At 44.2% G+C, this 71,902-nt stretch overlaps 1 protein-coding gene across 3 annotated transcripts; it reads left to right on the plus strand.

Annotated features, from left to right (window-relative positions):
* Positions 1–16,956: 16,956 nt before the first annotated feature.
* HSDL2 (hydroxysteroid dehydrogenase like 2) lies at positions 16,957–39,793 on the plus strand. Of its 3 annotated transcripts, XM_086629189.1 has the most exons (12): positions 16,957–17,001; positions 21,329–21,492; positions 21,915–22,013; positions 22,137–22,251; positions 26,821–26,924; positions 29,557–29,655; positions 34,638–34,832; positions 35,325–35,396; positions 36,762–36,797; positions 36,855–36,959; positions 38,993–39,121; positions 39,568–39,793. In XM_086629189.1, exons 1-12 carry the CDS (start codon positions 16,985–16,987, stop codon positions 39,678–39,680), a joined length of 1,248 nt encoding a protein of 415 aa, XP_086485315.1. In that variant the 5' UTR covers positions 16,957–16,984; the 3' UTR covers positions 39,681–39,793. The 3 variants fall into 3 exon arrangements, with proteins under 3 accessions (XP_086485315.1, XP_086485314.1, XP_086485316.1); XM_086629188.1 differs by having other exon boundaries at positions 36,762–36,959; XM_086629190.1 differs by lacking the exons at positions 22,137–22,251; positions 26,821–26,924.
* The last annotated feature ends 32,109 nt before the right edge of the window (positions 39,794–71,902 follow it).

The raw sequence follows: 71,902 nt of genomic DNA on the forward strand, positions 1-71,902 counted from the left end.
AAGCCACAGTTTGAAAGCCATTACCTGTCTTACTTACACGGCTTCTTCATTCTCATTTCTGATCCCGCCTTCCTTTCTGCAAACTCCTTTGCATTTTTTTTTTTTACTTTTCTTTTTTTTCTCCCATGCTCTTCTGTGGCAACAGGACAAAGTAGCCTCCAAATTTGCCTTCCTCTCACCTTCTTCCCTCACCTCTTTCTACTCCTTCTTCACTTCTTCATTGTCAGGAGCAGCCCCAGGTCAATGCTGTGTCTGCACTCGTTAATTAAAAAGAGGGTTTGAAAATGCTTCTCAAACCTCTGACGTGGTTGCTTGGCTGTTGTGCCCTATTATCATCACAGCGTTGTATGCAGGGCTGTAATTACAACAGAGGTTTCTGGTTCATATCATATGCACTGCCGAGGAGCTCAGCTAGCCTAGTAATGTCACCAGCACTTCAGCACAGAACTGCAATTTTAGATGAACTCGTTTTAGCTCACCACCGGTGCTAGTAACTGCACTGGAAGGGCAGGGAGCAGTGTGCACTGATGTTCCTGCAAAAGTGAGGTTTTCTCCGGGAAGGAGAGCTGCCAGTGTTGACAAGACTGTGCTAGCTGCTGTGGGGTGGGCAGACAGACAGACTGCCTTGTCTCTGCACAGCCCAGGGACTGCCGCGGTGAGGAGGTGTTACTGCTGGTCATTTATTCTCCTATTCCTCACTTGGCATAAAACATGTCAAGGCAGAGCTCTGACTGTTGGCATGGACACTTGCCAGAGGTGCTAAGCATCTCTTCCTGGATGGTCCACATGCTCGGATGACACAGCAGGATCCTGTTATTAACACAGTGGGCTGAGGAAGAAGGTGTATCGCATCTTTAAACTAGATGTGAAGGGGGTGGGGGGTATTGTCAGATTTAGAGGATTAACAGCCGAGGACGGCCCTCTATTGTCTGATGAAAGGAGGGTAGGCAGGTGCCTTCGGCCTGCTGCCTCAGTGATACTAGGGGGTGATATGTGTAGTCAGGAGCAACACACAAGTTGCCTAGAGGTAAAAGAGAATCCCAAAAATAACAGCTCAGGTAATAAAACTTCACCCCCTAGGGGTGCAGTGGGGTCGAAAGCCCAACTTATGTGCTTCTATACGAATGCACGCAGTATGGGCAATAAACAAGAGGAACTGGAAGCTCTTGTTATCCGGGGAAACTATGACATAGTTGCCATCACTGAAACATGGTGGGATGACTCGTATAACTGGAGTGCTACCATGGATGGCTACAAGCTCTTCAGGAGGGATAGGAGAGGTAGAAGGGGTGGTGGGGTTGCCCTGTATGTAAGGGAAGGTCTAAACTGTTTAGAGTTAAATGTTGGGGATGACCTAGTAGAATGTCTGTGGGTGAAAATCAAAGGGGGGCCTATGAAGGCGGATATTGTAGTGGGAATCTGCTACAGGCCACCCTATCAGGACAGTGAGACTGATGAGCTATTCTTTAAACAACTGGGGGAAGTCTCGCGCTCACTAGCCCTTGTCCTTATGGGTGACTTTAACCTACCTGATGTCTGTTGGAAGTATAACATGGTCAGGAAACAGTCTAGGCGGTTCCTGCAGAGTGTGGAGGACAACTTCCTATCACAACTGGTCAGTGAACCGACTAGAGAAGGTGCTCCCCTAGACCTGCTGTTTGTGAACAGAGAAGGTCTTGTGGGAGACGTGAAGGTTGGAGGACGCCTGGGGCTTAGTGACCACGAGATAATAGAATTCTCAATTCTAGGGCAAGTTAGGAGGGGGAACACTAAAACGTCCAAGCTGGACTTTGGGAGAGCTGACTTTGGGCTGTTTAGAAGTCTGGTTAACAAAGTCCAATGGGAGACAGCTCTCAAGGGTAAGGGGGCGCAGGAGGGATGGTTACTATTCAAAAAGGAAATTCTGGAGGCACAGGAGTGAGCTGTCCCTGTGTGCCGGAAGTCGAGCCGCCTGGGTAGAAAACCAGCTTGGATGACAAAGGAGATTTGGGAACATCTCAAAAGAAAAAGGGATGTCTATAAGTCTTGGAAGAATGGGCAGGCATCCAGGAATCAATACAGGGAGGAAGTTAGGACATGTAGGGAGATAATCAGGGGGGCAAAAGCCCAATTGGAACTTAGACTAGCCTGCTCCGTAAGGGACAACAAAAAGTCTTTCTATAAATATATTAATAACAAAAGGAGGGCTAAAGATCACCTCCAGCCCCTACTGGACTCAGGGGGTACGTTAGTCACTAGGGATGAGGACAAGGCTGAGGTCCTTAATGCCTTCTTTGCCTCAGTCTTTAATAATAAGGTCAGTAGTTCCCAGGTGAGCTGCCCTTCGGTGTCTGAGTGCAGGGAGGGAGAGCAAATCGAAGCTCCTGTGATCCAAGAGGAATGGGTCAAGGATCTGCTCCTTCGGCTGGATGCCCACAAGTCTATGGGGCCTGATGGTATCCACCCGAGAGTCCTGAGAGAGCTGGCGGATGTCATTGCCAAACCCCTGTCCATTATCTTTGGGCAGTCTTGGCTCACTGGGGAAGTTCCGCTGGACTGGAGGCTGGCGGATGTTACCCCCATTTACAAAAAAGGGCAGAAGGAGGATCCGGGGAACTACAGGCCTGTCAGTTTGACCTCGGTGACGGGCAAAGTCATGGAACAGGTTATCTTGAGTGCTATTAATGAGCGCATACAGGTTAACCGGGTGATCAGGCCCAGTCAACATGGGTTTATGAAAGGCAGGTCTTGCCAATCAAACCTGATCACCTTCTATGACAGGGTGACCCGCCTGGTTGACGAGGGAAGGGCTGTGGATGTAGTTTTCCTAGACCTCAGTAAAGCCTTTGATACAGTTTCTCATGGTGTTCTGGTTGAGAAACTGATAACTGCTGGCCTGCATAGGCACACCCTCCTTTGGGTTAAAAACTGGCTGGATGGCCGGGCCCAAAGAGTGGTGGTAAATGGGGCTAAATCCGGCTGGAGGCCAGTCACCAGTGGGGTTCCCCAGGGCTCAGTGCTGGGTCCAGTTCTGTTTAACATCTTTATCAATGACCTGGATGAGGGGATTGAATGTACCCTCAGTAAATTTGCGGACGACACCAAGCTGGGAGGCTGTGTCGATCTGCTCGAGGGTAGGGAGGCCCTTCAGAGGGATTTGAACAGACTGGATCGTTGGGCTGAGGCCAATGGCATGAGCTTTAATAAGGCCAAGTGCAGAGTCCTTCACTTGGCGTGTAAAAACCCCAAGCATCGCTACAGGCTTGGGGAAGAGTGGCTGGAAAGCTGCCTGGTGGAGAAGGACCTGGGGGTCTTGGTTGACTACCGGCTTGATATGAGCCAGCAGTGTGCCCAGGTGGCCAAAAAGGCCAATGGGATACTGGCGTGTATCAAGAATAGTGTGACCAGCAGGAGCAGGGAAGTGATCCTGCCCCTGTACTCGGCACTGGTGAGGCCGCACCTGGAATATTGTGTCCAGTTTTGGGCCCCTCGCTTTAAGAGAGATATTGAGCTCCTGGAGCGAGTCCAAAGAAGGGCGACTAAACTGGTCAAGGGGCTGGAAAATAAAACTTATGAGGAGCGGCTGAGGGAGTTGGGGCTGTTTAGCCTGGAGAAGAGGAGGCTGAGGGGAGACCTGATTACGGCCTATAAATACTTGAGAAAAGATGGTGGGAAGGTGGGGGAAGGGCTCTTTACATTAGTGATGGGTGATAGAACAAGAGGAAATGGGCATAAGCTTAGTCAGGGGAGATTCAGGTTGGATGTTAGGAAGTATTTCTTCTCTGAAAGGGTTGTCAGCCACTGGAATAGGCTGCCCAGGGAGGTGGTTGAGTCCCCATCCCTGGATGTGTTTAAGAATAGGGTGGATGATCTACTTGAGGATATGGTTTAATGGGGATTAGGGATGGTTGGACTCGATGATCTCTAAGGTCTTTTCCAACCTAGAAATCTATGAATCTATGAATCTATGAATCCAGACCTGCCATAGACTTTCTTCTCTGACCTTGAGCAGCTCACTAACCTCTGTTTACCCATCTGCGCTATGACTGTTTATCAGCCCTATCAGGCTGTGTGACAAAGAGGAATGTGCTCACTCCAGGCCCCAGTGCCAGGAAAACTACTGCTCATGGTGCTCAGCAGAAACTCATGCTCTCCCCTCCTGAACCGCTGGGCAGCCTGTCTGATTACCTGTCATCTCATTCACACCAATGCCACCAGCAGGCCAAAACCAGTGGGCAAAAGTGTTCCAGATCCCACAAGAACTGAGTCTTCCACAGGGAAAGATTGGCTGAACCTATACACAGGACACAGGAGGGAAAGGAATGGCTGCCCTCCTGTTTGGAAACACCTGCTGTCTCCTTGAAGAGAGGTCCAACGGCCATGGCAAGTTACCCCTATATCAAAGCACAGGTGCCACCACCTCACTGAAAACATGTGGACACCCAGTGACCGCATGGCTTTGTTACGAACCCGCTCAGCTTCCCCAGTATCCCTCCAGCACCATGTCATTCAAGCAGTAACAGCAGGGATCTTGTTTTTTCCCAGGGACGTCCTGTGTAAGAAGAGACAGGTACCGACTCACACCAGTGGCATGGGCGAGGGCTTGTTTCACATTTGCGCAGAACCGTCAGGTGAGCTGAGGTCCACACTGAGAGATTTGTTTCTGCTGCCCAGTTCTGCCCTGCATTTGATCCAGGCAGCAAGGAAGCAATGAATGAGTCATGTCCCTACAGTTTGTGCCCTGGCCATGCTTGTGGTTGCTCCTGGCCAGTTGAGCAGGGTGTCCCAGCATGCACATAGGCTCCCTGTCAGACCCCACCAGTGGTGGTGAGCCTGACTCTGCGCCAGAAGCTTTGCCAGCCAAACCACGAAGGTGATACAGCATCCCTGTGAAATCTCTCAGCTCTGCCAGCAGGAGGGAAGCTGCTTAGGGAGGTGCTGAACAGGCTGGGAGGGAGACAGAGGCAATCAGAAAATACTTCTGGTTTTAGCAGAAGGTTGTCCATATGCTAAAGACCTACCACAAGTGCAGCCAAGATAAGAGTGAAAGACGAGAAAGGCCAAGAGCAGTGCTTTTCACCACATATAGGTTTTAATCAGGACTGGCTGCATCACAGAAGGAGGGGCAGGATCAGGCCACTGCCACACTAGGCTTTTGCATCACTTCTCCACAGGTTTCCATTGACATGTCTCCTCTGAGCCCTGCTGATTACAGCTGGCACCTGCCAAATGCAGATCACGAACCAGTGTCTCACCACAGTAAGAATACTCTGCAGTGTTTTTCAAAGGTATATTCCTCAGAGGAATATGTGCCCAACCAAGCTAGCTCCTGAAACGCGAGAATTAAGATAGAACCACTTTTGAGCCAGGAAAAATTCCTTGCACAGCCAGTAGCTTGTTGAAAAAAGCAGGCTCTTGAAGCAGCGGCATGAGTTAAAAGAAATGTCTTCCTTTTTAGACTTCGTTTGCTGTGACCCAAGCAAGATTTGACCCCATCAGTCAGCTGGAGCATGGAAAGAGTAATATCTCAGAGGTCCCAGAAGAGCCGCAGTGCCTGGCAGAACCTTGTGGTGTCCCACGCTGCCTCGTCTGTGCCACTGTGAGGGGAGTCTGCTTTAGGCAGCCTTCCAGCATGCAGGCAGACAGCTGGAACTTCACCGAGACTGCCTCCAGCTGAGTCAAAGATACAAGCACAGAAAATCCAGGAAGCCATCTTCCCACCCCAAACATCTGTGTGTCAGTCTGGAGCACTGCTGCAGTTCCCTCTCAGAGGACCAAACAGAAGGTAGACCCCCTCAGCCTTTGCTACACCCTTCTATGGATTTCAAGGGCTTGATGAGAGACAGGTGCCAGCAAGTCAGGTTGGACCAGGGGTGGGTTCCCTGGTGGGACATTAATGCTCTGGATGAGCAGAGTGAGAGGTGGGTCTGCAGGACAGGTACAACTTCCGGCCACCCAACCATGAGGAATGGGAGTCAAGGACAGCAAGGCGGGTGGCAGTTTCCTCCCTAACCGCAGGAAGACAGGTGGTCTGACTTGTAGACAACTGACGTGACGAGTGGAGGTGGGGTATTACAACACTTTCCTGCGATGGTGGGGGTTAGTGAATAAGGGAGCAGAGTCCTTCTCTCTTGGCCTGTGCAGAGGGCTTTGCATTTCTGTGTTTTCAGTAGCGGCTAGCAGAGCTACACTGGTGCAGGCAAGACCAGAATAAAAACCATCAAGTGGACTGAGAGCACCTCTGTGGACACCAGCTGTCTGGCACTGTCAGGGAATAACGCATGGGACAGGATAGGGATGCTGTTATTGGGAAGTTCCTTGGAAAATTGCTAATAAACAGAATATAGCAGTGAATAAGAGATTTGTCTGTTGTGGGGGTTTTTTTTAGGTTTCCTATAGAAAACATTGGAAATATGTTTGAAAGATCAATTCGCTTACCAAGGCATGGCAAAGCAGCATCACAAGATGATCCATTCGCTTAAGAGTGATCCTTAAAGAGGAAGGACAACCAGGCAACTTCTCCCTCACACCCCTACACCTTCTCTTTATGTGAGGAAAGTTTTTAAAAGCAGAGTTTGTGAAGCATCATATCCTGGAACATCTGCAATTAAATACACACAATATTTCAAAGCAAGCACTGCCAGTTAATTTACCCTTCACTTATCAGCCAGTCCAAAAATTACTTGTGGGGGCACTGCATGTTGCTATAAGATTTCTTTAACTTCTAGAGATGATTTCAGAACAAATTCACTTTTGGTTGACTGCAGTACTTCTGCTCCGCCAGTCCTTCACCACAGCATCTGGTCGCACTCTGCTCGATGGTACTTCAGCACTTGCGACGCTGCTTTTAACACTGACCCTACATCCCTGCTCCATGGGTCAGCAACCAGAACACAGGGAGCTAAAGGGATCTGCAGGAAAGGAAGGCATGCTCCCTTCTGGGTCAGTAAGAGGGGACACAAGCCCACAAGAAGCCTGATTCAAATAGGGGAGCTTGAGGAGAGTGGTCTTCTGCTCTGTCTGCCTGGAGCAGATTCCTACTGTTAGGTGTTGCAAACATTGCTCTGCCTGACTGGGTCAGGGCAGACTTGCGCAAGCACCCAAGCAGACGTCTTTCTGGTCCAGTAAGAAACACCAGGCTGAACTAAAAGCAGTGAACAGGCAAGGAGTGTCCTGAGCTTATTAAGTAGAAGGCAGCGTGGGACAAGCTGAGGAGCAGGGATTCAGCCATCGCTGCAAAGGTTTTGCTTTTTTCCAGTAATCACTGATTAACAGAAGATTCCTGCCCTTCCCAGACTCCATTATGGCAGGCACGCGGGCACTCACATTTTCCTTTGGACACCCTGAAGGAACCTGGGGAAATAATTATGAGCACTGAAGACCACCTGACTCACAGTGACTGGATTTGTTAGCATTGCAGGTAGCCATCAACTTCAAAAAAAAAACCAAACAACAAAAGCAAAATGCCTAGCTTCAAGTCAGAGTTAAGATCAAAGTGAGTAAGCGTGTGCATTGATGAAATGCAAAACATCTAACAGCTCTATGAAAGCCAACAGAGAGATGGTAGTACCCCGGAAAAACACCCAGCCTGTGAGTCAGCTCTAAATTTTCTTCTTGCCCCACCTGGGGCAGATAAAAACCTGATAGAGGTACCTGTTAGTTTTCTGCTGACCGTCATGTTCAGCAGCCACCTTTCCTTCACAAGCGCAGAAAACACTGCAGACAAACTCTGTCATTGCCGGTGTCGCGAAGCTACTTCGCATTCACGCCGGTGCATATCAGAGCAGAACTAAGTTCCTGTTGGTTCTTTGTTAGATTTGTTACTAGACTGCTGCAACTAACAGTTAGTAGTAACACAGAAAAAGGCATGTGAAGATCAGCCCCCAAGGTGCTTTGAAAGTGCTGCGCTACTTCTCCAGAGGCCTGAAATATCCTTGAGAATCCAGTCTGTGCATTTTCAGAGTGGTCACCAAACAACTCTGCTTTGTATGAAATTCCTGTGAACTTGAATTTAGTTTACTTTCCAGGTTCCTCTTGTCTGATATAGCTTCAGAGAGTTCAAGAAGTCTCATTTTCAGCTCTTGTTACACTTCTACTATACAAAGGATGCAGTTTCAGTCGCTTTTTCTGACGGAAGTTGACAGTGCCCACTGTGTGTAAATCAGACAGGTATGAACTTCTGCAATATGGAAAAGCTTCTGATTTCTTCCGTGTTGGTTTGGAAGACAGAACTCTTGCAAAAATGTTTTTAAAATGTAAAGAACGACCTTCTTTCAGTATTGAAAATGACTTCTTCTTTAGGTGAATAACATAAATGTCTCACAGGCAAAAAAGGCTAATCAGGAAAATAAAAAAAAGTCAGAGAAAGGCTTGAAGAACTGCATACAAGGAGTATTGTACAGCTTCCCCAGGGCAGCCCTCTACAAGAAAGGGTTGAGACAGAAAAGGATGGGACTGTAGTTCTCCATTTCCGCTTTAACTTGACAACAGCTTCCTGTTTGTTTTGGGAAAACCCATAAGGATAGTGGAGATACCTGGAGTTTTGATGGAACAGGACGTATCTGTGGCAGCAGCAGGCAAGTGTCAGCTGTTGCATCAGAGAAATACACAGGTAAAGCAGAGCAATTTAAACAAAGGCCTGCATGATTACTATGGTAAAAATGTATCATAACAGATCAACAAGGAACCCACTTTAAAGAAAGCAGGGGACTTGGCAATGTAAGTATGTGCTAATTATAGGATGGAGATTTGGCTGACATTAATAAGAACATACAGCGTGTAATTTCTGTATATACGATAAGGGCCATGGGCTGTTTTCTATGTCTAAGAAATCCTGACACTTCAGTCTCCAGCTGACGGCCTCAACTTATTCCCTAACGTGCGTTACGACACAGAGAGTAGCTTTAAAACATAACTGGGTCTTGCCCCCTTGCATTGCTAGCCGTGAGTTCCTGGGTTCAGAAAAGGGCTGGCTTTCTACAAGCGACGTGTGGAGGCTGCAGCAGACCCACAGCATGTCCATTTCTGCTCCCTTCTTAATGCTGGTCTGTGAGGGCAGACCTGCTTTTTCAGAGGATGCCTTACAGAGCTCACAGTGCAAACACAAAAAGGTGGAGGGTGGGGAAAAGTGGGTGCGGGGTTTTCAGTTCCACCACAGAAATCCTGGGGCCATTTCCAGCCTTTGGTGCAGTTGCCCATCCGTAACAGGCTGACAACAGTGTTTCGTATGTCATGTGTTTGGGGGCTCTCCTTTTCTTCAAAGAAAAGAAAATGACAGCAGCCAAGGTGCTAAACATGCAGATGGAGCATTATTTACTTAGGATATGTTCAACTGTCACCGTCACAGGCAAAGAAAATAACCAAGTGAGCCAGCTGGGCTTGTTTCCTCCCAGCTTTGGGTAAGGAAACTGCGTTATTCTTTTATTCCCTCCATTTTTCACCAGGTAAACTTAGATGTTTGAGAGACCTAAGTTTCAGTGAATGGATGTGACCTCAGGCACTCTGCTTTTACAGTAAAGTCAGGATCATAAAATTCCTCTGTATCACGTTTAATTGCTTAGCAGAAATAGTAAGCTCTCAGTTTATAAAGAAATAACCTGACAACATCCTTCTGGATGAAATATTTTTTATGCAGTATGAACTATATTTCTAGGAAAAAAATCCAGAACTCTGTACACTTGGCAATGCCAAGGCCTTTCTGTGGCTGCCTTTCTGCAGCCAGCCCTTCACTTGCAGCTCTGCAGCCTCCCATCCAAGCCGCTGTATCAGTCTCCTTTATTTTCACTTTTCTCTCTTTTCTCTTTTCTTTTCTTTTCTTTTCTTTTCTTTTCTTTTCTTTTCTTTTCTTTTCTTTTCTTTTCTTTTCTTTTCTTTTCTTTTCTTTTCTTTTCTTTTCTTTTTTCTTTTCTTTTCTTTTCTTTTCTTTTCTTTTCTTTCTTTTCTTTTCTTTTCTTTTCTTTTCTTTTCTTTTCCTTTTCTTTTCCTACCTATGCTGCTGCCTTTGTGCTGTTATTCTAACAGCCTTCCACCTGTGAATCCCACTATTAGAACAGGTTCTTATGGAAAGCAATTCCTAGCAGTCTGAGAAACCTTCCTTTCTCCCCCCTGCATGTCCCACCTGTTTTGTAACTTCAGTTTACATTAGCGGAAAAACAAGAGTTAGCAAATAGAAAAGCAGATAATATTGATATAAATATCCCATAAGCATTACCAGCCATAAACATGCACAAAGTGGAGTGAACAGCATGCATCACCCGCGACTGATTAAATGGGACCCTGTCAGCACTGACAGAATCATATACAGGAACAACCAAGAAGGAGCTTGGCTGGCTCCTAATGCAAAGCGCAGAGTTAACAGAGGAAATAGCCTGACAAGAACAGTTATAGTCATCTTCCTCATCCTCACTGATGATTGACACTGGAAAAGACACTCTTCCAGGAGCCCCATTGCTTCCCTTCTTGGCTGCCCGCTGAGCAGTTTCCCCTTACCTTCTCTTTCTGTTCTTTTTCCCCTGTGGTAACTTCAAGTTGATGTGTGGACCCCACTGATAAAACTCTGTGTAGGTAAACCTGTCTGAAGAGGTGCGATGATATCGTCCCCATACAGTTGGCAAGGTCCTTTCCCCTTCCTTCTGCATGAACCCGTGGTGGGAATGGTGGGAACCACAGCTGTGGAGGAAGAGCTATGTACCTGTAAAAAAAAGTGACTCTGTGTATTATTGCTTGAGTTAGTTAGGTCGAGTTACTTATTGCTTAACTTTGCTATATGAAGCAAAGTCTTATTCTAGGATAGAATGCTACCCAAAACTAAGACCAAGGAACAATCCATTACAAGGACCGAAAAACACAACGTTTTGGCAGAAAAGATGCTCAGAAGGGAAAACTGCAAAGGAATGGGGTTGATGGGCAGTTCCTTTGGGAACACTAAACAAACATTTTAAGGGGCTGGCGCATCCGGCTTTGCAGATGCCGTCACACAAAGCTGCAGACCATGCGTGCACGTGTCCACTTCCAGAGCAGGGCACGTGCACTTTGCTAGTGAGCTCCAGTCATTACCAGCCCAAGGGAAGGAGGGGAAGGGGCTGGCTGCTGCGATGGAGGTTAATCCTCATAATGCTACATGAAGGTGCTGTGGAAGGCAGCACCTTGACTGTGGCAGTCGGGGGCAGGGGAGTGTGTGTGTGTGTGCGCACGTGTGCGCGTGTGTGCGTACCTTTGCACAAAAAGAAAACTTGCCTGTCACTCGGTGTGTCTGTGCAGCCCAACTCGGTGCAGTACAGAGGTCTGAGAACTCCGGTAGGTGAGAATCTCATGAAAGAAAAAAGAAATTAACGAGATGTTCATCTACCGGGGTAATTAGGGCCCTGCTAAACTGACCCTGTTGCTTCCACTTCTAAGCCAGCTCAGGATTCTCTGCGTGGCACCTCTGCCACAGAAACAGATCTGCAGGGTGACATTTGCTCCCCCCACCCTTTTTACGGGGCACGCGTGCAAGCAGCTATGTGGGGAAAAAGCTCACTTCAGGTGTCCCACATTGATCCAGAGGAGCAGAAGCACAGAAAACACCTGCAACCAGAAACATGTATTCTTGAGAAGGAATTTGTTTAATCACAGACAAACACCTTCTTGTCTTTTTATCAGATGGAATTATTTCCTCTCTAAAAATCCCACGGTTTATCCATACTTACTATATTGCATCAGAGAAAAAGGAGGACTACCATTTCCAAACAGCATTGCAGTTACACATGAAAGGCCACTGTTCAGCCCGTAAGGCTTTCCCCTCACAGCTTAGAGTTAAGCTGTGTCAGCATCTTCTCGAGCTTTATGGCTAGTGCCATCTTACCTTTAATCCTTAATTTTCCTGTCACGAAGGCCATGGTTGGCCTTAGTTTACCTAAAAAGAAGAAACAGCTTCCTCTGCCCTTCGCTTATCCCTATTTTGGCACTCCTATGAAACCTGTTCAGCATTCTTAGTTGCTCTCAAACTTGAACCACTATAATTCTGAAAAAACAAAACTGATGCTTTGCTAAAAAAAGATTTCCGCATTTCATCTGATGGTGTAAATCATGCAAGTTTCATCTAGGAGGCAACAGAGACTGGTTTGTGTTTTAACCTATCAAGAGAGTCACTGACTATAAACTATGAAAGCTTCAAAGTCCTGCAGAAGATAGCATTCTTTTGCTAGCTTTAAGTACAGAGACTCCGCAGCCTCTTCCATAAATCATACCATCCAAATGAGAGAAGGGTTTTTGACAAATAGCTTGAACGGTGTCCAAGTTCTTGGGAGAAAACCAACTTGAAATCCAGAGGGCATTCATATTGTCAGAAAGGATCAGCTTGTACACACAGTGCTTTCCCTACTACGTCTTTCTATCTTCACTGCTTCCACCAAAACTAGAAGTGTATTTAAAGTTGTGCTGAAAAACATTTGAAGATGAGAAACTGCGTCATTAGCTGGTAAGTAGTAACATACACATTGTTCTGGGGAAAAAAAACCACAAAACCAAACCACAAACCAGTTTTGAATTGGGGAATTTCAATCAATTTAGTTTGTTATTAATTAATATAAATATGTAATTATTTTGTTATTAAGAAATTAAACCAAATAAACACTTAGAAAAACCAACCTCAGCTCCCCTCTGCGCACCTCTCCTCCATCCTCCTTATTTATTTCTAATAAATTCATAACCTTTGAGCCAAATTCGGGAATCGATTCTAGAAGCAGTGTACCCAGAAATGTTCTTAGCTTTTGTTGCTAGGTGTCCAGATGTTCTTCAATATTTCAATCAAATAGTATGTTTAAGGTGAATGTTTTAAATATAACTATTCTTCTGCTAAAAATCTTCTTCTTCTTTTCTTCAGGAAAAACCTGCACCGAGTAATTACGTCGGGGTTTATCTGCCGGCGTCTCGCTCGCCGAAATACCGCGGCGACCGCCTCGTCCGTGCTGCTCACACGCACCCTCGTGTGGGCAAACTCTGGATCGTTCCCTCTTCCTCCCCCTCCTCCTCCTGGTCTTGTCGAGTAAACCACCTTCAGAAAAACCCTCTTGCTGTCCCATGGCGGCAGCCTCTGAAACACAGAGAGGATCTCTGGCAAAGAAAAGGAGATTTGGGTATGTGAACCTCTCGGTACGTGTGCTTCATTCCTGCGGGCTGCTGCTGGCGTTCCCAGGGTTTGTAAATCCGTCAAGACAGTGTCACTGTCTTGACCTGCGCAGCATGACCGAACTGGAGAGGGAAATGTGAGAAAAGGGTCTGGCCTGTGGACACTGCAGTCACACCTTAAACGGGCACATCGGAGCCGTAGGCCTTGGAGAGACACCGATTTCAAAATCCCTAAGAAGAGAGAAAATGTTTGTCAGGGAGCTATTACCAACACACAGTGCTAACTGGTGAGGGAAACTCTTTCAGGTCAGGTGAGCCTTGTGCATTTTACTTGCGAGTGTGATGGTAGTTACATACCGTAAAGTACGGTACCACAGCACAGCACAGCACAGCACACTACACCATCACAACACCGCACCACACCACACCACACCACACCAAACCACACACCACACCACACACCACACCGTCTTTGTTCATGCCATTAAAGGGAAAACGGCTGGAACGACAGCAAAAGCTGTAATGAGTCTTCTGTCACTGTCTGAAGCTTTCCTAAATCGCTGTGAAACTTCCTTTCTCTCAGTCCTCATTTTCTTTTGACAGACTCAGACTTGAGAGTATGGAATGTGTAGAAAGAGGTTTCCATTGCAACAAAATGATTGCAGTCCTTTTCTAAGGATTTCAAAATGGTTTACACTTGGGAGTGAAGTATCTCACAGTGGAAAGCGTGTTCCGAACTAGATCATTCAGTCCCACAGAATTCTGTATTTATTTCAGCTGTACTTATCCTAACTCCAGATATTTGCTATGCCACATTTTTCTTTGCACAGTAATAATCAGAGGAGACCTGCAGTTGCATCAACTGTGAGGAAGCCATATCTGGCCTTGACACAAATCGCCCCAGTGTAGCAGTCTATCTGAGGAGGCTGCAGAGTTCAGTGAGGCATCAGGGGCTGTACCTTCGAGGTGTTCAGGACAGACAGGAAAAAAGCAGAGGCAGATGCTCAAGGGCAGGAGGCACTAAGAATGTTCTCCTAGAAGGAGTCAGCAGATCCTACAGAATGAAATGTTTTACCCAAAGATTTTGACTTGCTTTACATACCCATTTTCCATTGCTTAGTTTCTGGTTACGGAACAAAACTTAACTGTTTCTCTCTCCTGTTTTGGTTTTGTTTACTTATTTAGGTTTTGTTTGGTTGTGTGCTTTTTTTTTACTGTGAACAAAGTTGCAGAATTCATATGGCTTAACTGTGAAGAGAAAGCAGATGGTTTCGCTGGTTGGATTTCCCATTCTGGTTCATAGCAGGACCACACAGTTTTATACCAGCACAGCTGAGCCACAGGCAGCCTGCAAGACAGGGAGGAAAATGTGGGCCAACGGCTGGAACTCCTTCAGCTGGCAGTGGGAGTTTTCTTCTCTTTGGAATTTGGCTGTTCACCTTAAACACAGAGGAGGGGGGATCTTAGCTGGCAAAATCACAGGGTGCAGCCCTGGCACACGAGAACATCGACCCTATCTCCAGGTGCCTCAGTCTTTGTTTCATTTGCTCTGTGTAGATCACAGCATCCAGATCATGTTCTCCTGGAGGATCTTCAGACCACCACAGGTCTCTCTGAGCCAATAAGTCACTTTCCATGAGGGAAAGGTCCTCCTAAGGCCCTGGCTAACACCACAAGAGCACCTGACTTGTGCTTTGTGCATTCACCTCTAACCCTCCTCATCCTTTCACCTCTACCCAACACGACGCACCACTGTGGGCTGCCAAAGCCTCTGCTTGCCTCTGTGTCAAGCAGGTTACTCTCCTTTGTGAGTGCACTAAACTGCTGTGTTGTGGGTGCGCCCGCAGAGCAGTGGCAGTCCCTGAAGGGAGCAGTAGTTGATAATGGTACAAACTGGGACTAGTTTGCCATGCTTAACCAGACCGAAGAGAACCGAGGGGCAGGAGAGACACTGTAGCTCTATGCAAAACATGCAAAGGTTCCCTTCCACACAGAAAAAATTATTTTGAAAAGCCAAAACTGCGGCTGCATTAGATGAAGAAACAACTTATCCAGATTTATCACTGAGGAAGGGTGCGTGATCTTATTTGAGACACACGGTAAACTTCAGCCTCAGTAAACCAGTTTAACCTGAAGTGTTTGTGGAGATACATATTACGGCCGTCTTCCCATGGATCTGGTCTGTGTTATTGCTCATCTGCATTGTAAGAGGGCTTTGCTGTATGAGACATACAAGTGTGTAATACAGTGCTCTTCCTGCTGCTCTAAAGAGAGGCGTTACGTTTTCCAGCAAATCTAATTGCATGAGGCATTCCTAACACAATCCCCACAATTAATGTTTCCAAAAGAACAGCTGAACTGTAAGAGGAGGGATGATATTAACATAGATTGTTCAGCCCATGGAAACCTGTGCTCTCCTGCTGCTCGTCACCTGCAGCGAGGATGGTGAGCTGTGGGGCCAACGCACAGGCACCAGCAGAACTGCAGGAAGCCAATGCTCCAGCCTTCCAGCTTCCGTGGTGGCTTTTCAAATGATAAAACACCCCCTGGGAGGGAAACTGACCCTCCCGGTGTAGAAAAAAGGCCTGTCTGTCCATTTTCCCTATTAAATTCTGGAGAGCCAACAGCACTCAAGAGGAAGAAGGCTGAATGGGATGCCTTGGGGCTTCTCCTGCAGCTACTTCTGTGCATGGCTGAAATCTCTGCGCAGGCACGACCGCTCACTTGCGCAGAGCTCGGTGCAGGCACGAGGCTTATGATCCCTGGAGAGAGGCTGAAGGGAAGTCATGCCCGAAGATCTTTTCAGCAAAGCGCTTTTGCTTCCACCTGTGCAGGACGCCAACCTTTGGAAAGCAAGCGGCATGAAATCCATTCCAGTTGTGAAGTGTTCCGGCAGCCCCTGGCCCCTTCGGCATGGTCATGCGTCGTTCCTGCAGGAGCCTGCAGCTCTGTGACAATGGGAACTGCAGGGACAGTGGAACAGCAACTGCATGATGTCGACACACACGGACTGAGGCATCTGCTTATGGCTCAATCTGATTTAAGTCGCTGAACCTGTCCGTCTCGATTCTTACAGTGGGTTCAGACCCACAGGGTGCTCTCTCCTTCTGGCATCAGCTCACTGTGAAACCCAAATCCCTCTCAGGATGTTGCGCAGGATCTCCACATGGAAGCTGAAGCAGGGAACGACAAGCCAAAGGCGGAAACTGGTGGAAGGCGTGCCAACCGCAGGAGCAGGCGGGTGGCACGGCAAGGGCAGGAGGAGGTCGGAGCCTCCATCAGGCACCAGTGGGATGAGATGGTGTTGGAAGAGTTCTGTGCAGATGTGGTGGGCAGGATTTGGAAGCGGGGGCGACCTCGCAGTTATTGTGAAATAAGGGAGGAAGAGGGGAGGAGGTGAAGGAGGGCAGAGGTACAGCTGGGCGGGCCGGCAGTAGGCGACTCCGCCGCAGGCATTCTGGTGAACTGGGGAGGCAGGAGATGGAGGCAAAAGCTCCAGTGATTTGACTGGGGGGACCAGGAGCAGAGTTCAGTTCGATGTGGAATTTCGCACATCCAGCAGAGAACGAAGGGATCTCGCAAACCACTCGACTCCACTCCTTTCTTTCTGTGTAAGCCCGCATCTAACCTCAAGTTGGCTCATGGGCCCCATCCAGCCACCCCGTTCTCCTCACAGCCGCCAGCGGCCCCTTCCGCCGCCATCCCCGCCACTACACTCGGAGCAGCTTCCTACGGCTCAGCCCCTGCGGGCCGGGAATCGCAGAGAAGCTCGCTCCTGCCCTTCACCTCCTCCCGACCGCTCCGCCTTTCGCCGCCGCGGCGGCTGCGCGGGGCGGGGCGGTCCCACCGGCCGTCCCGGGCCTGCTCCCCGCCGCGGGGCAGCCCCTACCGCGCCGCCATGCTGCCGAACACGGGGTAAGCCGCTCTCGCCGTCCCGTCTCCTTCCGCGCAGACGCCCGCTTCCCTTCGCCGTCGGTTCCCGCTCCTCAGGTGGCGGCAGCGGCGGGCGGAGCCGCGGGGGCCGGGGGCGAGGCTGAGGCAAAGCCGCGGCTTCTCAGCCGCCGAGGGCCTGTCAGCGTGGGGGTCGAGGCGAACTTCGGCCGCGGTCCCTCGCGGTGCCGGGGAGGCTTGCTGGGCGCTCACCTCGGCGCTGGGTTCCGTTCCTCTCCGAAGGGATTGCGCAGGACAGCACTTGCAAGCGTCTGAAAGTGAATTGTTAGAGCGGAGGGTACGAGTGCTGCCGTAATGGTGGGCTTTCCCAGTCCGGGGGTAGCGCTGCCCTGCGCCACGGCGTGCAGCCCGCCGTCCCCGCGCGTCTCCAGCGGGTTTGGGAGTGGGATTTGCTCGCGCCTCGGGCCCCGCCGGCCTCCGGTCACCCAGCCGGGGGATCGCCTGCCTGCGCTTGTGCAACGGACAGACGGAGGTCCGAGTCCAGCAGTGTCTCCACGGCGGGGAGGCTGGAAGCAAGTCCAGGCGATAAGGGGGAAGGTGAGGATTGACAGAGGTCCTGGAAGTCGTCGTGGGGATTGCTAGTCAGTGTCCTCGAGCAGAGCGTTTTGCAATGGAAATAGTTGTTGGAAGACTTTAGTCTAGATTGTGTAGTGTATCTGTAATTTTATGTACATTAAACTGTTTTTTTCTCTCTCTCTTACTGAAAGCCAGGACCTTCTTACCTGGCAATCAAATTTTCTTCCAATATAGGACCTTAATTTAGAGACACTTTCTGCCTTTCTTCAGAGCCAGCACTGCTAAGAGTGGAGAAGATAAGTTGGTATTATTTGTTCCTGTGTGTTATAAGCAGAATTGTAGAATGGTTTGGGTTGGAAGGGACCTTAAAGATCGTCTAGTTCCATCCCCCCTGCCATGGGCAGAGACACTTTCCACTAGACCAGGGTGCTCAAAGTCTCATCCAACCTGGCCTTGAACACTTCCGGGGATGGGGCAGCCACAACTTCTCTGGTCAACCTGTGCCAGTGCTTCACCACTATCAGTGTAAAAAATTTCTTCCTTATCCTTAAAGGTAATCAAAATCTACCCCCTTTCAGTTTAAAGCCATTGCCCCTTGTCCTATCACTACACAACCTTGTAAAAAATCCCTTATTCATTAAATTCCTAATCTATGTGTAAGCAAGCTGTAAAAAGTGTCCCTGATGTGGTCTACAGGTTTCTGTACTAGCAGTCATGCCTGGTGAGAAAGGACCTATCTTATTTTTTTTCAGATCCCTGAGACTGCAGGGCAGAGAGGTAAATTTGACATTTTCTGTCTTATTACCAGAATTCAATTGCGATGCAAGGAGTAAAGATGCAACCTTCATAATACAGGTCATAAGCAATTTTAGTCAAGAACATGCTTTAAAAACTTGTAAACTATTGGACTGCTAAGTGAATTAAGAAATAAATCCTAAGTCTTGCAAGCTTCTCAGATCAGTAAAATGCTCTAAATTCTGGGCAGTTCTTTTTGGGAGACTAAACATTTTTAGGGTTTGGTGCATTGGGCTTTGTGGATGCTGTCACAAACTTCTTCAGTGAGACGATTAGAAGTAAAATAAAGGAAATAAAATAAAGGACTTTGCTTGTTTTGGTGAACATTATTTCTGTGAGCTGTAGGGAACTGGACATTGTGGAGCTAGAATTGAAGGAGGAGAGCTCCAGAGAGTGAATGTAGTCAGTGGTGATTGTAAGTTGAGGGAGAAAAAAGAGGTTTATATAGGCTGGAGATGCAGTTGTGCTGAGAAAAAAGATGACTTGAGGGTGATGGACAGTGTAGGAAAGGTTGGAGGGGAAAACCAGAGAAAGTGTAAATTGAATTAATAGAGTATGTTCCCTGACATTTTGAATAGAATAATAATTTGGGAAAGGAATTGACTCTGCAGCTGAACTCTTCCAGATTGGATAATCGGGTTGGAAAGGACCTTGAGAGGTCTCCAGTCCAGCCTCTTGGTGAAAGCGAGGTCAGCCAGAGATCAGACAGGGTTGCTGGGGGCTTTACCCGTTTGGATCTTGACAGCCTCCAAGGCTGGAAAGAGCTCAGTCCCCGGCTCTGCTGCCTAGCTATTGTCATGGGGAGGACAGTCTGAACCTGTTCTGTTTGAACCTTTCTTCGTTGGTTTGAAAGAGCGTGTTGTCTCTCATCCTCCTGTGCTGCACCATAGCATGTATGCTTGGCTCCATCTCATCAATCACTGCATAGTTATTAGGGGGATGCTGCTAGGTCCCCTGGAATCTGTTCTCCAGGCTGAACTGGCGCTCTCACACAAGTGCTGATCATCCAGCTGTCTCTCTCTCCCTTCACAGAACTTATTCCCATTTGTCAACACAAACCTTGTATTGAGGGACCCAAAACTCATCACAGGATGTATGTGTGGTCTGATGAGTGCCAAATAGAGGCATATAATCCCTTCCCTGGATCTTCTGGTTATAGTGTTCTTGTAGCCCACTACACTGCTGGCCTCTGTTGCCAGGCATGCTGCTGGCTTATGCTCAGCTTGCTCCCTGCCAAGTCCCCCAAGGCCTTTTCAGGAGGGCACTCCTTTGCCATTCAGTCCCCAGCCTGTGTCATTGCAGGGACTCTTTCTTCCCAGGTGCAGGATTGTGCATCTGTTCTTGTTGAATTGCAAAAGTCTGTGTTCATCTAGCCTGTTGGTGACCCTCTGGATAGCAGCTCTCCTCCCAAACTTGTGAACTGGTTGTCGTCCACTCCCAGGGCATTTTGTCTCCTCCAAGTTGTAGATAAAGACGTTGAACAGGACTGGTCCAGGAGTAGAGGCAGTACCCCACTTGTTACCAGTCTCTGGGCAGTGTATCACTTAACTAATCGCCACCCTCTGAGCCTGACCAACTAACTAGTTTTTTACCCATCAGGTTGTGCATCTGTCCAGACCATAATATCTTAAATTGGATGCAAAAATATTGTGAGAGTTGGCATTGAAAACCTTGCGTTCACTCACTTCATTGAGCAAAGGGCCTGCTTTTACTACCAGTGTAGCAGCAGAAGTCCTTGTGCCCCTGGCGTCCTTCACAAGCCTCAACTGTGGATGGACTGCTGGCAGATAAAGTTGCTAAGCCACTATCCATCATATTTGAGATACGCAGAGCTTCACTGACTTCCTGAGGCCCCACAGATGCCTAACCATGCCACTGGAGGGGAAGATTCCTCCCACTCCCTGCCTCATCCCAGTTTTCTGCCTTCTGTAAGAAAACACCCTCATAGAGAGTGTTTTAGGGAAGGATGCTTTTGGGTTGGAGGGAAGAATAGCAGAGACCAGGAGAGACAGTTGTAAGTCAAGTCTGGCCCAGACCGAAAGGAAAACTCATGCAAGCTTGAAGGCTAGTGTATAACATTTTGTGAAGCGAGTGAATAGTGAAGTTGCTGTAGCACATAGTTTATATACGTTCTCTAACTGGGGTTGAAAACTTGGACATCTTGTTTTTTCCCACTGAGTTACGGACATGAGCTTTAAACAGAGCACTGAAATGCACATTCCTTTATATGGAAAACCAGTGGTCTAAGAGGCTTTATTGTTGAATATGCTTTAAACTGGAGTTGATCTTTTGCTTTTCAGAAATTTAGTGACGTTGTTGGTGTAAGCGAGGCATCTTCCTGACACTGTAAAACTTGTTAGTTTCTCCAGAGCTTTTGATTGGACCCGGTTTTGCGGGAGGGACCCATTGGATTAAATTTAGTTATTGGGAAACTGTTGAATTTAGTGTAAAACTACGAAGAAAAATAATTACCGTTTCTGGCACTTGCATGTGGCACCCTGCATTGGCATTGTGCTTCTGGGCTTGAGCTTTATACCACAGTGAGACAGCAGTTTTTTGCATTCAGAGGGCCATGAGTAGTAAATTACGGAGCTGCATAGATGTGTAGTCTCATTAGAAACTGCTGTTTCGTTTTTGCAGCTTACTCCTTTTCCATTGTTGGAAAAGGTAGCAGCTCTGCTGTAAACACTGTGTTTGATCATTTTACAGAAAGGGAGAAATGTAATTGGGCGACCTGTGTAACCTTCTTGCTTTATAGTGTTTGCACACTTGGAGAGTGGTGTCACCTTCAGTGGTGCTGTACTTTGCTGTAGCTGTTTCTTGTGTATTTAGCCTGCTTTCTTAGTAAAATGATGAAGGCATTTTTCTGGTTGGAAGACTACTCTAGTTACTTTTGCCATTAAAGAGTGCTGAAAGTCAACGACGTGCAAATTTTGCTTTGTTCTCCCTCTTTACCCTCCGCTTCCCTCTTCATCTTTAGGAAACTAGCAGGATGCACTCTCTTCATCACGGGCGCAAGCCGAGGCATTGGCAAAGCCATTGCTTTGAAAGCTGCCAAGGATGGTGCGAACATTGTGATAGCAGCCAAGACAGCTGAGCCCCATCCTACTCTTCCAGGGACCATCTACACTGCTGCAGCAGAGAGTAAGTCATAATAAATGAGGGTGGGCTTCAGGTGCTGGGCTGGGTGTATGCCCTAGTTAAATTGTCATATCTGAGTGGAAAACTGCATAAACTTTCTTAGCTCCAATTCAGCTTTAATAAAATAAGCTTAGTGTTTAGGAATGCTGGGAGGTGTCAAAATATTACTGTAATGAAGAAGGATGTGTATAGATGTGAAAATGTTGTGTTAATTGAGATGTATGTGTGTACCATACATGTTCTCAGTGCTGAGATTTGGTTTTGGCTTCCCTGTTCTTTATGCAACATGTAAAAAGGTTGCAATTTGAGAGTGTGATTTTCAATGCTTTCTTGAAGCATGTCATTGAATGACAGATTCTCAGTAGCTTCATGCTACTTGTTTGATCTGAGAGCAAATGTTTAAATTTTTTTTTTTAATTGTGCAGTTGAAGCAGCTGGTGGAAAGGCTTTGCCATGTGTCGTTAATGTGAGGGAAGAACAGCAAATTATTAATGCCGTGGAGAAAGCTGTGAAGACTTTTGGAGGTATGCTAAGGTGTGGAGACGTTAACAGGCAGATTGTTCAAACAAAGAGATAAAAGAACAGCCTGCCTTACTCAGGCATTTTGTCTTTAAATGCTAATGTGAAATGGCTTATTTTGAAACCAGGGATTGATATTTTGGTGAACAACGCAAGCGCCATCTCTTTAACTGGCACTTTGGAAACGGAAACGAAGAAGGTCAATCTTATGATGGATGTCAATGTACGAGGAACCTACCTTACGTAAGTGCTGAGAGAGGGAAGCAAAGTAATGGTAACAAACTGTACGACGTTATCTCAGTTTTTCTGATAAATTTTGTAGCTGTCTTGCTGCCCTAGAGTTGGACTGCAAGTATTCTACATGTGCTCACAGGAAATTGCTCAGTTATTGGCTAACTGATTTGAAATTAATCTTTGCAATAATCAGTTGGAAGTTGGAGTAAACAGGAACCTTACTACTGTAGTCATTAAGCATTCACAAGCCCCTCCATGCAGATAGGAAGCAGAAACTAGTTTATTTCAAATGGAGCTTCAGCTTGGTTTTGCTAAATGCTGTCTGCTCTTTCATTTCAAGCAAAATGACTAACTCTTGGAATACATCAAGTGCAGCATCTTGTTTGTCAGCTTCCTTCTCATAAGCTTCTCTCTCATCTTTATAGATATTATATAGCTTACCATAGTTAAAAAGAGAAATGTTAAAGATGTAACTTAACCTCGAAAGTGTTCTCTGCCTACTTTCAGCTTATCCATTCTATCATTTATTTAAATTAACATACCAAGATTTGATTTCACAACTCCTGTGGTCCTTATTTGCTTATTTTCTGGACATGGATTCAGTAGGTGGAATCATCTTTACATTTATAAGATGTGATTTAAAGTTGCTCTGTTTTAAAATGAAAACTTTGAATTTGACGGGGTTGTGTTTAAAGAGGGAAAAAAAAGCCTTTAGGCTGATGCCGATTCTCTAAATTCAGTTGTTGCTTGATGTGATCAGGAGCTTTTGTATCAAAATTTTATCTGGAATAGTGTCTGTCATTCTCCTTTGTGCAGATGAATCTGGTTATCAGATACTATATTTCGTGATGTTCTTTTGCTAAGAGTCAGTGAAGGGATTTGCCATTAGAATAGCGTAAAAACACAAATGAATAGCTGCTTTCTGAATTAGAGACACATTTGCACAGCATGTAGTTAGCATGGAGAGAGAAGGAGGGTGGAAGAAAGGAAGTCTCTGCTTGCAGAGTGGGATTTGAGGGTGTTGGTTTAGGGATTTGGGAGGACTTGGGGGTGTTGATTGGTGGGAAGCTCAACATGAGCCGGCAATGTGCACTTGCAGCCCAGAAAGCCAACCGTATGCGGGGCTGCCTCCAAAGACGTGTGGCCAGCAGGTTGAGGAAGGGGATTCTGCCCCTCTCCTCTGCTCTCATGAGACCCCACCTGCAGTACTGTGTTCAGTTCTGGGGCCTCCAACATAAGAAGGACATGGACCTGTTGGAGCAGGTCCAGAGGAGGGCCACGAAGATGATCCGAGAGCTGGAGCACCTCTCCTGTGAAGACAGCCTGAGAGAGTTGGGGTTGTTCAGCCTGGAGAAGAGAAGGCTCTGGGGTGATCTTTTAGCAGCCTTCCAGTACCTCAAGGGAGCCTACAGGAAAACTGTGGAGAGACCCTTGATCAGGGAGTGTAGTGATAGGATGAGAGGTAACAGATATAAACTGAAAGAGGGTAGATTTAGATCAGGTACTAGGAAGAAGTTCTTCAATCTGAGGGTGGTGAGGCAATTGAACAGGTTGCGTAAAGAAGCTGTGGCTTCTCCATCCCTGGAAGTGTTCAAGGCCAGGTTGGATGGGGCTTTGGGCAACCTGCTGTAGTGGAAGGTGTCCCTGCTGATGGTAGGGGGGTTGGAACTTTGGAACTAGATGATCTTTGAGGTCCTTTCCAATCCAAACCATTCTATGATTCTGTGCTTCCACCCCATGATGTCTGCTTTTGAAAGGCCGTAAGTTTAAGTGGTTCTGCACTCAGAAAGGAAAATTCTTTTTGGAGCCTAATGTGCTGGTTTTGTCTGAGATAGAGTTAATTTTCTTCATAGCAGCTAGTATGAGGCTGTGTTTTGGATTTGTGCTGAGAATAATGTTGATGATGCACTGATGTTTTACTTGTTGCCAGGCAATGCTTATTTTAAGCGAAGGACTTTTTCAGCTTCTCGTGCTGCCCCTGCTCCCCCATTTTCTTCTCCACCAGAAGCTGGGAGAGGACGCAGCCAGGACAGCTGACCCAAACTGGCCAAAGAGATATTCCATACCATATGATGTCATGCTCAGTATAAACTAGAGAGAGTTGGCTGGGGCTGGGGGGGGGCGATTGCTGCTTGGAGACTGGTTGAGTGTCGGTGGGTGGGTGGTCACCAGTTGCATCACTTTGTTTGTCTTGGGTTTTGTCTCTCTCTTTTTTGTTGTTTTCCTTCTCATTACAATTTAGTATTAGGTTGGGTTTTGTTTGGTTGGTTTTTTTTTTTTCAATCATTAAACTGTTCTTATCTCAACTGATGAGTTTTCTTACCTTTTTTCTCTGATTCTCTCCCCTGTCCCACTGAGGGGGGAAGGTGAGCAGGAAGCTTTGCGGTGCTTAGTTGCCAACTGGGGTTAAACCATGACACTTGACATTCCAGAAAACACAGTGTGGATATCTCTTGCTAAACTTCTGAATGGGTTCCAGTGTATTGCCAATGGCAAGCTCTGTTTACCCCTCACCACCCAACAGTGACAATCACTTTCTTGATGGTACATCTAGCTATTCCAAAGGAATGGAGAATTCTTAGTCATCTTTCCTTTGAGTGCTACTCTGCCTTAAAAATATTCAAAAAGCAGGTTCTGTGTTACGGCGAATGGGAGAGTATATGAAAGACCAGTGCCTCTCAAGGGAAGTTACAGATTATCTTTGTCACTGCTTTTATTGCAGTCAGTTGGGAAGACCTAGTCAAGTATTTCAGCCTTTTCTTCCCCTTGCTTTGCATCTTGCTTCTGTTCCTAATTTGTAGAGATCTGTTTGCCATTTGATGTTGAGAAAGTTATAATAGCTAAAAAAAAAGTGGTGTTGATTTTGTGTCTGTGTGGAGGAGTTACGGAGGATGTCCCATCTTATAGAGTATACCTGTTGATGTGTGCTTGGTTCCTGTGCATTAAGAAATTGAGGCATCTGTTAGTGAACCTCTCACACTGCCACTGAAAAGAGTTGAGACGCCAGGACGTTTAAGCAGGTGATAAATGATTTATTACTTTAGATTTTGCAGTTGAAGTTGTCCGTTTTGTGGCTGACAGTATGCATGGATCATGTTGAAATCTGTGAATTGTAGCTCAGTAGCATAGTCCACTGCAATGCTGTTCTCCCTGTGAAGCTTGGTTAAAAATTCTCCAGCAGAGATTGAGTGCAAACATGTACTCTAGTGCTAGAAGTGAAGTCAAGTGATGGTGTCTGTAAAGTAGAACTTACGATTTAAAGGTATGTGTGAATTCTAAGTTGAATAAAATAATGACTTTTCCAGACAGCAGAGAATAGGTTTTCAGTTTTGCTTGAAATATTTGCAATAGCCTTTCACTGTACAGTATTATTTCTTTAACGTGGTTTTAAAGAAGAAATAGGTATGTGATCAGAAAAGAATATGACTGAATGATGCTCTGCACCATTAGTTGCCTTATAATGTTTTGTTGCCCCTACCAGAACTATTTCAAGGAGATTATGGCTTTTGAGCATCTGGAAAATCACCTTTATTAGAATCTGCTGCACTATTGGGAGAATGTGGTTCAGTTAGCAGAGGCCTGAGATAAGTGAACTGGGACAGATGTTTTTTTGTTGTTCTTTATATCAGTTAAGTAGTTGATACCAGGGCAAGGTCTCAGCTTAGTATTTTAATGAAAGTGAAAATACTGGTCTGCTAGTATGTTTTTTTTTCCTTTAATTAGAATCATAGAATCATAGAATCGTTAGGGCTGGAAGGGACCTTCAAAGGTCATCTAGTCCAACCCCCCTGCAAGGAACAGGGATATCTCCAACTAGATCAGGTTGCTCAGGGCCTCATCCAACCGGGCCTTGAACGTCTCCAGGGATGGAGCATCCACCACCTCTCTGGGCAACCTGTTCCAGTGTTCTACAACTCTCATGGTAAAAAATTTTTTCCTAATATCCAATCTGAATCTACCTCCCTCTATTTTAAAACCATTACCCCTTGTCCTATCACAACAGGCCCTCCTGAACAGCCTCTCCCCATCTTTCTTGTAGGCCCCCTTGAGGTACTGGAAGACCGCTATAAGGTCACCCCGGAGCCTCCTCTTCTCCAGGCTGAACAGCCCCAACTCTTTCAGCCTGTCCTCATAGGAAAGGTGCTCCAGCCCTCTTATCATCTTCGTGGCCCTCCTCTGGACCCTCTCCAACTGGTCCATGTCCTTCTTATGTTGGGGACTCCAGAACTGGACGCAATACTCCAAGTGAGGTCTCACAAGGGCAGAGTAGAGGGGGAGAATCACCTCTCTCGACCTGCTGGCCACTCTCCTCTTGATGCAGCCCAGGACGCGGTTGGCCTTCTGGGCCGCAAGAGCACATTGCCGGCTCATATTGAGCTTCTCGTCCACCAGCACTCCCAAGTCCTTCTCCTCAGGGCTGCTCTCGATCCATTCTCCGCCCAGTCTGTATTTGTGCCTGGGATTGCCATGACCCAGATATAGGACCTTGCACTTGGCCTGGTTGAACTTCATGAGGTTGGCTTTTATAGGTGTTCCATAAAATAAGAGGTGACTGATTTTTCTAAATCTATCTTTCAGGTCTAAAACATGCCTTCCGTACTTGAGGAAGGGTAAGAACCCCCATATCCTGAACCTCAGCCCACCTATGAATCTGAATCCCATGTGGTTCAAAAATCATTGTGGTAAGTAGCGTTCTGTGCCTTTGTTGTTACTTTTTGAGAACAACGTAAATACGTGGTGAAATGTGCAGGAGTGCCAGCCCCGAATGCTAGATCTTGTATCTTTAGCACTATATACAGACTGGCATTAACGGTTCCCCGGGGTGTTTTGTACCTAACCTAAATGTAATTGTTTTGTGGGAGAACATGGTGCAGGTTTCAGGGCCTGATACATCTTTTATGCTTTCAAGAATGTTTTCAAGGTAAGAATCTGTGCTTTTTCACGAGTAAGACTACAAAATATTTTCTGTTCCAAATAGAAATTGACGCCCAAAATCTATTTTCTTACCGATTCAACTTCACACTTGATTTAGAGAGTTCAGTGCTGAATTTTAAAATGGAAATTAATTTTGAGGTGAGAAAAGGACCCCATTTTGTCTTGAGGTTAATGTAGCTCATTTTGAAACTGCAAAAAACCTTTCAATTTTGGACGCTTGTCATGTTAAACTCTTCTAGCAAGTCCCAGTTCTTACCCCTCGAAAGTTTCCATTTTCGAAATAGATAGATGACAACAATTTGTGGATGTCTCTCCCACGTAACAAGCGATAGGACAAGAGGAAATGGCCTCAAGTTGCACCAGAGGAGGTTTAGAATGGATATTTAGGTTCAATGTTTAGATAGGATAGATTGGATATTTAGACTGAGAAGTCATGGCAGTCAGTCTCATCTCTGTGTCTGGCAAGAGCATGGAGCAGATCCTCCTCCTGGAAACTAGGCTAAGGCACATGGAATATAAGGATGTGATTGGTGACAGCCAACATGGCCTCACTAAGGACAAATCCTGCCTGACTAATTTGGTGGCCTTCTAAGAAGGAATTACAGTGTTGATGGATTGGACTTGTGCAAAGCATTTGACGCTGTCCAGCGAAACGTCCATGTCTCCAAATTGGAAAGACATGGATTTGATGGATGAACCACTTGGTGGATAAGGAATTGGCTGGATGGTCGCACTCAAGGAGTTGCGGTCAACGGTTCAATGTCCAAGTGGACGCCAGTGATGAGTGGTGTTCCTCAGGGGTTGATATTGGGACCAGTGCTGTTTAACATCTTTGACAGTGACATGGACAGTGGGATCGAGTGCACCCTCAGCAAGTTTGCAGATGACACCAAGCTGTGTGGTGCTTCCGACATGCTTGAGGGAAGGGATGCCATCCAGAGGGACCTTGACAGGCTGGAGAGGTGGGCCTGTGAGAACCTCATGAAGTTCAACAAGGCCAAGTGCAAGGCCTTACAAATAGGTCAGAGCAATCCCAAGCACAAGTACAGGCTGGGCAGAAAATGGATTGAGAGCAGCCCTGAGGAGAAGGACTTGGGGGTGTTGGTTAATGAGAAGTTCAACATGAGCCGGCAATGTGCGCTGGCAGCCCAGAAAGCAAATCGTATCCTGGGCTGCATCAAAAGGAGCATGGCCAGCAGGTCGAGGGAGGGGATTCTGCCCCTCTGCCCTGCTCTTGTGAGACCCCGCCTGGAGTACTGTGTTCAGCTCTGAGGCCCCCAGGTGAAGAAGGACATGGACCTGTTGGAGCGGGTCCAGAGGAGGGCTATGAAGATGATCTGAGGGCTGGAGCACCTCTCTGAAGACAGACTGAGAGAGTTGGGGTTGTTCAGCCTGGAGAAGAGCAGGCTCCAGGCACACCTTCTAGCAGCCCTCCAGTACCTAAAGGGGGCCTACAGAAAAACTGTGAGAGACCCTTGATTAGGGAGTGTAGTGATAGGATGAGGGGTAACAGATTTAAACTTAAGGAGGGTAGATTTAGATTAGATATTAGGAAGAAGTTCTTCAGTCTGAGAGTGGTGAGGCACTGGAACAGGTTGCCTAAAGAAGCTGTGGCTGCCCCATCCCTGAAAGTGTTCAAGGCCAGGCTGGATGAGGCTTTGAGCAACCTCATCTAGTGGAAGGTGTCCCTGCCCATGGCAGGCGGGTTGGAACTACATATCTTTAAGCTCCCTTCCAATCCAAACCGTTCTATGATATTAGGAAGAATTTCTTAACTGAAAGGGCTGTCAAGTGTTGGAACAGGCTGCCCAGGGAAGTGATTCGGATATACATCTTCGAATACTTCGGAATACCCTGGAAGTATTCAAAAGATGTGTGTAGATGTGGTGCTTAGGAGCATCATTTAGTGGTGGACTTGGCAGTGTTGGGTTAACAGTTGGACTCAGTGATCTTAAGGATATTTTCCTACCTAAATGAGTCTATGGTTTGAATTTCAACACCGCCCCTTTTGTTTTCTATAGAATACTAGTTGTACTAGCTTAACTAGTATGCCTTAGACCTCTTGAAAAAATTGAGCACTCTTGTCAGTGCGCTGTGCGTAAAAAACACAACAAAACCACCACACAGGTAGGCTTCAGTCATTTTTGTCAAAACGTGCGTAGCTCTCATTTTATTTGTAGTGAAAAGATGGCAGACTACAGTTCATATCTACTACGAGTGGTGGGAAGGAGAGAGAGATTTTGACTCTAGGAAGGTACTGTTTTGTCCTCAAAAACTTAATTTTCCATATGAACAAATAATTTAGTTTTTGTTTCCTTCCTAATTAAAGTTCTGTTGATATAGTGTAAATTTTTATCCTTTTTATACTTCTTGTCTTAGCTTATACCATTTCTAAATATGGGATGTCCATGTGTGTCTTGGGAATGGCAGAAGAATTTAGAGGAGAAGTTGCTGTCAATGCTTTATGGCCTAAAACAGGTGATTTTTTTTTTTTTTTCAATGGTAAAATAATGGCTTTCTGTATTTTGTCCTGTCCTGTACAGCTTGTTTTATTTGACTCTGATTATACTCTATAATTCTTCTGCAATTGATTCAGGAGATGGAGCAGTTCTTTTGCATCTTCTTTGTTCATCCTGCATGAGTGCTGGTTTTCGCTCCTAGTTCTCACTATACCATTCCCACTTTGATCCAAACTCATCTTCAGCTAGTTTGCAACCCATTCAACCTTTTCAGTTGGCCGAAGCATCTATGTAGTATTTGGCTTGTCTGTGCTCTTTCTCATGCACCTAGAGTTTTGTTTTGGACAGCATCACAAAAATACTAGCATGCTTTCGTTTGTAGATATTAAACATCTCTCTATGTAGTACTGTTTAGAATTCCCTGCTAGTTAAATTGCCAGGGCATAGATGGAACAGACAAGATATATACCTCTGTCAATGCAGAAATAATTTTAAAAAGCCCAGTTCCTAGAAGTTTTGGTGCAGTGGGCCAGCAAACGGTTGTTCACAGAACCATCTGAGTGCAAGTCACAGGAAATTAAAGAGCTCTGTGGAAGAAAAACAACGCGATGCTCCCACACTGTATTCACAACTTTTGTTGTCTATGAGTCAGTGAGGAACAGGGCTGCTGTTGAAGGATTAGTCAGCTATTAGCCAAAAAAGCCTGTGTCTTCACCCCAAATGTATCTATGTGCAGAGATGATACTGATGTTAAAATCAGTAAAGACAGAGGGTGATCCTGGGTGTGAGCCCAGTCTTTGTGTTATGAAACATTACAGTAGCAGGGTTTATTCCCTTAACTAGTGGAGGAAGGGAAGGAGGAGGAGCAAATAAAAATAGGAACCAAGATCCTCTTCTGGGGCTCATGCTCCAGTGTAAGAAGCATTTGTACTTGGATCCTTTTCAGTGTTTTCCTGTTAGGAGTTGCAGGACCCTTTTAACTTCTAGTGTGGAAGTTCTCTGATCTGCTTCTTCCCAAGTGAGGAATATGAGCAAAACGTAATTATTTCAGACAAAATCAGCTGAGCTTCTTTGCTTAAATACTCTAGGTGATACTCAGTTGAACACTTGGTTTAGTGTGTCTAACAGACCTGGTCCTTTTTCATTAGTCTTTTTCATTAGTCTGGATAATTGCATCCTAAATTCTCCCAGTAAATGGATGCTTTATAATTCTGCTCACACTATGAGCTTTACCCATAGAAATATTTTGGTAAGAGATCAACTTTCTAAATGATAGTTATATCATTCATGATAATTATATCATCACAAAACCTGTACTGTCTATTTTGAAGAGGATAAGCTCTTCATCTTTGATGTACCGAAGGCAACTGCATGTATAACTTCAGGATCTGAATTGCCTTCCTGGCAGTGGAGTGAAAACTCACTTTTCAGGTTTTGGGTCTCTGTTATATTTTTTTGTTTCTGAAAGAGTTAGAAGAAACATGCATTTGTTTCCACATGCTTGCTTCTTGAGTGCGCCAAGGAAACCTCAGAAAAGTTTCAGTAGGGATTTCCCAGGATCTACTGTTGTCGTCTGGAATAGAGCCATGAAACTTGATTCTTAAAGCCTTTAGCTCACTAGACCTTACGCCCATCTCAACTGATTTGTCCCTAAAATGCCACTGCTAAATGAGTTTTATATCTCCTCAGAATCCCATACGTAGAAGTAATTTGCTTTTCCATTAGCAGGGGTGATGTTTTATCCACCATTTTGTGTTTCTTGGTCACTGACTGATTAAGCAATGTAAATTGTATATGAGAGTTAGCGACAGTGACGGAATTAATCCATTCGGATGGAGAGACATGGTATCAAGCTGCAGATAACATTACTAATTTGATTTTTTTTTCTCACACAAAAGGCATTAAAAGATTATCTGTATCTTGTAAATGTGCATATTTACACACTGCATAGGCACATTACGCGCACCCTCCACAGCTTTCTGATTCTTCAGCACCTTCTCTCTGTGATTCTGGATACGCTGGAGAAAACATCCACTACTATTGTGGAAATGAGTCGGTGGTTTTATAGTGCCCAACATACTGTAGAAAGCTAAAGAATTCTTCCTGCGGAGACCAGCTGATTATACTAGGCCTTCATTTTGCAGTGTAGGTGTTTTCCCTCACCCATTGGAATATTTCGGCCTTCTGTTTTTCATGTCAAGGGAAAACAGAACCTAGGAGAATTTGTCCACCCGCTAGTGATGAGAAATTTTTCAGAGAGACAGCTAACTTTATAGGCAGAAGTTACATTAAGTCTTATGTTGAATTATAATAAACGCATTATTTCTTTGCAGTGTTTGCATATGCTGTAGCATTCCAAATGTCAGTAATAGTACCAGCATCCCAGATACTGTCTGGTATTAAAGGATGTCTATGATTGTACTAATTAAACTTTTACAAAATCTGACGTTCTTATTGAGGGTGAAAGCCAAACCAAAGAAAGTAGTATCTTTCTCTTGTGCATTAGAGTGCCACTGTGTCCTTGGTAACGTATCTGTCACCTACTAAAATAAATAAGAGGATAACGCTATAGAAGATAGCGCTTGTTATAGAGTGAAGCTAATACCTGTTCCCCTCAGGAACCTGCAGAACGTGAGGCTTGGAAGTGCAGAAAGATTCAGGTTACAAATGACAGCAGTATATTCTACTAAAATGCCTTTTTTTTTTTTAAATAAAGATTTCTCACTGTGAGATGCTGCAAAGTAATGTAAAAAGTAATTAAGCTTTCTATGAAGTCAAAGGTATACAGACAGAGCTTTGTAATTGCCGAATCCATTCTTGCTCATTCGGTTTAAGACTGTTAGAAACGTTGGATGAGCTCTCAAAGTTTGTGTAAATCAGTGATGCCTCCATGCAAACTGATGCCCTCAGGTATAAAAGAGGATAATAATGTGCAAATTCTCAAAAATGTATAAAAAAGGTTCTTTCAAAAGATTTATCTTCTCAAAATGAGAAAGTTAACTACTTCCATGTGGTCACCAGAGAGAGAGTTACAGACTTCCATGGTATCTAAAATACAGTTGCAAAGTTCTTAATTAAAAAATCCACTATAGTCTCATACAAATGTGATTACCCTCAGGGCTAGTATTGATGCCAGTATCTGTTGATTAGTCTGGCTTTGTAAACACACAAAAGTATGCTGGTAATAAGGTGCCAGGAGCTCTCCATTTGTCTAAAATTGAAAGAGGAAGCCTACCAAAAGTGCAATCCCATCACTAAGACTGCATTTGAATAATAGAGGTATCCTGGGACAGTACTGGAAGACTCTTCGTGTACCTTAGAGGAAAACCAGCAGCACTTTGTAGGAAGTAGGTGGAACAATATGAAACCAGGCTATTAGGCAGTACCTGTTTAAAACCTTTATGCTTCAGTGTGTGCACATAGGCTTACAGCACTCAGAATTCTGAGTCATAGTTGACACCAACAGAGAAGTGGCAGAAATGTAGACCAGGAAAAGCTAACAGGTTAATGAGTCCTCAGAAGAGAGGAATATATTCAGGTCAACAGAACCTGGTAGCTTTCATCAGAGTATTTGACAGAAGTATTCTTTGAACTGTTGGTAGTTATTTAAAAAAAATTAAAAATGTTGCAGGACAGAGCACATTTCAGAGGACCAAAGAAACGCAAATTTATTTCCTGTCCTTAAAAGTGAGAAAAAGACCTAGAGAGAGCTAGGTATATGTACAGTATATCTATTCACCACCTTTTATTTACGTGCATATTCATAGCAGTTCAGTTGATTTGAAAGAAAGAAGCCAAGGTTGATCAAAGGTAAACGAAACCTGGGGGCTGATCCTCACCACAGAAGAGTAAAATAAGGGATTCAACAAGGCCACCCACCAACTCCTGCACTTTCCTAGGAAACATTTTAACAGGATCTCCCAGCCCAGCATTGAAGACTGCTCTCCTTTTTCCCAGTTCCTACTCTGGAAGGTGCATGATCTAGCTCAGATAGATGTGTCCTCCACAGTGCCTCTTCTTGGATATTTAAGGGATGTTGGGATCGTTTCTGCATCAAAGCTGCTGTCACTTCACGTGGTATGGAAACACAGAAAGGAGGACATATGATTTAATATCAGGTTTACTCTTCCACCTCCAGGATCTGCCAGCCCCAGGTGTAACAGAGGGTTTGCAAATCTGTCCCAAAACTTAGGGGCAAAGTGTTGAGTCTTAAACAGCAGATGGGAAAAAGTCATGAAGCAGAACTGTATGAGAGGAAAACAGTAACATGGCAAATACCAAAAAGCTGCAACCAAACAGCTTCTCTGTGAAACAGGATGAAGGAAATGGATACCTCAGCCTGGAAGAGCAAATTGCAGAACTATACTGGAACATGCCACAATGTTAGTAGCTCCCTTGGGGGAGGCATAAAGATAGCTAATGGCATGATGCAGGAGTTAGTAGAATTGGTTAATAGAATAACCAGAAGCTTAGGAGATCTGGATTTTATTCTTGGGTCTAACACAGCCTTTTTGTGGAATATTGAACAAGTTATTTGAGTTTTTGCTGTTTGGTTTCTCCTTATCTTAGGAGAGACACTTTGGTATCTCATGGGAGTTACTACAAGGCTAAAATTAAGCATCAAGATTTTCAGTGAGATAATCACCAAAGGAAATACCTCTTGATGACTGATGTATCACACTTTGAAAAAAATAGTTGTCCTGTTATTTTTTCATGTCCTAAGTAACCTGGAGGAAATCCAAGAGGGATAAATAGATAGAAGGATGCAAATGTCCTAAAAAGTCCTGCCTATTATTCCACCTTTTGGTTCCTTTAATAGTTTTCTGGGTTTTGCTGGTGCTTGTAGAGAATTATGTGTTGGTTGTTAGTATTTCATAGCTTTGTCTTCCTACAGTTTCCTTTTGCATGAAAGGAGAACAAAGTTTGTGTGCTTGCTAGAAAAATAGGAATTTCATGTTGTCAGTATTAAAGCTTGGTTTTCTTACCCTACAAACTTTCTAGCCATACATACAGCTGCTATGGATATGCTGGGAGGAGCTGGAATAGAAAAACAGTGCAGGAAAACGGACATCCTTGCAGATGCTGCGTATTGTATTTTAACAAAACCAAAAAGTTTCACTGGAAACTTCATTATTGATGAAGTTCTGCTGAGAGAAGAAGGAGTTAAGGATTTTGACGTCTATGCAATTGCACCAGGTAAGGCAGATGTTTAAGATGAGAAGTAAGTTCAGGAAGGAGGGAAGGCTGTATGGAGAATATTAATATAGTTTTGTTTCTAGGGGCTCTTAAATTAGTCTGTAAAAAGTTGCTTTGCCTCAGCTTTCAGAACATGCCTTCCTGGAAAGCACATACGAGTCTACTGAGTTTCTAATCATCAAGGGTCTATTAAATTTAAAAAAATACTTTAATGAAAAGAAAATGTACCTGCACTGTAGATGTATATATTACTATCTACTAGCTAGTGAGATAATTTTTTTTTCTTCAAATGTTTTTCATTGAAACTTTTGGAGGCTTCTAGGTCAGATTTTAGAAGACCCAGACTCTAAACATGTTACTTCATGCTATGTCTTTCCTTCAAATTGTAGTTTATTTACTTACAAACTTGGCTGTAGTTTCATATGAAATTGACTCCTGTTTGTGCTGTCCAACTTTACCTGGACTTACTATTGTATTTTTCCTTCCTTGTAGGTCACCCCCTGGTGCCTGACTTCTTCTTGGATGCTGAAACTGACAGTACAGCCATAAAACAAGAAAGATTTGGTAGGGAAAGCAGTGTGTGTGAAAGTTGGTCATTTCTGACAATTATGAATGCCCTCTCTATTTCAAGTTGTTTTTTCTTTTTTCTTTCCTATCAAGAGCTTGGACTCCACTCAAACTATGTGGCAAAAACTCTTTTCTCATTTGGAGGGTGTGATTTATGGACATGTCTCTGTACTTAATGCTAGGGAAGAATGTTACCTCCTCCAGGACTTTCATGGTATAAAATCAGTGCCTTATTTTGAAGAATCCTTTTTTAACCATCTGAATTGTGGTAGTATGAAGGTCACAGGTAAATATTCCTGGAAAAAGAAATTGAATAGCAAACAGCACAATTTGCACAAGTATCTCATTTGCCTTGCTAAATTTATATAGAAGAACACAATGTGAAGCCTCCATTGCTTCTTAGATAAAACTTGCACAATTTACACAATTTCAATATCTCCTGTATGAAATGACCAAGTCTTTTTTTAGAAAAGCATCAGTTTTGCATTTTGAGAATTGCAGTGTGTCAGTTTGGAGGGCAAGTTAAGAATGCTGAACAAGTTTCATAGGAGTGCCAAAGTAGGGATAAGAGAAGGGCAGAGGAGACAAACTTTGAACTGTTCGTTTCCCTTGAAAATACTATTTAAGCAATTGCACTAGGACTGTTCTGCCAGGGACGGATGGTGTTAGTTCCCTGGGCCTCACAGTGCAGGTTATTCAGGAGGGACTGACAGACTAGTCCTGACTGCTTTTTGATACTTAAGACACCTGAGAGACTTCCAACAACATTTTCAGAGGGTGTTCAACCTGATCAGCCCTGTAAATTGCAAATGCCATCCTTTATTGTTAAATGTATGTGTTCAGTGTGGTATAGTAAGATGCTGATTAAAGCAATGAATTGATTCACAGCTTAGAAGCCTTTGCAGAAGAATTACGGAAAATACCCATGTCTTAGCAAGACAGAGAAGACAGAAATATTTTGAGGTGAAAGTGGTGTTTTTTAAAAAGACACTGATTCGGTTTTTGTGAGTGCTATCAGGAGCGTGTGGATTGCTTTAGAAAACAATGTACTGTGTAAGCATTTGTAATGAACTGTGAAGAGTCAGAATTAGAATTTTGCTGTGATTTTGTTTTCACTTTTCTTTTGACATGTTAGGAAGTGAAATATATTGCAGAATTACCTTTAGTGCTCTACACCTGTTTGGATTCCCAGGTGCTAAAAATGTCCTTTATCAGTACTAATACTGAAATGAGAAAATACTCATTTTCCCTACTGTGAAGCTTAAACCTTTTCAAACGGAGTTCGCTACGCATGTTTATGCCTGAGGTTTTAAAGTGGTTTTTGAAATGTTTGAAAGAGAAAAATAACCTCTTTTCTTGTAGGTGCTTCCCAAGCATTCAAAGAGGAGAAGAAATTAAGTGGATCCCAGCATAGAGGACCAGATGGAGCAACGGTTAACACAGAATCTGCTTCAGCCAAGCCATCAAGTCCTGTTGCACAAACATTCAGAGTTATTCAGGACACAATGAGTGAAGAGTATGTGAGAACTATTCAAGGTGTCTTTCAGTTTGAATTGTCTGGTAAGACCATCACTTGCAAAACCTTCCCATGCTCCCATTCCTAGCAAAGGCACTCAGTGTTTTCAAACCAAAATGCTCACATTTCCAAGGGGATCCTGAAACAGACCACGTTTTGTTGTGTTCTTTGTGATGCTTCTTCTCTGGACCAACTGCAGCATGCCCAGGAAGCAGCTACCACAGCTGGCTTGTGCAGGCACATGGCCCTGCGCACAGGGGTAGTGTGATGGTAGGCAGGTGCTCGCTCGCAGGGTCACGTTAAAAGCACCAGCTGCCACCAGCTCTGTCAGCAAAGTGCTGTCTTTCATAGAATCATAGACCTTCAAAGGTCATCTAGTCCAACCCCCCTGCAAGGAACAGGGATATCTCCAACTAGATCAGGTTGCTCAGGGCCTCATCCAACCAGGCCTTGAACGTCTCCAGGGATGGAGCATCCACCACCTCTCTGGGCAACCTGTTCCAGTGTTCTACAACTCTCATGGTAAAAAATTTTTTCCTAATATCCAACCTGAATCTACCTCCCTCTATTTTAAAACCATTACCCCTTGTCCTATCACAACTGGCCCTCCTGAACAGCCTCTCCCCATCTTTCTTGTAGGCCCCCTTGAGGTACTGGAAGACCGCTATAAGGTCACCCCGGAGCCTCCTCTTCTCCAGGCTGAACAGCCCCAACTCTTTCAGCCTGTCCTCATAGGAAAGGTGCTCCAGCCCTCTTATCATCTTCGTGGCCCTCCTCTGGACCCTCTCCAACTAGTCCATGTCCTTCTTATGTTGGGGACTCCAGAACTGGACGCAATACTCCAAGTGAGGTCTCACGAGGGCAGAGTAGAGGGGGAGAATCACCTCCCTCGGCCTGCTGGCCACGCTCCTCTTGATGCAGCCCAGGACGCGGTTGGCCTTCTGGGCCGCAAGAGCACGTTGCCGGCTCATATTGAGCTTCTCGTCCACCAGTACTCCCAAGTCCTTCTCCTCAGGGCTGCTCACGATCCATTCTCCACCCAGTCTGTAATTGTGCCTGGGATTGCCATGACCCAGATGTAGGACCTTGCACTTGGCCTGGTTAAACTTCATGAGGTTGGTACGGGCCCACCTCTCCAGCCTGTCGAGGTCCCTCTGGATGGCATCCCTCCCTTCCAGCGTGTCGACGGCACCACACAGCTTGGTGTCATCGGCGAACTTGCTGAGGGTGCACTCCATGCCACTGTCCACGTCACCGACAAAGATGTTGAAGAGGGCCGGGCCCAACACAGACCCCTGAGGGACGCCACTCGTGACCGGTCTCCACATGGACATCGAGCCGTTGACCGCCACTCTCTGAGTACGGCCATTGAGCCAATTCCTTATCCACCGAGTGGTCCATCCATCAAACCCATGCCTCTCTAGTTTAGAGAGAAGAATGTCGTGCGGGACAGTGTCAAAAGCTTTGCACAAGTCCAGGTAGATGACATCTGTTAGTCGACCCTTGTCCACCGATGTTGTCACCCCATCATAAAAGGCCACCAAGTTGGTCAGGCACGATCTGCCTTTGGTGAAGCCATGTTGGCTGTTACCCACCACCTCCTTGCTCTCCATGTGCCTTAGCATGGTTCCCAGGAGAATCTGCTCCATGACCTTGCCAGGCACAGAGGTGAGGCTGACCGGCCTGTAGTTGCCCGGGTCCTCCTTGTTCCCCTTTTTAAAAATGGGGGTTATGTTCCCTCTCTTCCAATCATCGGGGACCTCGCCAGACCGCCACGACTTCTCAAATACAATGGCCAGTGGCTTGGCAACTTCATCCGCCAGTTCCAATAGTCTTTGGGCTATCCTGTCCATGTCCTTGGGGCAGGGTGGTGCTGCGGGCTGTCTGCCAGAGGCTGGCTTTGCCTGCACACAGAACATGGGACGAGTAGTATCTTCTTGCGGAGCACCGCCAGTGTATGTAGTGTCATGTAACTGCTCCAGATGGTCGCAGCAGCAACCGCTTGACAGGGAGGAGTAGGGAGGGCACAGTGCTTTTTGCTGACTTGTCACCTCTTTTGACTTGTCCGTCTGTTCAGGTGATGAAGGAGGCACTTGGTATATTGACCTGAAAACCAAGGGTGGGAGCGCTGGTTTCGGAATGCCTCCTGTGACAGCAGATGTGGTTATGAATATGTCGAGTGCTGACTTTGTGAAAATGTTCACAGGTGAGTGACGAAGGCATTTGGCAGGGCAGACACAGGTACGGGTGCCCAAAAAGCCTTCTGCTGATGGGTGAATAGGCAGCCTCCTCGCTTTGTGGTCCTGGGATGGAGGAACTTTTGGCGTTGTGCGGCTTAAGTGAAAGCATAGGATAGAACTCGGATTTTTCTGAACTGTTCTGTGAACAGAAAGAGCACAAGAGCTTATACTGCTTTTTTTAACTAGTCTTGAAATTTTAGCAGTGAGTGTAGCTTCAGAAAGAATCCAGTCATCTGTTGAAGTTCTGTTCTGCACATCTCTCATCTGTGTTTCCTAAACGTGCATTGCTTTGACGGCAGAACTCGGTAGCAATATACCTGCTAGGTCTCACTGTAATGGCATTACATTTTCCAGTGTATAGCCTGTCTCCAGTTCCTTTTTGTTTTCTGAGGACTCTGTTTCTTCTTTTTAGGTAAACTAAAGCCAACCATGGCCTTCATGACAGGAAAATTAAGGATTAAAGGTAACATGGGACTAGCCATAAAGCTCGAGAAGATGCTGACACAGCTTAACTCTAAGCTGTGAGGGGAAAGCCTTACAGGCAGAACAGTGGCCTTTCATGTGTAACTGCAATGCTGTTTGGAAATGATAGTCCTCCTTTTTCTCTGATGCAATATAGTAAGTATGGATAAACCATGAGATTTTTAGAGAGGAAATAATTCCATCTGATAAAAAGACAAGAAGGTGTTTGTCTGTGATTAAACAAATTCCTTCTCAAGAATACATGTATCTGGTTGCAGGTGTTTTCTGTGCTTCTGCTCCCCTGGATCAATGTGGGACACCTGAAGTGAGCTTTTTCCCACATAGCTGCTTGCACGCGTGCCCCGTAAAAAGGGTGGGGGGAGCAAATGTCACCCTGCAGATCTGTTTCTGTGGCAGAGGTGCCACGCAGAGAATCCTGAGCTGGCTTAGAAGTGGAAGCAACAGGGTCAGTTTAGCAGAGCCCTAATTACCCCAGTAGATGAACATCTCGTTAATTTCTTTTTTCTTTCATGAGATTCTCACCTACTGGAGTTCTCACACCTCTGTACTGCACCGAGTTGGGCTGCACAGACACACCGAGTGACAGGCAAGTTTTCTTTTTGTGCAAAGGTACGCACACACGCGCACACGTGCACACACACACACACACACACACACACACTCCCCTGCCCCTGACTGCCACAGTCAAGGTGCTGCCTTCCACAGCACCTTCATGTAGCATTATGAGGATTAACCTCCATCGCAGCAGCCAGCCCCTTCCCCTCCTTCCCTTGGGCTGGTAATGACTGGAGCTCACTAGCAAAGTGCACGTGCCCTGCTCTGGAAGTGGACACGTGCACGCATGGTCTGCAGCTTTGTGTGACGGCATCTGCAAAGCCGGATGCGCCAGCCCCTTAAAATGTTTATTTAGTGTTCTGTAAGGAGCTGTCCAGAATTTAGAGCATTTTACTCTCCTAAGCAAGGTGGAAAAGATGCTGCCACAGTTCATTTGTAGCCTGTGTGGGAAAAGCCTTACCAGCAGAACAATAGCCTTTCATCTGGAACTAAACCGCTGTTTTAAAATGCCAGTCCTCATTTTCCTTTGATGGAGTATAAGCATCAATAAAAATTGTAGTTGTTAGGGAAGATGGAACTCAGGCTGACTGTAAAAACAAACATGTTTAACAAACTGTAAAAACAAACATGACTGCCCAAAAACAAACATGTATTTCTTAATGACTTTCTCTAATGATTAAAAGAAAAATGATGTCCTAAATTCTAATGTTTCAAGGATAATTTTTATCATTTTCACTTTTTCCTCTGATAGCAAACTGTTGTCTGTTTCTGTGAGATGTAGACCTCATAGAGCTTAATTTCTTATAGTATTACCTTGCCTTTGAATTACCTGATATCTAAGGAGATGTGAATTCTGATCCCAGGATTAGAGGACGTGCAATGTCCTAACGTTTGCAGTGTACTATAAGAGTTGAACTCGCCACTAACTTTTCCACTGGTGGGCAGACAAGCAGCATCTTCCTCTCCTGAATTGGTTTCCCAAAGCTTGTAGGAACTGACCGTCTTTATCAGATGTTATTAAAAAAGGTTGATGATCTCAAGCTATTGGAAAATACAACCTACGTGCTTGTGTGCAATACACGGTCACATAAATTTTGTTTCTTTAGGGAGCCACCTTAAAATATGAAACTTGAAACCTACAGATACTAGAAAATGTTTTTGAAGTGAACATATATATTCAAAGTACATTTCCAAATACTGTCTTGTAACACTACAAGAACTGAAGTGGATCAAAGAACTTGGATATGGGGAGCAAGGTTTTTTAATTTCATACCTATTTCATCATCAACCCCATTCCTTTGCAGTTTTCCTTTTTGAGCAATTTTTCTGCCAAAACGTGTTTTCAGGATTGCGGGGGTGGAGGGATGTCGTAGTTTAACCCCAGCCCACAAGTAAGCCCCCTTCTCCCCCTGTGGGATGGGGGAAAGGATCAGAAGGGTAAAAGTGAGAAAACTTGTGGGTTGAGATAAAGATAGTCTAATAGGTAGAGCAAAAGCCATGCACACACGCAAACAGAATAAGGAATTCATTGCCTGCTTCCTGTCGGCAGGCAGGTGTTCGGCCATCTCCAGGAATGCAGGGCTCCATCACATGTAACCATTATTTGGTTAAGACAAACACCATCACTCCGAATGTTGCTCCTTTTCTCCTTCTTCCCCCAGCTTTAAATGCTGAACATGACATCATATGGTCTGGAATATCCCTTTGGTCACTTGGGGTCAGCTGTCCCAGCTGTGACCCCTCCCAGCTTTTTGTGCACTCTCAACCTACTCGCTGATGAAGCTGAGAAGCTTGCAAGACTTACGATTTATTTCTTAATTCACTTAGCAGTCCAAGTTTTAAATAGTTTACAAGTTTTAAAATCATATTCTCTTCTAAAATTGCTTATGACCTGGGTTATGAAGGTTGTATCTTTATTGCTTCCATCAGAGCTGAATTCTGGTAATAAGATAGAAAATGTCAAATTCACCTCTCTGCCCTGCAGTCTCAGGGATCTGGAAATAAATGAGACAGGTTCGTTTCTCGCTAGGCAGGAGGGGCTGGGGGCACAGAGAGAGGGTGGGTGGCTTACCCGGTGTTGGGCAGCATGGCAGGCGCTGCCCCAGGGGGAGGGAGCATCGCGGTTGGGCTGTGACTGTTCCCAGTCCAGGACCGGCACTGTGCTGTGCTCAGCAGTGCGCTCATCCCTGCCGGGAAGCGAGCTGTGCTCAGCCAAGCACTGGCATGGCACTCAGCCCAGGGCTCCCCGCGATGCCCGCGTACCCCTGTGCAGCCTGACTGCCTTCTCCCGCCCCTGTGGCCAGTGCTGCCAGTCCCCGAGGCCCCTCCCCAAAGGTTTCTGTCTCCAGCGGGCAGCATGTTTCCCACTCCCATCCTGGTGTCTGGGTCTGTAAGCGCTTGGTCCCTGTCTGCTGACCTGCTGACTCCGGAGCAGCGTCAGCGTGCGCAGTCCTGCCAGCTGAAGGAGAGCAGGAGCACTGGCACACACCAGGACACGGAAGCAAAGGCTGCGCATGGAGTAGAAGGGAAAGAAGATCCAGCACTGGAAACCAGAGTCCTCTGGAGGAGACCAAAGGTCTGAACAGATGGTGCAATACTGCACACGTACTAATGGCTGCTGCAAGACAATTAAGTGTATATGCTCTGCCTTTCTGTGAAGCAGAAACCCTTACAGCCAAAAAAAAAAAAATAAGAGCAAATAATGCCTCAGGACTACTTTGGGTGTTAGATTTGGAGAAAGCAGCTATCAGCTGTGGCTTGTTCTGGCCTGGATTTGAGGTGGACTCTGGCAAAGGGAGAGTGCAAGAGACAGAACCTTTGGGAAGCTTTGCTGTACGATCTGAGGAGACGGTGGTACCAGATTCCACAGCTAAGAACTCCGGGAAAGTGTTTCACATTAATACCTACAGACTGATGCATATGCTGCTGCTCTCCCAGCGGGATGGACAGCAGACTGAGGCAGCCCCATGTACAGGTCGGTATGGCTGGGGTGGATGACACCCCAGCTGTATGAACCACAGCTGTGAGGAGAGGGGGGGGTGGCTGGATGGGGGGATATAAGTCAACCTGAGATTAGATAGGAGCCTACATGAAATGAAAACAGGATTTTGCTGCTAGCCTTCCTCAGAACTGCGTGCTAAGAAATGACTAACAGTAGCCCATTTGAATCTGTCCTCCTTGAGGACGTCTCAGCTGCATTGAGGCGCTGGACTTCCATTTTTTTCTAAATATGAAGCCTTTTTATCTTGGAAAACTAGGTACAAAAGAGACTATTGGGAACAACACTCACGTGTAACACAGCATGGGTTTCATTTTTCCGTGATGTGGTTCAAGACTGTTGGCCTTTGAATATCTGTAAGTACCCATTTGTCATCTGTGCAGTCAATTAGTTTGCGAGATCCTTTAGTTTTCTGCTGGATGTGCAAAATTCCACATCAAACTGAACTCTGCTCCTGGTTCCCCCAGTCAAATCACTGGAGCTTTTGCCTCTATCTCACCTTCTTCCTCCCCAGTTCACCAGAATGCCTGCAGCAGGATCGTCTGCTTCCTGCTCACTCAGCCGTACCTCTGCCCTCCTTCACCTCCTCCCCTCTTCCTCCCTTATTTCACAATAACTGCGATGTTGCCCCCGCCTCCAAATCCTGCCCACCACATCTGCACAGAACTCTTCCAACACCATCTCCTCCCGCTGGTGCCTGATGGAGGCTCCGACCTCCTCCTGCCCTTGCCGTGCCACCCGCCTGCTCCTGCGGTTGGCACGCCTTCCGCCAGTTTCCGCCTTTGGCTTGTCGTTCCCTGCTTCAGCTTCCATGCGGAGGTCCTGTGCAACATCCTGAGAGGGATTTGGGTTTCACAGTGAGCTGATGCCAGAAGGAGAGAGCACCCTGTGGGTCTGAACCCACTGTAAGAATCGAGACGGACAGGTTCAGCGACTTAAATCAGATTGAGCCATAAGCAGATGCCTCAGTCCGTGTGTGTCGACATCGTGCAGTTGCTGTTCCACTGTCCCTGCAGTTCCCGTTGTCACACAATTGTGGGGATTGTGTTAGGAATGCCTCATGCAATTAGATTTGCTGGAAAACGTAACGACTCTCTTTAGAGCAGCAGGAAGAGCACTGTATTACACACTTGTATGTCTCATACAGCAAAGCCCTCTTACAATGCAGATGAGCAATAACACAGACCAGATCCATGGGAAGACGGCCGTAATATGTATCTCCACAAACACTTCAGGTTAAACTGGTTTACTGAGGCTGAAGTTTACCGTGTGTCTCAAATAAGATCACGCACCCTTCCTCAGTGATAAATCTGGATAAGTTGTTTCTTCATCTAATGCAGCTGCAGTTTTGGCTTTTCAAAATAATTTTTTCTGTGTGGAAGGGAACCTTTGCATGTTTTGTATAGAGCTACAGTGTCTCTCCTGCCCCTCGGTTCTCTTCAGTCTGGTTAAGCATGGCAAACTAGTCCCAGTTTGTACCATTATCAACTACTGCTCCCTTCAGGGACTGCCACTGCTCTGCGGGCGCACCCACAACACAGCAGTTTAGTGCACTCACAAAGGAGAGTAACCTGCTTGACACAGAGGCAAGCAGAGGCTTTGGCAGCCCACAGTGGTGCGTCGTGTTGGGTAGAGGTGAAAGGATGAGGAGGGTTAGAGGTGAATGCACAAAGCACAAGTCAGGTGCTCTTGTGGTGTTAGCCAGGGCCTTAGGAGGACCTTTCCCTCATGGAAAGTGAATTATGGGCTCAGAGAGACCTGTGGTGGTCTGAAGATCCTCCAGGAGAACATGATCTGGATACTGTGATCTACACAGAGCAAATGAAACAAAGACTGAGGCACCTGGAGATAGGGTCGATGTTCTCGTGTGCCAGGGCTGCACCCTGCGATTTTGCCAGCTAAGATCCCCCCTCCTCCGTGTTTAAGGTGAACAGCCAAATTCCAAAGAGAAGAAAACTCCCACTGCCAGCTGAAGGAGTTCCAGCCGTACTTTATGGTATGTAAGGACCATCACACTCGCAAGTAAAATGCACAAGGCTCACCCGACCTGAAAGAGTTTCCCTCACCAGTTAGCACTGTGTGTTGGTAATAGCTCCCTGACAAACATTTTCTCTCTTCTTAGGGATTTTGAAATCGGTGTCTCTCCAAGGCCTACGGCTCCGATGTGCCCGTTTAAGGTGTGACTGCAGTGTCCACAGGCCAGACCCTTTTCTCACATTTCCCTCTCCAGTTCGGTCATGCTGCGCAGGTCAAGACAGTGACACTGTCTTGACGGATTTACAAACCCTGGGAACGCCAGCAGCAGCCCGCAGGAATGAAGCACACGTACCGAGAGGTTCACATACCCAAATCTTCCTTTTCTTTGCCAGAGATCCTCTCTGTGTTTCAGAGGCTGCCGCCATGGGACAGCAAGAGGGTTTTTCTGAAGGTGGTTTACTCGACAAGACCAGGAGGAGGAGGGGGAGGAAGAGGGAACGATCCAGAGTTTGCCCACACGAGGGTGCGTGTGAGCAGCACGGACGAGGCGGTCGCCGCGGTATTTCGGCGAGCGAGACGCCGGCAGATAAACCCCGACGTAATTACTCGGTGCAGGTTTTTCCGCCGGTTGCACCTGGCATTCGGTGGAAATAAACACCAGATTGCGTTTTTCCATAGGTATTCTAAACAGCACGGGCATAATAGCTTCGTGCTCGAAATGGAGCCACTTAAAGCGCTGTCAGACAACAAGGATTTTACCTGCAGCAGGAAGATGAAAGATCACTTGGGCAAAGTAATGAAAATAATTTTAAAAAAGAAAATTAGGACAAGGCAAATGGAACAGAGCGCACAGCCTGATCTCCTGAGGAGTTAGACTAGGGATGCCAGTCCGTGACACACAGAAAGATACCCCAAAGACCTCGCTTTCGCACGTGTGCTGCTGCAAAAAGGAAATGTTCCCTCAACAGCTGGTGTAATGAGAGCAATGCAGGGGCAGAGAATTAATCTGCAGAAGACATCCTTCTTGAAAGGACCTGATAATACCGTGTCTTCTTCAGCTGACAATCCCAACAAACTTGCTTCTGCCCTGCCAGCCTCCTGTGTATTTGAGTGGCATCTGGCATTTTACCGTCACTCAAGTCTTAAGCACTGTTTCCAATGAATATATCTCAAAATGAATACAGAGATAGGTAGAAAAATCCAGAAAAATTCAGCAAGCAGAGGAAAACCACTAGTCCAACATCACCCAGCACACGATGGACATAGAACACTGATACTCCTGTCCCACAGCCTGTATGGTATCGTTTCCTCCATCCGTTCACCCTAAAGAACAGTGCTGATATTTCAACAGATGAAGAAGAAGATTTTTAGCAGAAGAATAGTTATATTTAAAACATTCACCTTAAACATACTATTTGATTGAAATATTAAAGAACATCTGGACACCTAGCAACAAACGCTAAGAACATTTCTGGGTACACTGCTTCTAGAACCGATTCCCGAATTTGGCTCAAAGGTTATGAATTTATTAGAAATAAATAAGGAGGATGGAGGAGAGGTGCGCAGAGGGGAGCTGAGGTTGGTTTTTCTAAGTGTTTATTTGGTTTAATTTCTTAATAACAAAATAATTACATATTTATATTAATTAATAACAAACTAAATTGATTGAAATTGCCCAACTCAAAACTGGTTTGTGGTTTGTTTTGGTTTTGTTTTTTTTCCCCAGAACAATGTGTATGTTACTACTTACCAGCTAATGACACGGTTTCTCATCTTCAAATGTTTTTCAGTACAACTTTAATACACTTCTAGTTTTGGTGGAAGCAGTGAAGATAGAAAGACGTAGTAGGGAAAGCACTGTGTGTACAAGCTGATCCTTTCTGACAATATGAATGCCCTCTGGATTTCAAGTTGGTTGTTTTTTTCTCCCAAGAACTTGGACACCGTTCAAGCTATTTGTCAAAAACCCTTCTCTCATTTGGAGGGTATGATTTATGGAAGAGGCTGCGGAGTCTCTGTACTTAAAGCTAGCAAAAGAATGCTATCTTCTGCAGGACTTTGAAGCTTTCATAGTTTATAGTCAGTGACTCTCTTGATAGGTTAAAACACAAACCAGTCTCTGTTGCCTCCTAGATGAAACTTGCGTGATTTACATCATCAGATGAAATGCAGAGATCTATTTTTAGCAAAGCATCAGTTTTGCTTTTTCAGAATTATAGTGGTTCAAGTTTGAGAGCAACTAAGAATGCTGAACAGGTTTCACAGGAGTGCCAAAATAGGGATAAGCGAAGGGCAGAGGAAGCTGTTTCTTCTTTTTAGGTAAACTAAAGCCAACCATGGCCTTCGTGACAGGAAAATTAAGGATTAAAGGTAAGATGGCACTAGCCATAAAGCTCGAGAAGATGCTGACACAGCTTAACTCTAAGCTGTGAGGGGAAAGCCTTACAGGCAGAACAGTGGCCTTTCATGTGTAACTGCAATGCTGTTTGGAAATGGTAGTCCTCCTTTTTCTCTGATGCAATATAGTAAGTATGGATAAACCGTGGGATTTTTAGAGAGGAAATAATTCCATCTGATAAAAAGACAAGAAGGTGTTTGTCTGTGATTAAACAAATTCCTTCTCAAGAATACATGTATCTGGTTGCAGGTGTTTTCTGTGCTTCTGCTCCTCTGGATCAATGTGGGACACCTGAAGTGAGCTTTTTCCCACATAGCTGCTTGCACGCGTGCCCCGTAAAAAGGGTGGGGGGAGCAAATGTCACCCTGCAGATCTGTTTCTGTGGCAGAGGTGCCACGCAGAGAATCCTGAGCTGGCTTAGAAGTGGAAGCAACAGGGTCAGTTTAGCAGAGCCCTAATTACCCTGGTAGATGAACATCTCGTTAATTTCTTTTTTCTTTCATGAGATTCTCACCTACCGGAGTTCTCAGACCTCTGTACTGCACCGAGTTGAGCTGCACAGACACACCGAGTGACAGGCAAGTTTTCTTTTTGTGCAAAGGTCTTGACACAGCAGCTTGGGTGGGAGGCTGCAGAGCTGCAAGTGAAAGTCTGGCTGCAGTGGTGCACACAGAAAGGCCTTGGCATTGCGCAGGTGAAGGCGCTTGTACCCATTTGTGTGCAGCCGTTGACGTGCCTGGCATTTGCAGTGCTAGAAGAGGGTTTCTTTGAAGAAAAGGAGTGCCCCCAAACACATGACTTACGTAAAAAGAAAACGTTCCCTTAACAGCTGGTGTAATGAGAACAGCTCAGTGGCAGAGAATTAATCTGCAGAAGATGTCCTCCTTGCCTTCTTATGGAAAACAGAAAGTAGAGTTTGCAAATAGCCCACTAGGCATGAAAATCTAAGAAATCTATAGCAGGCAGAAAAAGCCACTCTGGAGCAATAGCGAGTATTTCCTGTGAAAATATTTGTTGTTAAAGCTCATCAAAGAAAGAAGGGAAAGATGTTTGAAACCACTTGAAAATTAGGCAAGGTCTTTCTGTTTTAAAGCTGCTGGAGGCTGTTTGTGCTGTTTTCTTCTGAGCTGGAGCACATTGTTTAAATTAAGAAGAAACAAATGAACTTTTTAATGTGGGAGAACACCACGAGGTCATCTTGAGCTATCTCACAGACAGAGCACATTTCTAATCCCTTGATTTTTACCTGACCTTGGAGATAAAAGATGAATCTCAAAAGGAGCTAGCAGTAGGGAACTATTTTTCAGTTATGAGAAAATTTTAATCCTTCTTGACTTGAACCCTTACAAATCAAGTCAGGAGGCTTAAGATAAAATATTACAACAATTCCAAGGGGAGGACATCAAAGTCTTTTCCTTGTTTCTTACTAATCAGTAGATAAAGGAAAGCCTTCTATTATTTCAAAATTAGTGGGAGAGTTAATTATTATTAACTTGAAGCCAGGAGATGACTATTACATTTGAGAGCTACAGGGTATGACTTTGATACTGAAGCAGTGGTGAACATGTAAGAAAGATGTGCATTCTTTTTAGTTACATGTTATTATATTCATTCAGCATGTATTAGAGATTAATTTGAAGCCAAGAGGAAGTTTTAAGCAAGATTTAGTGATTAGTGTTCTGGTTTTGTGACTTGTTTTAATAGACCAAAGCCACAAAACCTGCAGGGAAAGAATCATACGAGACTATTTCAGATTAAGAGATTTAAATAAGTATTTTCTATTTTGACAGAGTAAATAAGGAAAGTCTAAGTTGTACAAATTGCTGAAGACTACATCCATGGTGTCTAATTGTGCAAGCACTTAAGTACATCTTGCTTCCAGTGTTTTCGAACACCTCACAGATAATGGAAGGATTCATAAAGTTAAGCATTTAGCATTTGAATACTATGAGTAAAGAAACACTTTAGAAACATGACAAAACTCTGTGGTTCTTAGGAATTGTACTGAGATAAACAGCCGTCAGACTAAAAACTTAGAAGAAATTTGACAACTCTATCTCATGTAAGTTTTAAGAATTTGTATGTATGATACTCTTCAGCTAGATTTTGAAAAACCAGTAACAGTTGCCATTTCCTATGCGACTCCATCATGCTATTTCGTAACAGTACTGCAGTTCCATCAGGCAAAGGGATGTGAAGATGTGCTGCATAGCAGAATGATTTTGATTTAAATGCGCAGCAGGAAATTTCTGTGAAATAAGAACTGCATTAATAAAGCTGGCACCTGGCCACAGTTTACTTTGTTCTGGTTGCTGCAACCTGTATCACCTGCAAGGCCATTCACTCATGAAAACAGGCAGAGTAAAACTTGTCCCACTGCTGTCCCCAGGATCCTTCGGTGCAGATACAGAGTGTACAGCCCGATTTCAGGTTCATGTTGCAGATCTTTTCTGTCATTCATACTTGTTATAAAAAGGTGAATCTTACAAGTGTAGCGCTGCAGCAAAATACTTGGACACAGAGTTCCACTTTCCTGCTTTACCTCATCTGTTCCTCAGCTTTCATACAAAAGAATAGCTGTCAGCAAAGTCAGAGAGAAAATCCAAGTGAGGGAATGAAAGGGTGAAGGAAGACTATTTTTTGTCTTGAAGATATTCCACTAACATTGTTAAATTAAGTCTATTTAAAAAAAAACCCCTCTCCTTTGTTGACATCTTCGCACGAACTATTAGTATAATGCTATCAATGTTGCTGCATCCTTGGCCTTCAGACAGGTATGCAGAGAGGAGGGTACAGTGCTTTCCTCCCCTGTTCCTTGGCAAAAGGATTAAGACTATCTGACTACCTCTGTGTGAAAATTTAGAGAGGTGAGTTACAATGGACTCTTAGTATACATCCTAATCACAGGCAGCAAATAAGTATTTGACTCTTTGAAGGTTCTGTGTGTGATTTTGTCTTTGATAACTCTAAAATCAAAGCTTCTAATTTCTCAGGAACTGACAAAACCAAAAATTCAAGTGTACGTTTCACAGCAGTAGAGAAGATAGGTATGAAAGTACAGAATTAAATAGACATTATTTGGGGCTAATATAGCCAAAGTATGGGTAAGAACCACAATTAGGACATGTGTTATGAAGCACAAAGGTTTCAAAAGGAATGAAAAGTATGTTGAATTAAAAGAATGATTCCTGTACTTAAGAAAAAGTCGAGTTAAAAGCTAGAACTGAAGAGAAACTTTTTATGTTACCCACTATTTCTTTTGCTAGCAGGTGATTTTTTTTCCACAGTGATGCTGTGGCAAGTTACAAGCTATTAAGCAGGGATACTGAAAGGAAAATCCTGTCTGTGCAGGATTTCCAGCATCAAAACCAGAGACATGTACCTAATTGTTGCCTTAAAGCTTTAGCTTATCTCCTTCAGAAAACTACTTCAGGTTTTACAGTTAGCAGACAGTTTTAGTCATGGGCTAGAAAACAAGGAGCAATGCCAATAATCCATAAAATGTCATGTACAAGAAATATTGCTGGATTTACCAATTGCTTTTAAAATTATCTTTCAATAATGCTACTATTTATGGTGTTTTCTGACTGTACTAAATATTTGTCTCACTAATATTGTCTGTTATGCTGTCTTTGAAAGTTGACCAAGAATTACATTCTGGTTTCACTCATTAGAGTCCTGAAATGAAACTATAGGAAGTTTTATGTGAAGAGCCAGAAATCAAGCTAATACTCCAGCTAAGAGCTGAGCTATGGCACAGAAACTTGTAGCTCAGCCCCAGCTAGACCTTCCACCAGCAGACATCTTTGGCCCCAGTGGAGAAGATGAAAATGTAGTATCTTTGCCATCCATGATAGAATGCAGCATTTCTTCTTTATTTTGGACTTCTTCTTCTATAGGGTTTATTCAACATTGATAAGCATGGTAATGGCAACGTGTGTAGACGAATCAGTCTGTTTGCACTTGGCTAAAGGATGAGGGTGAGAAAAGGTTATTCAGAGGTTAATGAGTTTTCAATACAGGAAAGTGTTAATAAATGCTGAGTGGTTTGCAGTAAGGGAGGGTCTTCGAAAGAGAATGCAGGAAAGAGACTTTGCAGGCTGTGATTCTTCTGGCTTTTACTACCATGAAGTATGTTCCTAAAAGCCAAAGGAAAGATTTTTTAAGAAGAGGTAACTGGTGAATAGGAAAATGTGCCATGCTGTTGACTGCCACCATACTGATGGTACTAGGAGAGATTTATTGCCACACAGACCATGCACTGAATCAAAGCCTTACTTTGTCACACTTGTTTAAAAAAACTCACAGACATTCTCATTGCTGTGTTTCAGAAAAGGAGGATGACCCTAAACAGGCCTTTTAAGAGGCCTCTGGGCTGGAAAGCTGCTTTTCCAGTCTCTCCAAGTGTGCCTGCCATTGAGGTCACCATCCATGACCGATGGGTGTCTCCTCTGTAGCAGATTTGTTACTGCAGGCATTTGCAAAAGTAGAGTTGAGGGGTCTCTCATAATCAGTCTATTTCACCTGATTTGAAACCACAATCCTCCTGAACTCAAACAGGCACCCTCTCATCAACCTTGTTCTTAGTGTAGAAAGAACTCTCTTTTGTTGCCACATTGGACTGGGTTTGTGGCTGGAGACATGGCACCTCCACATGTTCAGATGGCAGCAGGTTCTAGGATGTCTGCCATGAACACCCTAACCGAGCAAGTAGAAAAGGCAGCAAATTGCCTTATGGGGTAAAAGACAGCAAAGAACAGACACTACTACCAGATATGTACAAAGGGGTTGTTTCCACTGAAATACCGAGAAAGGTCATGAGAGTTTACGTAAAGACAAACTACACACATTCTTCTGAGGGCAAAGGCAGCCGTCACCTCAAGGATAATGCTTCCAAGAGCTGTGCTCAGTCACCTGCATTCAAACACTGATGATTTATTTAAAAAATCTTCCTTGCAATCACTTCTCTCTGACTGGAAATAACTTAAATGATCTCAACTTTCAAATGTATTCATCTATTTCCTGACAACCTGTAAGTTCTTCTTCCTAAGCCTGGACGGTTGAGAGCTCCAAGTTACCTGTCCCATCCTTTCTGCAAAGGGGCCAGGGACTTTTGTTTCACTGCTTGCATAGCAGCTGCTGAACCCAACCAGTTTACCTTCAGAATGCTGGCCTCCACACCACAGCAGTTGCATATTAGCTGGAACGACTTTCTTCCAAGATGGATGCAAATGGCTGCGTGCAATGTTCCAGCTGAACCACAGCTCATTTATTTGGGATCTGCTCACAGCCCATGTTGCATTTCACTTTCTGAATGTCATGGGGACTTTCGGCCCTTACATGGCTGGGAATGTAATTTAAAGTCATAGGGAGCCTTTTGTTCAGGCAGGCAACCTGCAGGCTGAACTGCTCCATCACTTACTTCTCCATGTTTCCTAAATGACAGACACAGCCCTTCAAAAACAGCCACTACAGTTAACCAGGAAAATACCATACTCGAGTCATCTCAGCGTAGGACATCTCTGTGAGCCATGAAATATGGTCCCGTACATTGAAGCAATACACAGAGATAAATATAGTGCCATTCAGCAACATCGCACTCTGGCTGCTCCTGCCTTTCTCTGTCTGTGTGCCAGCCACTTGAATTAATATCCAGTGAAAACAGAAACGTAAGAATTATGCTTCAGTCTGTGACTGAACAAGTTGCCACAGGCATCAAGTGGGCTGGAAGTTTCCCATGGAGCTCTTAAAACCTTGAGCAGCAGAGGGAAGACCAATCCTTCACAATTTACCGCCAGATACTGAGTCACTCTCTAAACATAAACATTCACAGTAAGTCAGAGCAACCCTGAGTCAGTTGTCCATGAATGAGAACACTTGTTGCTAGAGGCTTAGCTTCTACAGTAACCTAGTCTTTATCATTTTGGCCTTTCTCATATCTCCTTGTACTTCTGCAGATTTACACTGATAATACAAGACTCACTGCACAAACAGCAAAATGCAGGTTCTTTCTTCAGTTTCCCTCAGGATGCTGTTGCAAAGGCTTTCATTCTGCATGTCTTGGTTCAGCTGACATTTTTCAAAGCCTTATCACTCTAGCATACAACAGCAGGGATCAAGTAACCATTACATTAATGGAGTTCTGATGTTGTTTATACTGCTTCAAATGGAATATTGCAAAAGGAAAGCTCATCTTTGCTAGCTATCAAACCATTCAGCTCTGTTCAGATCCAGTCCTGGAAGCTGGTGAGAATCCCCAACTGAAAGTGAAACTCAGAATTTTGCAGGACAAAGTCCACCACAAACTTCAACAACATATCAGTCTTAGTGAGGGAAAAAAGTAAACTTTGGCTTGGTGCTGTGCATGATGTATATGTATATATATATATGTATGTGTGCATGTATATGTGCACGTGCAAGTGTGTATACATATATGCATTAATTTTAGTCTTCCAAATCATGAATAAAATCATGAGAATAAAAATAAAGGCACAAGTAAAGGCTTCCAGATGAGTAAACGAGTCAATCCTTAACATAATTCTTTATCTTTTCGAATTGTAGCACTCCTTTGTAGTACTCCTGCAAATTCTGAATATCAGATCTTTCTTATTTTGATGCATCAACAAATATTTTGTTTCTACTCACTCTGTAAAAATTTGGGGCAATACTCCATGCTGAAAAGGCATCCTAAGTAGTTTATTGTCGTGTAAATCAACCAATGACTCCATTAGTAACTGCATTCTACAAAGTACAGGTCAGTATAGGATTTAACCTGACATTCATCACTGAAATAACTTGCCTACTTTTATTCTGAGCACGCAAAGCTGAAGCAAATAAAGTTAATCATCTTAGCATGGTAAGGCATCTGGCAGAGAAGTGGAAGTAGTGGCTGTACCAGCCCTATCTTTACCTAGAAGCCAGCAAAAACAAACAACTGCAAAGGAAAATGCCCCTCTCCATACACACAGAGACACACACTGCTGTGTGTGAAGCACCCACAGCCATGGAAGGACCACACAGCACTCCTGCACAAGGTGAACAATGGCTCACCAGGACTCAGGGTTTCTGAACTGGGATGCATCTTATTAATAGTAGACAAACCTCTCCAAAGTAACAGACAGAACACTGCTTGATCAGCCTTTTTTTTTTTTTTTTCTGTTACTGTCACCTGTTCCAACCACAGTTTCAGAGAAAACTCAGGCTGGGAACACTTCCACTAGGCAAGGCCAACAGCTTTGGCATTCTGATCCGTGCAGAAACCTCTCTGGGGAAAGGCACATTTTATTTACAAGGAATTGCCTGAGAGGTCAGCTTACGGAGCAGTTATTTTATAGATCAAAGGGAAAAGAAGGGAAATGTGCCAGCAAGCAGAATTACTATCTTTTGAGTTATGTGGTATTCTAATAAACAGGTCAAAGAAAAATTGTGAGAATAGGTCCTAAGCTGACTGCAACGATTATCTGAACATTGTTTTAAAAATAAAACCAAGAAACAAACCAAGAAAAAAAAACACAAAATAAAGCTTTCCAAAACAAGAGTATAAGCCAAGAAAGTTGAAAGAAGATCTGATTAGAAATTCAGGAGAAGAGAAATTCAAGGGAAAGTAAGAAACCTTGTTTATTAGAATAATCATAAGGGCAGCCCTAGCACAAAGAAATATTATCGAGTACCAGTAGGACTGTGTCAAATATAAAGCAAAATAATTTATTTTTGGAAAAGGAAGTCAGTTAATAATACGTCACAATGAAACACAAAAGAAGAAAGCTGTGATGCTAATGCTTGGAGCGATGACTTAAGTCTATGAATATTCTTTATGGAGAAATATTTATTGGAGCATGAGATACAAATTTAAAAAACAAGGATTGTCAGATGCACAGGATCAGAACTGAGCAGGACAGCTTTACATAAATATTAGTAATTACTCTCATTAAATTAAAACAAAAACCTTATACATAAGGATGTTACAAAACTGATGCTTTGAAATACTAGCATGGGCTTTCCATACATGCTTGTGTTGAAAAAAATCACTCTGCAGATGTAATAAAACAGGAGTAAAAACTAATCTAAAACAAGGGAAAAAACACAACAAACACGAGACGCCAGGATAAGCTGGTGAAAGAGTTTTCTTTGTTACCTAGCTAACACTACAGGATTATAAAATGCTACTCCTTGTTAAGCCAAAGGGAGCCTCTATGCACTGTCTCCAGTGGCTATTATTATAACGAACAGCTGCCTCAGGCTGTGCAATGATTTCCGTCAGACACTGTACAGGCACAGACTGCCCACAGGGATCTAGCTGTGAGCTGGGACTTGACAAGCGCGGCCCGCGATAGCACCTGGCAGCACCCCCAGTTAGCCGTTCACTCCTTTGCTGGTAAGGCACGAGACTCCTGAACTCCCAGCCAGTATCACCTTCCAGGCTCTAATCTGGGACCTCTCAGACTTCAGGTTTCTGTACATTCTCCCCGAGCTACTGTTCAGTTTTTTACAAAAGCTTCTGAGAGTTGTCTTCCGAAGTTCTGCTGCCTGTCCGCTGAGTTTGGCTCTGTCCAAGCTCCTCCAGTTCTCACTGCTGGTGGAAACAAGCTGTTTTCAAGAATCTCAGAAAACTGAAACTCTCAGGTTCACACCCAAACCCTTCAAAAGACCTTGGGCCCACATGGGCAAACAAGCTGATGGTCAGTTTGCTAAGTGCTCCTAGACACATCGTTATTTTCACTTCAAGAAGGAAAGCCAAAACTATTAGAATAACACCAAACTTCTTTTTAGTGCAGCATCCTTCCTTCCAGCTCACTGGAAGTGGAATTCCTTTCTTCTAAGCAGCAGAATTTCCTTCTTTCCACCCAGACAAAGATGCTAAAAATTGTCAAAGAATGCAAACAGTTTGGCTCCTTTCTTTTTTTAACCCTGCATTTCCTGTCTCTTCAGGTGATGGATACAGGGTGCTTACAGACCTCTTCCACAATTTTCTGCAAGCAAACAAATCTTCTTCAGAACCAGGTAACTTGTTTTTTTTCTAGCTCATATTTTGTGATAGAGAACAAGAATCAGTAGGTCTTTACCACGAGTCTCACACCAACAACTCCATGATCCTTTACTGTAAAATCACAGAGAGAAGGCAAAGCAGCGGAAATGGGATCAGCAATCCGACAGCTACCTTTGGATTCCTCCTCCAGAGTCAGAATCCATACGGTCTGCAGACAGACTCCCAGATCCAGCTAAAGTGTCCTCCTGAATTACTATCCTGTGGCTGGGCCGGAAGCAGCCCTTAAACAAATACACAAAGTGTGAATCTGTACCCCATCTTCTGCTTTATTATTTTTAAAACTGCAGCTAAAAAGTAACTAACTGGTACTTTATGAAGTACGTTGTGATTCTCTTTGTAAAAGCAATGCAGGCCTCTACTGATGCAGCTAAAAGCAAGCCTCCTTTCCTGCTTTAATATATCCAGGAGAAGGACTTAAGTCTTGGAATAGAGTGACTGTTCAACATTAAAGGTTGAGAAATAGTGTCTCTTTGGAAAAACGAAGTTTAAACAAAAAATCAAGGTACCAGATATTACAAACCCAAGTTTTCCGAAGCTTGAAAAGAAGGCTTGCAACTTCATATAACATGTACAGCCAAGGAAACATGCTTAATAATTAATAAGAGCCAGCAGGGCTGCCACTGCTGTCTTGTGCCTGCTGCTCCATACAGCTGGTTGCAGAAATAAGCCACAACAAGGTGGTCTACATTAGGCAGTTATTGGTGCCCACATCCAGTGCACTGTTAGGGAGCATGCTAGAGGTTGAATACGTCTCCAACCACCCGAGAAATACTTCAGGAACCTAGAAGTGTGCACCCCCCTGTGTTTTGCTGTAACCAGGATAAGGCCTTTCCGTTTCACAACTTAATTTCTGTAACTTTTATCTTGTAATTCTGATATCTAGGAAGAAGGGAGTGTCATGCAGCATATCTGTCCATGGTACACTGTTTTGCAGGGCTTTAAATATGGAATATCTTTACCTGAGTAGGTGAAATACACTACAGACCCTTACAAAATTATTATTTTGCATGCTTAGGTTGTATTTTAACATGTCAAGGTTCATTAAGTCTCCCCCCTCGGTTGCAGTGATAGCCTTAACAACCTCTGCCCCTAAATGTTGCTATGTTTAAAACTTGTGCTGTGGAGCCCAGTTTAGGCTTTGAACTTACAGAGAGGTCTGCCATCCAGAGTTGTGGTTGTCTGCCATCTCAAAGAGTTGAGTTGTCTGCCATCTCAAAGAGTTGTGGTCAACGGTTCAATGTCCAAGTGGAGGCCAGCGACGAGTGGTGTTCCTCAGGGGTCGGTGCTGAGACCAGTGCTGTTTAACATCTTTGTTGGAGACATGGACAGTGGGATCGAGTGCACCCTCAGCAAGTTTGCAGATGACACCAAGTTGTGTGGTGTTGTGGACACGCTGGAGGGAAGGGATGCCATCCAGAGGGACCTTGACAGGCTGGAGAGATGGGCCTGTGAGAACCTCATGAAGTTCAACAAGGCCAAGTGCAAGGTCCTGCACGTGGGTCGGGGCAATCTCAAGCACAAGTACAGGCTGGGCAGAGAATGAATTGAGAGCAGCCCTGAGGAAAAGGACGTGGCTGTGCTGGTGGATGAGAAGCTCAACATGAGCCGGCAATGTGCACTGACAGCCCAGAAAGCCAACCATATCCTGGGCTGTATCAAAAAGAGCGTGGCCAGCAGGTCGAGGGAAGTGATTCTGCCCCTCTACTCAGCTCTCGTGAGACCCCACCTGGAATACTGTGTTCAGCTCTGGAGTCCCCAACATAAGAAGGACATGGAGGTACTGGAACGAGTCCAGAGGAGGGCCACGAAGATGATCCGAGAGCTGGAGCACCTCTGCTATGAAGACAGGCTGAGAGAGTTAGGGCTGTTCAGCCTGGAGAAGAGAAGGCTCCGGGGTGATCCTATAACAGCTTTCCAGTACCTAAAAGGGGCCTACAGAAAAGCTGGAGAGGGACTTTTTACAAGGGCGTGTAGTGATAGGACAAGCGGCAATGGATTTAAACTGAAAGAGGACAGATTTAGGTTGGATATAAGAAAGAAATTTTTCACTCTGAGAGTGGTGAGGCAGTGGAACAGGTTGCCCAGAGAAGTTGTGGATGCCCCATCCCTGGCAGTATTCAAGGCCAGGTTGGACAAGGCTTTGGGCAACCTGGTGTAGTGGAGGGTTTCCCTGCCCATGGCAGGGGGGTTGGAACTAGATGATCTTTAAGGTCCCTTCCAAACCTAACCATTCTATGATTCTATAATTCTATCCAAGTAAAGCCTCAGTTTCTCTCTACCCTCATTGTCTCTCTGTCCATGAGACGTAGACATTCAGCTTTATATTGAAAGGAAAGGAAGAGTGATGGCTGAAGGCCAGCTGAGAAGCAGAAGTTCCGTCCCTTCCATCCTTCAACCAATGTGACTTTTACAGTGTAAGAAAGTCTGACCATCCCTTCAATGTCATGCTGGAGGACCAATGCAGAGCACCCCCAAAACCAGCAGTGCGTTTGTATGTCCTATAACGTTTCATACAGATAACTGAGCTCCAAGAGTTTTGTTTGCAGCGCTCTTACAACCTCTGTAAAAGAACTCCAGGACCATACCAGCGTTGGAACCACGCTGAACAATCTTTGTACACACCTCTGGCAAAGGCAGACGCGTCTGTCTAGGGTTCTCTACCTCAAGGCAACGCTGAGACTGGTCCAATTCCCTTCTAAAAGCTTGGCAAGAGTTAGACAAAACAGTACAAGCATCCATTTGTGATGGCACACTCATGGTTTTGTTCCCACTCGGAGTTATGTTAGCAGGAATTAAGAAGAGTACTTACTACACATAAGGTCTGACTTTGCTCAGAAGTCTTCTGGGAGGAGGTAAAGCACAGACTACTGTGACACTCCCATCTTCTTGAAATGAGTCAATTTCATAGGTAAAGAAAGAGGCCAGCTACATGTTGAGTCCTGTTCATGTAACATGTGCTGGAGGTCCCACTGAGTTCAGTAATGCTGCTCAAATATATGGAAAATTGGATTTGACTCTAAGAGTGTGTGGCTTGAAAATATTAACTTTTAAAAACAGATTTTTCTTGTGAGCATGTGTGCATATCACTGTTCTGGGTTTTAATTGAGTGGGTGGGTAGCAAGAAATAACTGACTTGGGATGAACAGTGAATCTGCTCTGGGCTTGTAAGATTTGCTCTGACCGTATCTATGACTATTCTTTCATGCACAAACCTCCTGCTTCTGAATATGTGGACTTAACTGGATTTAAATTTTAGAATACTCACAAATATGAGCTAAGTGAATGACAGCAGTAAGGATTCTCTCAAAACCCCCATGAATTAGTATTTAATATTCTTCAAAATAGTTTTTTCTGTTAGAAAAGCTTTTAATAGTTTCTTTCATTTTATGACCTCTGGCTGGAGTTTTTCAAGAGGCATTTTCTCTTATGTTATTCTCTTGGAAAGTGGCATTTCTGTGTAGATTTAGAATGATTAGAACTGTCTCTAAATGTATCTTTTTTTTTTTCCCAGTGTGGTTAGATTTAGACAAATATTACTATCCTGTGCCACAGCTGGAATGGTGGAATTTGAAGGTATGTTTCCATGCAATTTGTGAAGGCACTTTTGCAGAGCATGCTTTAGGGAACTTGCACAATGAGCAAAATGGACAAATAATTAGTAGTAGCATCCATAGCTTAATTCCTTTCCATTTATGCTTTCAACACATACTGTTCATTTCCATTTAACAGCAATGAGCATGTCTAATAAATCACAGAGGCACTCTTCTTCTTGGCAGCAAAGAACCAAAGGCATAAGTAACCAGCTGAAATAATACTGTATGGCTGCCAGGTGTTCCTTCTTGCACATGAGAAATTAAGGTAGGTCATTTATCTCTATCTCTCTTAGTTTGCTACTGTAGGCTAGTGTTCTTTTTCCCTCTCTGCCCCTCACCAGCATGCCAAGTATTTCTTGGCCACTTTTACAACAATAATACAAGGATAACTTATGGTTAACTAACTTGGTTCTGACACGATGCCCCTTAAAGCCTTCTGAAAACCAGGGAAACTCATCACTGCTACAGCTGACCATATCTTAGGTTAGACAAGTTATGAAAACACAGTTTGAAAAGAGAAGTAGGTACATAAACACATTTGAAGATCTAGTCTGAGTGTTCCCAGCTCAGAAATGAATTCTTTGTAACTTTGACCCAGTGTCTCATAGACCCTGAACTAAATCCTCAGGTCTCTGTGCAAAATCTTGCAGAATTGGGCTCTGATGCTTAAAGCACTACCCTTACAAGAAGTCAGACTAAAATGACTGCCACTCAGTGCATTATATAAATTCGAGCTCTATCTATAGCAGAAAACAGTAAACCGCTGTTTTATACTACATATTTTCTTCCTTCTGACTGTAAATGCCTCTTGGTATTCCACCATTTATGATAACTGAAATGAGGTACAGATCATCCTCCTAATCTGAAACCGTCGTACCATGGTCAGATGACATCTGCACTTGAAAACAATGGGGAATACATACTTACCAGATATTCCTACTCTGAGATGTCAGGAAGAAAGGACATGAAGAAATGCTACAAGAAACATATACAGAAGACAGTGCTTACTGCAATTGCTTGACAAAGTTTCTCAATCTTCATACAGTTCTCTGGAACAAGCAGAAATATAAGTTTTCAAGGAGAAGGGCAGATTGTTTCACTAGCCTATCTTACGAGTAGTTGGTATTCAGCGATAGGAAACATGGGAATCGTTCAAAGCTGCATGACTGGACATTAGGAAGCATTTCTTCACTGAGAGGGTGGTCAAACACTGGAACAGGCTTCCTAGAGAGATGATAGATGCCCCGTGCCTGTCAGTGTTCAAAAGGCATTTGGACAACGCCTTTAACATGCTTTAACTTTAGGTCAGTTCTGAAGGGGTCAGGCAGCTGGACTAGATGATTGTTGTAGGTTCCTTTCAACTGAAAGATTCTATTCTATTCTATTCTATTCTATTCTATTCTATTCTATTCTATTCTATTCTATTCTATTCTATTCTATTCTATTCTATTCTATTCTATTCTATTCTCTCTTGTTGCTTATCTGTAATATTCTAAAGGCTGAGTCTCACTAGGCCAGTTGCTGGGCAAACACAGAGTGCATGAGTAGCCCTGCTCTGAAGAATGGTCATTCCAAAGGGAAGAACGGCAAGAAGGTGGGTACATGAACAAGCAGAGCAACAATGCAGTCATTAACAATAGAGCTGCTAAGTGGTAACTGGTTTACAGACTACGATTTTCACAAATGGTGATCTGCTTTCAGTAGCATTCTCAGAGCAGTACTGTAGGTGGAGTCTCATGAGAGCAGAGTAGAGGGGCAGAATCACCTCCCTCGACCTGCTGGCCACGCTCCTTTTGATGCAGCCCAGGACACGGTTGGCTTTCTGGGCTGCCAGTGCACATTGCCAGCAATTATTGAGCTTCTCATCAACCAACACCCCCAAGTCCTTCTCCTCAGGGCTGCTCTCAATCCATTCTCCGCCCAGCCTGTACTTGTGCATGGGATTGCCCTGACCCAAGTGCAGGACCTTGCACTTGGCCTTGTTGAACTTCATGAGGTTCACACGGACTCAACTCTCCAGCCTGTCAAGGTCCCTCTGGATGGCATCCCTTCCCTCCAGCATGTCCACAACACCACACAACTTGGTGTCATCTGCAAACTTGCTGAGGGTGCACTTGATCCCACTGTCCATGTCACTGACAAAGATGTTAAACAGCACCAGACCTAATACTGACCCCTGAGGAACGCCACTCATCACTGGTCTCCACGTGCACATCAAGCTTTTGACTGCAACTCTTTTGAGTGCAACCATTCATCCAATTCTTTATCCACCAAGTGGTCCATCTGTCAAACTCGTGTCTCTCCAATTTAGAGACAAGGATGTCATGCGGGACAGTGTGAAATGCTTTGCACAAGTCCAAGTAGATTACATCAGTTGCTTTTCCCTTATCCACCAATGCTGTAACCCCGTAGTAGAAGGTCACCAAACTTGTCAGACATATAGTAGACGTCAAACATATATCAGATGTTTCCCCGGCTAAGACTCCTCATCCAGTAATGCATTCGTTGGTACTTCAGCTACTTTGAAAGTTCATGTGAGATAGTGTTTCTGCATCATTGTGAAAAAAATCCTGTGGAGGTGGGAATAGTAATTTGCACAGTATAATGTGATACTGAACTCTAAAATCACACTGGAGCATCAAATAGGACAACTAAATGATGAAAAATGCGTAAAAGAAACGAGTCATAAACATGATGCTATGCAAGATTAATCAAGGCCTGTAAGCAGACAACATGGATATAAAAGAATCTTGTACTAAGAAAAGTGAAATTGGTGGTTATCTACCAAAAATAGATTCTTTGAATATTTGGAAACAAAAAAAAGGAACACGAGTAAGTGTGTTAGATCTGTAAAACAAAGATGTGTTGCAATTTACTAGAGAGATGTACTGATGGGAAATCTGGTCCACTAATGAAACTTACTACCATAAACTCATCTATAACACTGGAAGAATCTCACGGAAATTTTTCATGGAGAAAAAAAGGTGTTGTGTGATAATGATATTCCACTATAAGAGTTATCAGCTAATTGGCCATCTTGGAAGTTCTGCTGTTTGCCTGGCGCTTCCAAACACGCTATAAATAAATATATAAATAAAGTTTACCACTAGAGGGTTCTGTTATGTCAAGCTGTAACAGAAAGGCACCTGGAGGTGCTAACAAATCCATTATACACGTGTTATGTCAAGCTGTAATAGGAAGGCACCTGGAGGAGGTAACAAATCTATTACACTCATGCAGTGCTGTTGCCACATTGAAGTACAAAGGCTTCTCTATGGAAAAGATATGATCATTTCTCCATTATTAGGCACGGCAGTGGCCTCAGTTGAAGAAAAATTGAGAAAACTTAGATGTCATGACTCAGAGAAAAAGAGTACTCAAAAGGGAGAGGGCAGCTTTCTGAACATCGAATGACAAGTCTTCATACAATTTGTTCGTAACTTTATTGAACTGAATAGATACTGTACCAGAAATCCAGTTCACAGAATGTCAAGATGTAAATACAATAAATTAGTCTCTGTCCTGAAAAGTGGATGGTTACAATAGGCAAGATAGAAAAAACCATATGTTTCTCTTCAGTCAACAACCAAACCAACTAAGAAACCCTAGGCCAAATGATCTCCAACATTCAGAGTTTCATTAGTATTACTAGAATTATTACAGCATCAAGATATTCTTGTTAGTTACATCATGACAGTAAGCACAGTTCAAATACAAAGCAAATCACACAGTCAAACCACTTCCATCTGGGGACAAAATGGACTACAAGAGTCAGAGTGTTTTGGTGTATCTGGAGGGCTTGGGGGGATTTTTTTGAACAAAAGGTGCTCACGCCACTCTGTATCCCACTAGGGAAAAGAAAAAAAAAAAAGTAGGAATATTTCTTTATCCAAAATCGATATCTGCTTTTCCAACAGACATTCTGCTCAAAGGAAGCTCTGACCACTAGCTTCCTTCCAAGCAGCCTTCATCACTTCTTCACCTTTCTGCTGGCTTCTCTTCATCTTGATATCCCATCTTCTTTCTGCCTCTGACCCACACAGAGTCAATGGGAAAGCCTGCACGCAGGAGGCCCCTGCCAGGAACCTAAGTGACAAATAGGCCTGGGTTGCCCTGACAAGCCTCTCGCAGAGCCTTACTTACACCCTCTGACTAGGGGTCTCCATTTAACCTGTGCCTGTGTCTTCAGTCCTTGCCTGAGCTATATCTCAGGTATGCTTGCCTCTAGTTCTGTACCTGAATGGTTGTTTGGATTTCCTGGATATATCTTGACCTGGCATGTTACCTCTTCTTTGCCTGATGCTCACCAGGCTGCCAACAGGACCTGCTGCAGTCACCGCTCTGCTCGGCTCACCCACCTCTGGTGCCATGGGACTGCACCTGCTGCTGAGCCCACTGCCTGGCCTGCCTTGTGTCTGCTTTCTTCTCACCCTCCTTTGGGGAGCAGCCTCCTCTTGCTGCTACATGACCATCCCATGGAAAAATGAGCCTTGGCTTCCTAAGAGAGAAGGTAGCCTTCCACTTGTCCTCACAACTTGAGCAGTAGCTTCTGCCTCTAGAAGCCCTCCTGAATAAAAGTCCTTGAATGCTTCTCACTTTTGGCACATCCAGATTTGTAAGTGGTGGCAGTGAGCAACTCACTTCAGCATAACAAAAAAGCCATGAGAACCAATGGATAATATTCACTGACCATTTCCAGGCGTTTATTATGAATTAGACTGAGAACATGCCACAATTTTTAATGCACCCCCAAAACAGCCACCAGATTAGCGATGTATTACATACACACTCAAGACTCACACCAACTGGATCCCAGGAGAAGGGCAACGAAAAGCACTAAGAATTAGATCTTTACTGCTATGCTCACTAGATGGATCCTAGAGAATTTCATTTTTTGTCTCACAGGACAAAGAGTGTCTCAGAAGAGTCAGACACAACAGGAAGTGTTTGGTACTGTCTTATCAGCAATGAAAAGCGGTTATCTAGGGAGATGAAACAGCAAGTCCCGCTCTTAGTCTGTGCCAGTCTTCTGTCTCCTGACCCTCCGCTCTGTGATTCAAATGGCCACCTCTGAGTTTAAACCTGGATTTGAGGTGACATTCTGAGTTTCCTCAGAAAGCCCAATTGTCCAAAGCCCAATATTTACTTTAAAACCAGAAATTTTTTACTTCACCGAGGGGGTGGTATGTTCACAATTTTACGCATTCTGGTAGTTCTATCTACATGCACAAATACTGACTTCTGAGCATAATTTTACATCCCAACTTTGTGAGATCTCGCTTCAAAGTTTACTTTAAGGTCTGGTAACAAATTAAACTTTGGTAACAACAGGCACAAATTACATTTCTTTTCTTTTCTGCCATTCCTAAATATCACAAATCATTTCCTAACACTCTTGACATCCAAACTCTCTCAAAGCTTTTACTGTCCTCACCTGATCTTTTGCCACCTTCTGTGACTTGGATCTCTGCAAAGTATCCACAGATCTTGGCAGTCCTAGACTAAATTAGTGCAATGCACTCCATTTAGGACTATACTTAACAAGTTGGCTACATTGTTTCCATCCCTGATGATTTACTTAGTTCATTTCCTCCATAATTCCATGAGATAGACAAATAACAATTTGTTGCCATTTGCCAACAAATGCTGTTTGGGTTAGAACGATTGGGCATTGAAATCAGGAGACGAATGGTAACCTTGAATGGCAGCTGAGTCCAAAAAGAACATTTTCCCCACGTGACAGTATTTCAGACTTCATAGTGAAACAACTGTAACTAAATTCCTTGGCAGTAATCTAATGTATGACTGTTGCTACAGCATATATATTTTAACACATTCTCACGCTTGCCAGCTGAACAGAAATCTGTCAAGTTTATCCCTCTGGGAAAAAAAAAAAAAAAAAAAATTCTGCACTCAGTTTCTGCAATGCATCGGGCCTCTTTGTGAAAGACACACAAACTGGAATGGTAAATCGTAACAGCTAATTGTCACTTTGAGTGGTTCGCTCAGTGGAATGGGTTTGCTCAGAGGAAGCATCTCGCTCAGTTTCTCTCCAGAAGTGACTACAGAGTCAAAGATGCAAATTGTAATGCTGAGCCACGGTGCAGTAGGCAGTCTAATGGAGAGGTCATACCCTACCAGGAGTTGCCAGCCGTATCAGTGCACGGTGAGTCAGATAAGGGTTGGCCCATGGAAGTCCGTGGCTGCTCTCTCTACATGTCTGCTCTGCCCCTGCTACTGGAAATTGCTGTCCCCACTTTGGCCAATTGAACTCACCCAGCAGAAAGGTGAAGGAGGAGGTAACTTTTTAAAATCTAGTTCATGGAATGACCATGCAAGTAGGTGGGTCAGAACATCTGAGGAGCTGGCAAGTTGCATTGAATTGTCAGGTTTAATTAGGACTGTTATTTCTTGAGCTACAGTTGCTAGTGAAGGCCTTGACTTGACAGGTAAGAGCAGAGCTGAATGTCCTAGTCAACGACCACCTTGGTAAGAAATCTGGGTTTTTTTTGTTTGGTTGGTTGTTTTTTTTTTTTCCAGGAAACTAAACAAGGAAGTTTCTACTAGAAGTTGTGTTGTACTGTATTTCTAGAAACACAGCCCATCTGACTGTGTACACATAACATTTTATAAAGAACTGAGAAGTTTTAATAGGAAAATTACACAAAAGACAACAATGTATCAAATTATTCTGAGTAAATAGGACTAATAAAACGGAGAGCAGGATATTTTCCCACTAAATAAAAAGCAGTTTAGAAGACCTTTTAGCTGCCAACTACTAATTAATGTAAAACCCCCAAAATTCTTAAAACCATATGGTAATGAGTTTGTTCCAATGAGTTAGCACTCATACAGCAATTACTTGACAAGTCTGGATGGCAAAAATAAGAAGCAAATGTAACAAGGATGTCTAAACTATAGAGTTACTATGATGATCATACAATTTGGAAGATAATCATGAAAGCTGGCAATTGGCAGTAATTATGTTTATTGTTTAAAATGGCTTAACAGTAGATGTTTGGAAAAAGACGGAAAGTCATATTTTTTTTACTTGTTAACGCTGGCAAGAAAAGAGCAAAGGTGGTGCTAAATCACTCACTGAAAAGACTGAACACATTCTTTCTCTGACAAATTCATTTTCCTGAGTTTCATAAGCAGCACAGTTTCTGTCTTATAGATGTGTAAACTAAAACACAGAATGGCAGGTAGTCATGACAGATCAGACCCAGTGAAGAAACAGAGCGTTTGGTCTGGAACCAAGGGCTCTACATCTCCTCTCAGTATTGAATCAGCTTGCACAGAATGTTGCATTCCTGGCTACAGCACACGGGAACAATATGACTTGATTACATATTGATATTGTAGCAAGCATTAAAAACTGACCTAATTAGAAAGAGAAAGTGTTTTCAGTGTGGAGAATCTATAAAAAAAGTTCTCCTCTGTAACAAACAGACCAGCTAAATTCCAGAATGAATGTGTGCGATTAGTTTGACGGAACAAAATTACAGAAGAGAAAAACAGGCCATTTTTTTTCTTCATAGTGTAAGAAAGTATTAGTAATATGGACTATAGGAATATCAATAAGATATGAATGAGAAAATATGGTAGGTGTTAGTTTCTTTAAACCGAATATGAATAATCTCAAAGACAAGTAACTTTCAAAAAAATGCTATGCTGCTGAAACCAGATAAATATAGTTTGTTTAGTATACATCATGTTGACTGATCATGTCTGTCTAATCACATTTCTGTACTAAGTAGGCTAATTATTGTGCTCCCAGGTCCTGATGCTATAATTGGATCTGTGCATACAGACCTCTGTCCTTGCTTGAAGTTCTATTTAATTAAATTACACCATATACCTCTTCAAAGTAAACAAGACCATCATTCAGTTTCTATGTCCTTATAAAAGAGGCGATCGAAACACAACACACCCATTCAACACAATCACTCACACCTCGTTTATACACAGCAGAACTCCACCGACTTCCCTAAAGTCGCAAGAAACATGAATTTGACGTTGATCAGGACAAATGTGATTCAAAGACACTGGAAAAGGAGAAAAAGAAACAGACACAATTGACCAGGGAAACAAGAAGAAAAGGAAAGAATGAGTAAAATATCGTTGGAGATATCCCTGTTCCTTGCAGGGGGGTTGGACTAGATGACCTTCGAAGGTCCCTTCCAGCCCTAACCATTCTATGATTCTATGATTCTATGATTCTATGATTCTATGATTCTATGATTCTATGATTCTATGAAAATAAGTGGACCAACTGAAAAAACCAAACCACAATAACTAACACTAGAAGTGTTACAGGAAGAGTAGGAATATAACTCCCAAAGACCAATTTTACTTCCTAGAAGTGTTCTCCCTAGCATTACCTTTATCTCTCTCTCTCCCCTTCACTCATTCCCTCTTAGGAAGCAAATGTTTAATTATATCTTCTTTTCTGTTGTTCCCTGCACGTGTTAACCACCAGCTTGCAGGCCTTCTCACAAAGGTTTTGTTTTCTTTTTCTATTCTAACAATTTATCAAAATTCCTACTAGCTTTGGGAATTGCAGTTAGAAATGAATTTAAAAGCATTCTTCAATGGCAGCACAGTCTAGATTATTGGCAAAACACGCTTATTTCTATTTTTATAGTATACAGACCAATTACAGAGGAACCTTCACAGTATTTTTAAATTACACTGTATATTTAACTTGTAACAAGAAACATGTGTGCCAAGGGGTGAAACTGTAAGGCATTTTTCACAATCTGACCTCTAAAGAAAAGATCTTTCAAAGGATTCAAAATTCATAATTTTATATTTTTATATAATAAAAATATAATTACTAACATATCTAATAATATGCTAATCTATTGAAAATATGAAATATATTAGTATATTCTCATATGTATGTATATTCTAATATTATATGTATCAGCCTACATATTAGAATATACATATTCATATACATATATATTCTCCCCTCCTTTTCTCATCATAACTGATTCCAATATCATCAATTTTGGGTTGGCATTATGACTAAAATTATTTTTTTTTAAATGAATACTCACTAAAGTACTTCCAATCTTACTTCAGCTGTCAATATGGTGGGTGGGGTTTTTTGGTCACGGTGATTTATTTATCTTGCTCCTATATTTCATGAGGGAACAGAAAAGCAAATTTTTAAACACTCCTTAACAGAATCTACTGTTTTCAACACTCTTGGGAATTGACCAATTAAATCAAACAACACACTCATAACTTCATTTTCTTCACAAGTGATGGTAATCTTTAAATCAAAACCTGGTCTAAGGTGGAAACCATATGAAACTACAACTTTCTCACAATTTCCACTTGAGATGGCAACTTTTCCCAGATTAGAGAATTCAGGCTGAGTTTAAAGGGCATACGAGGTTGTGCTATCAAACCACAAAAACTTGGATGTACACAAGGGAAATCAGATTTCCCTCTGTCTAGAAGATGCTTTTCTGGCCTCCTACCTTAACAGTCTCAAGCTAGAAACACAACACACAGACGCACTTTTTGACTTGCATTAGGGGACCAACCCGATTGACACATAACCTAGTTCAAAACAAAGTATTTTTGAGGTCAGGTTAATTTCCCAATACGGTGTATGGCCTGGCCACATTGGCAGCTGTGACAACACAGATGCACTGGTACAGAACCATGTTTGGGGGAAAAAAAGGAGAAAAAGGATGAGACACAGCAGTGTCTTGCCACTAGAGACTTCATAACCTTCAGCTGAAAAAGTTTCATTCTATTTTTTGATAACAGGACTCTCAACCTACAGCTTTTGATCAAACCCAGTCTTCCATTTCAGTCTGTATGTTCCACGAACTCCAAAGCACTCATTTTCCGAGATGCTCCTTGATGCAGGCAGGGATTGAGCCAAGTACTTGGTGAACTTGCTACCTACCCGACTCTTCTCCAGGCATTACACTTGCTCTCCCAATAGCAGGTCTCAAAAGATGTCTTGTTACATTCAATGCAGATACCCTCCAAGAAGCGACAGGACACAGACAGGTATCATCTGTCAGGAAGAGCCTGCAGTTCACTCACCAAATATATCCTCATTACCTGAAGAGTGAGAGGATTGGGAATGGTAATCATCAAAGGCCTGTGTGCCAGGCTAAGTCTTGCACAGAGTGAACTCCAGGAGACGCAAACATATGACAAATCCCATTGGTTCCTGTAAAGGATGCTGTCATGTACGGTGATTGTGTAGGAAGGAAGACCAAGCAGATGAAGCCCTCTAAAGACAAATAGGAACAGCCTCGCATTCACGAGCCCTGGTCCTCATGGGGAACTTCAACCACCCCGATACCTGTTGGAAGGACAACACAGTAGGGCAGAAGCAACCAGGAGGGTCCTGGAATGCATTAATGATAATTTCGTTCTTCAAGTGATAGAGAAGCCAATGAGGAGAGGTGCTATGCTGGACCTTGTTCTCACCAACAAGGAGGGTTGGTGGGGAACGTGAAGCTCAAGGGAAGCTCAAGGCTGCACCTTCCACTACATCAGGTTGCTCAAAGCCCCATCCAACCTGGCCTTGAACACTGCCAGGGATGGGGCATCCACAGTTTCTCTGGGCAACATGTTTCCAGTGCCTCGCTACCCTGAGTGAAGAATTTCTTCCTTAGATGAAACCTAAATCTCCCCTCTTTCAGTTTAAAGCCATTACCTCTGTCCTATCACTACACCACCTTGTAAAAAGTCCCTCCCCAGCTTTCCTGTAAGCCCCCTTTGGGTGCTGGAAGACTGCTACAAAGTGTGCCCAGAGCCTTCTCTTCTCCAGGCTGAACAACCCCAACTTTCTCAGCATGTCTTCATAGGAGAGGTGCTCCAGCCCTCAAAAGAAGCATGGCCAGCAGGTCAAAGGCAGTGATTCTGCCCCTCTACTCTGGTCTCGTGAGACCCCACCTGCAGTACTGCGTTCAGCATTGAGGCCCCCAACAGAAGAAGAACATGGACCTGTTGCAGCAGGTCCAGAGGAGGGCCACAAAGACGATGAGAGGGCTGGGCTTCCTCATTCAGTGGAAGGTGTCCCTGCCCACGGCAGGGGGGTTGGAACTAGATGATCATTAAAGTCTCTTCCAACCCAAACCATCCTGTGATTCAATGATCACACTTGTCACTTCCACATCATGTGAAGCACTGATATGTCACACAGAACTTTCGGCCAATTTGGACTGAAGCTGCCTCTTCTCTGATGTTCTTAGATGACTTGTGTCAAGCGTGATACGAGAAACCTTCACGCCTCATATTTTTACAGAGACGAAACACAAAAAAAGAGCTTTATCCCAAACATTGTCTTTGGTACCTATTTCCCACTTAAGTCTACCAGTCACAGGACTTAGATAAGGCCAAGAATTGTCTTGTGACTCACCCATTTGACTGAGGCTACACACCTGCGCCCCTCTGAGTTTACCCCCCACACAACCAGCTCTAACACCAACGAGACTTGATCGCCTTCACAAAAACGCGCAGCCCGCGCCGAAGCCGTAGAACACACACCACCCGACAGCACACCAACTACCAGCGGGGAGCTCGGCGATGGCCCACTCGAAGCTCCCTGCCAGCAGCCTCCAGAGAAAACAGCCTCTTCTGCCCCGGCTCCCCCAGGCGCCCTGCGCAGGACGGCACTGATGCACCCGAGGGGCGGCGGGTGCTGGGGCCGCCCCG

Source organism: Tauraco erythrolophus, chromosome Z, assembly GCF_009769465.1.
Source record: "Tauraco erythrolophus isolate bTauEry1 chromosome Z, bTauEry1.pri, whole genome shotgun sequence".
In the NCBI taxonomy this organism is placed as follows: domain Eukaryota; kingdom Metazoa; phylum Chordata; class Aves; order Musophagiformes; family Musophagidae; genus Tauraco; species Tauraco erythrolophus.

Bases quoted from the DNA above. Each gene is read 5' to 3' on its own strand.
- HSDL2 (XM_086629188.1), top strand. The intron at 26,925-29,556 runs GTAAGTAGCGTT...TTCTTGTCTTAG, and splicing joins GTGGTTCAAAAATCATTGTG to CTTATACCATTTCTAAATAT. The intron at 29,656-34,637 runs GTGATTTTTTTT...CAAACTTTCTAG, and splicing joins TGCTTTATGGCCTAAAACAG to CCATACATACAGCTGCTATG.